We start from the raw sequence: 69,610 nt of genomic DNA, 5'->3' as shown, positions 1-69,610 counted from the left end.
AGAAGGTAGGGAGCCCCCCACCAGCCAATCTAACCAAAGAGGCTCTTTTTTAGTCCAAATGACATGACCCAACGATCTGTTCACTGTACATCAGGGGGACTGAGACCCGGAAAGGAAAGTGACCTGACACGTTCTTATAATCAGGGCGATGTCTCTTCTGGGGCAGGTTTGCAGCCTCTGCTTGGGTAGGGACAGAGGTGGAAGAAACTGAGGATGACCAGGGTGGGTCCTAAAAGAGCCCTCGGATAAAGGTCTATGGGCAGCGTTCTAGTTCAGCCTTGCCAGGAATCAGTATCTTCACTTCTGGGGACTTAGTATTCCTATCTAGACAGAAAGACGGGGTTGTGCTTACTCTGGGACTCAGAAGGGGAAGCTGAGAGAACAGCCCCCAGGTGAGAGTGGTCGGGGAGGCTGCACTCCAGGAGCCCAAGCAGGGTCAGGGCAGAGGTCAGACAGGGGACGGCCGGGGCCTGGCCCTAGCACCTGCCGGTGCCCAGGGGAACTGTCCGTAGTTGCAGTGCCAGGGAGGGGTCCTTACCGCTGCCACCGCCGCCTCCAGCCGCCACGCTGCGCCGCATCCACTCGTAGGGAGTCCGCCTTTGCGCTCCGGGCGAGGACGGTGCGCCCGGGCCGCCCAGGGGCTGCGCTAGCAGGCCCGGACCAGGCCCGGGGGGCGCGGGCACCGGGCTAAAGTCCGGAGGGGGCCCGAATGCCAGCGGGACAGGGCTGGCAGCCGGGGCCGCGGGACCCGGGCCATAGGCGGCGGCCCAGTCGTCCTTGGGTGCAGAGAAGGGCGCGCTCCAGGCCGCAGGGGGCGCGGGGGTCGGCTCCACGTGAGAGTAGCCGGTGAAGTCGGGGTACTGCGGGGGCCCCGGGGGCGGGGGTCCGTAGGCTTGCGGGCCCAGGCCGAGACTTGGGGGCCTGGCAGGGCCGGGGTACACAGGAGAGTCTTTGTCCAGCACATAGCCCACGTACATGGTGGCCGCAGGGCCCCCCGCGCATGCTGGGCCCTGGAGCCGCCGCTGCGGGCCGCCCCGACGAGCAACAGCTCACCTGAACCCGCCGGCCCGCCGCCGGGCCGCCCCACCCAGGCCTTTTATAGCCCCAGGCCGCCCGCGGCCCCAGCCGAGGCGGCTTTGCATTTCAAAGCGGGGGGAGCCTCCCGGCCGCGAATCAAAGAGGGAAACCCGTCGGGGGCGGGGGGTTCAAAAGGAGACAAATTGCCGCCCCAAGCGGGAGGTGGACGGGCCGGGGCCTGGAGGGGTGGGGACGTGGAGGGCGCATCCTGGGCGAGCACCGAGGCACGCTAGGTGTGGGAGTCTCCTGAGGGGTCCGCCGCCTAGAGGCAGAATACCTCCATCTCTTGGAGAAAAGGGATCCAGGGACTACATGGGGACCCTAGGCCAGCGTCACACAGCCACTCTGGCCTGTGGGACACTGAGCAGTGACCCGCTGAAGGTGAGAGGGGCAACCTAACTTCAAACAGGGCTCCTGTCTGTAAGGTAGCAGTGATCTTAATCCTTTGGGGACAGGGGTCACGACCCTTCTGAGTTTCAGATGAAAGCTGTGGATGTTTTTACCAGGAAAATGCACATATGCACATACACAGTTCTTAAGGAGGTGGGGCAGGGGCATCTTCAGGGGACATTCTAAGGAACTTCTCACAACTTTTGGTGATCCTCAACCCCCTTTATTTTAATGAAAGGTTTCAAACATACACAGAGGTAGAGTTGTATAGTGAACCGCTATACACCTGTCACCCAGCTTCAACCATTATCGAGATTTATTTTAAAATAAATTTTAAACATCATGTCATTTTACCCCCACATGCTTCAGCATGCATCTCTAAACCACACAGACCTTTTCTTACATAATATGCCATTATAACGTCTAACAAAATTAACACAAATTCCCAGGTATTATCTAACATCCACCCCACCCCACCCCAATTAAAGACTGGCAAACAAAGCCCTGGCTGGGTACTTAAGCTGGTTAGAGCGTCTTCCTGATACACCAAGGTTGCAGGTCTGATCCCCAGTCAGGATCAGATGTAGATAGAATCAGACAGGGTCTTATCTATTCAACCTGTTTCTCCCTTGAGTCACCAGATTGGCCCTGGGCAAGTCAGCGTCATCTCAGGGCTACACAGATGTGTCAGGACCAGGATATAATTGACAGGGCCCAGTGCAAAAGTGACAATGTGAGAGCCCTCATTCAAAAATTAAGAATTTCAAGATGGCAACAGCAGAGTGTTCCACCAAGCATGGGACCCCTGTAAGCACCAGGCCCTGTATGACTGCACAGGGAACCCATCCACGATGCTGGCTCCAGTCAGAATCTTGTTCTTCTAGGGCTCTGATGAAGACAGAGCAGGGACAGTAGGCCCAGGGCTCCCCTTCCTGCTCAGAGGAAAACTTCCCATTGTGCGGGCGGAAACACTGAGGCTCAGAAAGGAAAGAGAATGGGTCCACATTTATGCAGCAAAATGAAGGCTGCTTTTGGAGAAGGGAGAGGGGGCTGCCTGGGTGTGGTTGGCATGAAGGGACACATGGCTGTCTCAGCAGGGAAGGCCCCTTGCCCGTGTCAGGAAGTGGATGTGTTGGTGAAATTTTACTCAGAAGTCCTGTAAAAATCTTCCAAGGGGTCAGTAAGAAACTGGTGATGCTACAGAGAAAGGAGGACTGGGCTCCACTTCCTGATCTGAGGTGACTGGGACTTCTCAGACAGGAGGAAGAGAAGACCCGGAATGGGACTTGAAGGTCTGAGTTTGGAGAGCGGCACAGGGCAGACCTGGGGCCCGAGAGAGAAAGAAAGCTGTAGGCGCAGACATGGATCTCAACCCACTCGTAATCAAGTGCTGGGGCTGGTGTGTGGGGAATGGACAAGAGGAGGGCTGTGGGGGCAGAGAGCAGTGAGGAAGCTGGACAGGACTCCAGGGAGGAGGAAGACGGAGTCCAGGACTTGGGTGGCGGCCGAGAAATGGTGGACTTTCCAGGCAGAGCAGGGTCTATTTTCCTGACCAGGGAGAGCGCAGAGCCAGGGCCGCCGAGGTCTAGGGGAGGACTGCAGCAGCTCTGTGGTTCCCTGAGTGCTGTCTTGTCCCAGGGTGGAGTTTGGACTTGCCTCCTACTCCACAGACACCCCTGAGGTGGGCCTCCCAGCCTGCTCTTTCCTGAGCCCTGGGTGTTGAGAAGGATGGAGTAAATTGGTTCCTTTTGCTGGATGATGAAAAGAAGCACAGAGAGGTCCAGGTATGTGGCCAAAGTCACACAGGCGCAGGGCTGGGTAGAAAAACTGAGCCTCCTAATCCTGCTGGACTTTCTCAATGCCCAGACAGATCACTTGAGGGGTCCTCAGCCCAGCCCTGCTGACCCTCCGATCCACCTAGGATAGAAGAGCAGGGACATCAGAGATCCATAGCATCCTGACCACAGAAGGCCCTCAGAGAACCGACCCACTCTCTTTACAGTTAGGGAAACGAAGGCCCAGAAGCTTCAAAAAAGAAGGTTTTCTGCCCCCTAAGTTCCCACACCAGGTCAATGTACTGGAAATGGACCCAGATCTTCTGCCTCCCAGTCATGCCCCTTCACGACCTCTCCCTGAGACTGGAGAGTGGGACCCTTTACCTGTGCTGGGGTAATAACAGAAGCATTACTATTTATTGAGCATTTGCTAAGTGCCAGGCATCATGCCAAGTTGTCGGCATGCAGTTGTATCCCCGCTTTTTGAAAGTTCACTTTACGCTGCTTTGCTTTTAGGAAAGACCTACCTACATTAGTACCTGTTTCTGCTAACAGAAAGAAAGGGGTTTTCGCTTTTCTGAAAAAATAAGGCAAAAAGCAAAAATAACTTTCGGCATTTGTTTTGCAGCGAGCCCTTATGGAGGCAGTGTGTACCCTGAGCAGTGAGTGAGAGTGGCCCCGCCGGACTCCTTTCCCAAGAACCACACTCAACATCTCAGCAGCCGGCCGCCATAGCTTTGACCTGTGTCTGCGAGCATCTGGGCTTCATCCCGATTCATTCTGTGCATCCATTGACAATGTGATCTAAGGTAACTGCTTCTTCGCTTTACACTATTTCAGCCGAAGAAATGTTTCACAGGACCGCTCCGCTTTCGGATGAGAGTGGGGGGCGGGATCTGTAGTGTTATCTCAGTTCATCCATCAGAGAGTCCAGTGAGGTAGAATTTGATTGTTATCTCTATTTTGCAGATGAAGCACCTGGAGCTCAGAGATGTGAAGTCACCTGCTTGGGATCACCTAGCAAGTCAGTGGCCTATGTGGAAGCTCTTCCCTTTCCAGCTGAGCCGGCCTAGGAGGATAGTGAGCCTGTGTGTGCCTCTCCCCCTCCCCGTCCCCCTCACCCTGGGATTTTGTTTAAACAAATACCTGGTTCTTCTTCCTCCTCTCGCTTCATCATGCAAAAGAGCATTCACTTATCATCACCTCTAGGTGGCCCACCTGTCATCAGAGCCCTGAGCCAGCCCTGATGGGACACCCCCAGCTTCTCCTTCCCAAGGACACTGTCGCCTTGTTAAAAAGTCCCAGGCTGGGTGGCTGAAATAGCAGGTCCTCCCCTACCTTGGCCTCTGACTTGCCCTTACTTCCCTGGGCCTCAGTGTCCCCATGGGACCACAGAGGACTGGGTGGCTCAGACAGTGAGCCAGCCACGGCGCTGTGATGTGTGTGGGTGGAGAAGCACCCCCACCCTCTGTCCGCCATGCTGCAGCCTCTTCCTCTCTGACAGCCCCTTATCTCTGGGAGCGGCTGTTTATTGGACCTGTCCTTCCTTCTGTCTCCCCGGGCGGGCCCCTCTTCTCTCTGGAAGCCCTTCCTCTGGGCTGCTTTCACACACTCCCACCAAGGCCTCTGGGGTGGGGTGCAGAGAGGACGGCCTCATAAAGATTTTGGTGATAACTTGGTTCTTCAATAAGGTTTATGGCCCTGGTAGAGAAAAGGTTCTGGGCTCTGCTTTCCATTGGAAGTGGTTTGCTTAACAGTAAGTAGCTGGCATTACCAGCGCCAGCATTAGGCCAACCCAGACTGCAGCCCAAGGGTTTTTACTGGGGGCCAGTCCCAGCCAAGTCTCATCCTTACTCTGTGACCTTGGGCAAGAAACTCTTCCTCTCTGAGTTGTTCCTGAGCTGGGAGCAGGGATGGTAATTCCTGCCTTGTCAGGCTTGGGGGTAGATGTGAGGCTCCCGGGTAGGTACAGGGCTTTTGTCAGGTGTCTTTGCCTTCTAGACCCCTCCCCCGCCGCCTCCTCTCCTGGTTGCACATTTCCTTTCCTCTTCCTGCCCCTCTAGAGGCTGGGGTCGCCACCTGCTGGCACTGAAGGGTACTACTGGCGGGCTCATTGGCTGCCAGGTCTCAATCATGACTCTGGCCTTGATGATTCTCCCTCCCTTCCCAAGGAGGAGGGAGGCTGTCCCCTAGTACACTACCACTTAGGGGACACAGTGCCTTATCCAAAAAGCACCGTGTCTGACCCACTGTTCAGAGGAGATGGAGAAGCCAAGGGAGGAAAAGGAGGTCCCAAGGTGAATTAGTGGTAAAGCACGGACTGGGCCCAGCAGTCCCAGCTCCCTGTCAGTTGCATTCCGCAGCCTCTCGGAGGGCGGGCAGCCAGCCCTTGCTCACCAGCAGCAGCATCCACACTGGTCCCCCAACCCACTCCCGTTAGTCCATCTTCCACAGTGTGCCTCAGTGACCTGATCACATTAGTCCCCTGTTTAAAATCTTGTAGTGGCTCGTCCTGACCCTCAGGCTGAAAGCCAGACTCCTTTGGGGCCCACAAGGCCTTGGCAGCCAGCCCCTGACTACCTCTCTATACCCCACCATGTCTTCTCTCTAGGTCTCAACCATTTTCTTCTTTCTGTTCAAGCACTCCAAGCTCTTTCTGGCTTATATGCTTTTGCACCTGCTGTTTCCTTTACCTAGAATGCTGTTCCTGTCCCTGCTTGATGTGTGGCTTCTTAATCTCAGGTTTCAATTGTATTATTTCTTCCCCAGGGAAGCCTTAATGCACCCAAATAAGAACCCCCACCAATCCAGCCTATTATTCTATCATCATACATCACAATTTGATATTGTTAATTTGTGGTTTCTTGGGTGTTAACTTGTGAGCTCTAGGAGGTGAGGACAGAGCACACAGTAGGTGCTCAATTAACTTAGGATGCATGGAGAAATGGTGCGAGGAGCAGGATGGTCTGGAAGTCAGAGTCAGAGGCCCCATCTAGACTTGCTGTGTGCCTTCAATAGATGCTGGCCTTCTCTGGGACCCAGTGTGTCCACGGGGGGAAGATCTGTGGCCTCTGAGGGTCCTATTCTGATGATCTTTGAGCCATGTGTGTGAGACACACAGAAAGACACCCCATTGTTCCCTAGGGCACTGGAGATGAGGCTGGCTGGGGGTTAGGGAGAAACTGAGGCAGGCAGGGCCTTAAAACCCTCATCTCCTAAAATCCTTAATGGCTACTTAGTGGGAGGCCTAAGTGGTGACTTTCTAGCCCAATAAGAGCAGTCCTAGGCATCTAGGGTGGGAATGTGGTCTGAAGGCCCCACTGGTGCCTCTGCCCAGCTAGACAGCCACTATGCTATTTCCCAGGAGGGAAAGAGGAGTTCCCACTGTGTGTCCTTCTGGCTCCCTGACTGCAGGTGCAAGGATCTATCTGCTGGGGGAGGGCAGGGCAGAAGGACACTGAGCTGGGGATCAGGAGTCCAGTGTTCCAGGCCCTTTCTCCCTCTGCTAACCTCAGGCAAGTCCCCTCTGTTCTCTGGGCCCCAGTTCCATGCCTGTACAGTGGTCTGTCCTAGGACTTTTTGGGCCCTGACATTCAAGATGGCTGTGCTGCTTCCTCAGCCCGGGAGGAGCCCGTGGGGGTGGGGGGAACAGCGCCGGAGCGTGGGAGAGCCAGATGTGGCGGCTGCTGGCCCTGCCGACTGAGTGCTGAGCCGGCCTCCTGGGACCTCTCCCACTCAGGCGCCCTTTCCGGACCCCTTGTCCACCCGCCCCACTGAGAACTGTGGCTTCCGGCCCTGACAAGCGTGGGTGGGGGTCTGGGGGGAGATTCGGTTCAGCCTGGTTCCTTTCTTCAGGGACGAGCTCGGGCCTGAGAGCCGAGACAAAACCTCAGTTCCAGTCCCCATCTTGCACAGTCACTTTCTGTCCCTGGGCCTCAGTCATCCCTGTGAGACTGAGGGGTTGGCCCAGCATCCCTCCCATCCTGAGGGAGGACTTCTGTGACAGCAGCTCCCAGAGACACCTGAGAACCTGTCACCTTTTGTGGATCTTTCTTGCTCTTCTTGATGCCTTGCATAAAACACCACCTGTGCATCACGTATTCGGGCCTCTCAGCAACTCTGGGAGGTAGGCACATGTATCCCCATTTTACAGCTGAAAACAGGAGGCTGGGACAACTCAGCTCCTGTCCTTTGTCCAGGGTCCCACAGCTAGGAAGAGGTGGAGCTGGTTGGAATCGCCGGCATCAGAGCTCACCTTGATCGGTCCACCAGGCGGCGGGGAGGGGAAGTACTGAACCCGGGGCTCAGAGCTCCTTCCCCCCTGCACCGCCTGCTGCTCCTCCTCGGGCAGTACTCCCCACGCTCCACGCCTGCCCACGCTCTCCTCCTCAGGCAGTACTCCCCACGCTCCACGCCCGCCCACGCTCTCCTCCTCGGGCAGTGCTCCCCACACTCCACGCCCACCCACGCTCTCCTCCTCAGGCAGTACTCCCCACGCTCCACGCCCGCCCACGCTCTCCTCCTCGGGCAGTGCTCCCCACGCTCCCCGCCCGCCCACGCTCTCCTCCTCGGGCAGTGCTCCCCACGCTCCACTCCCACCCACGCTCTCCTCCTCGGGCAGTGCTCCCCACGCTCCACGCCCGCCCACGCTCTCCTCCTCGGGCAGTGCTCCCCACGCTCCACGCCCGCCCACGCTCTCCTCCTCGGGCAGTGCTCCCCACGCTCCACGCCCGCCCACGCTCTCCTCCTCGGGCAGTGCTCCCCACGCTCCACGCCCACCCACGCTCTCCTCCTCGGGCAGTGCTCCCCACGCTCCACGCCCGCCCACGCTCTCCTCCTCGGGCAGTGCTCCCCACGCTCCACGCCCGCCCACGCTCTCCTCCTCGGGCAGTGCTCCCCACGCTCCACGCCCGCCCACGCTCTCCTCCTCGGGCAGTGCTCCCCACGCTCCACTCCCACCCACGCTCTCCTCCTCGGGCAGTGCTCCCCCACGCTCCACGCCCGCCCACGCTCTCCTCCTCGGGCAGTGCTCCCCACGCTCCACGCCCACCCACGCTCTCCTCCTCGGGCAGTGCTCCCCACGCTCCACGCCCGCCCACGCTCTCCTCCTCGGGCAGTGCTCCCCACGCTCCACGCCCACCCACGCTCTCCTCCTCGGGCAGTGCTCCCCACGCTCCACGCCCGCCCACGCTCTCCTCCTCGGGCAGTGCTCCCCACGCTCCACGCCCACCCACGCTCTCCTCCTCGGGCAGTGCTCCCCACGCTCCACGCCCACCCACGCTCTCCTCCTCGGGCAGTGCTCCCCACGCTCCACGCCCGCCCACGCTCTCCTCCTCGGGCAGTGCTCCCCACGCTCCACGCCCGCCCACGCTCTCCTCCTCGGGCAGTGCTCCCCACGCTCCACGCCCACCCACGCTCTCCTCCTCGGGCAGTGCTCCCCATGCTCCACGCCCACCCACGCTCTCCTCCTCGGGCAGTGCTCCCCACGCTCCACGCCCACCCACGCTCTCCTCCTCGGGCAGTGCTCCCCACGCTCCACGCCCGCCCACGCTCTCCTCCTCGGGCAGTGCTCCCCACGCTCCACGCCCACCCACGCTCTCCTCCTCGGGCAGTGCTCCCCACGCTCCACGCCCACCCACGCTCTCCTCCTCGGGCCGTGCTCCCCACGCTCCACGCCCACCCACGCTCTCCTCCTCGGGCAGTGCTCCCCAGGCTCCACGCCCCGCCCACGCTCTCCTCCTCGGGCAGTGCTCCCCACGCTCCACGCCCACCCACGCTCTCCTCCTCGGGCAGTGCTCCCCACGCTCCACGCCCACCCACGCTCTCCTCCTCGGGCAGTGCTCCCCACGCTCCACGCCCGCCCACGCTCTCCTCCTCGGGCAGTGCTCCCCACGCTCCACGCCCGCCCACGCTCTCCTCCTCGGGCAGTGCTCCCCACACTCCACGCCCACCCACGCTCTCCTCCTCGGGCAGTGCTCCCCCCGCTCCACGCCCGCCCACGCTCTCCTCCTCCTCGGGCAGTGCTCCCCACACTCCACGCCCACCCACGCTCTCCTCCTCGGGCAGTGCTCCCCACACTCCACCCCACCCATGCTCAGCCCAGCCTTCCAAGGCAGGATTGTTTGAGGCAGGACTGGACTTCTAGCATCTGGGCAGGTGGGAGACTGCTCATGCTCTTTCTGTCCGCAGTGTGGCTGGGAGCCATGCCGACCACCCGGAATGTCGGTGTTGTACTGCCCGTGCGCACTGCCTACTGCCCAGCCCTTCGCAGTGCACAGGGGAAACTGGCCCGGAGAGGGAGAGTTCAGCCCAGGGGCTCACAGTGCTGGGCTGCAGCCTAAATGAGGTAACCGACTTCTTCAATCATAACACTTCCAGACACTGTACTAAGCCCTCTAAGCAACAACAGTCTTACAAATCATTCCTTGAATCATCCCATTTTCCAGAGGAGGAAACTGAGGCTCAGGAGTTTAAATGACTTGCCTAAGATCATGTATTTCGGAACTACAGAAGCCGGGATTTGAACCCCGCTCCATCTCTGGCTCTGGAACTTGCCCTGTCAATCATGACCCTTTTGCCTCAAATGTCCAGCCCTCAGAGAGTGTTCTATGGTGTTCCGTTTGGCTCTGCATCGCCCAACCCATCTCAGCTGAGAGGAGGTGTAACAGCCCTGGCGCCTGCCAAGGGTTAATGGTAGTAGGGACTAAGTGATTCCAGATGGGCCAGCCGGACGGATTGGCTGGCCGGAAACTGGCGGCCGCCAGCTTCCCGGGGGAGCCACCACCAGCCACCCCCTCCCCTCTGGGCTGCATCTCTGGCCCCCAGCTGTCCCCTTGCCCTGGGGCCCATTAGTCTCCTCTCCCTAGCCAGGGCCCGACTCTAAGGAACTTGCAGACAGAGCACACCCAGGGCCTGCCAGCACAGTGAGTCTCCCTTTAGGTACAGTTGGGGAAACTGAGGCTCAGGGAGGACAGGGTACCTATCCAAGTTCACAGCTGGGGCTCCTGACTCCTAGACTAGCTTTGGGGGGAATGAGGGATTGAAACACCTCCTTGCTGCACCTGAGCTACCCGGGTCACAGCCGTTGGGCCAAGACTTTGGAGGTGAATGGCCAAGGCAAATGCCAGGAGGGGAGTTGTAAAGACTGATGGGGTTTTGGGCATAAGAAATCCTTGTATGGCTGACCCTATGGTCTTTAGAGTTCCCACATTCCCCTATGACCCACAACGCTTCCACAAAGCTGCCACAAAGTTGGGAAAGGCCCCCCTCTCTTGGGAGGCCCTCATGGCCCCCACCCTGTGGTTTGGGGTCAGTCTGAGAACCCCTTGCCCCCTCTGGGGCCCAGCCCAGATGCTCTGCTGGGCATTCCTCACTGGAACAAGACCAGATATAACCACAACATAGGTTACTGTGGTTGGCACAAAATTGCGGCTCAAGCAACATGTTGCTTTGTGAACAGGGCTCGAGTGAGTCCCAGGAAAGGAAGGGGTAGGCAGGGGAACAGAGTTAGGTTCTCCTTGTGTGACCTGGGACTTCCTGCCCTGTCTGAGACTCAGTTCCCCTTGTGTATGGTAGTGGGCGCAGGGGTGACTTAACTCAACTCTCGAAGCTCTTTTTAAATGATGCCCTTTTGCATCTAAGGGACAGGCATCTGTGATTTGAGACATCTTATCTGAGGAGATGACACTGGGAGAAGTGAAGGGGTGAGGCCCAACTGGGGTCCTGCAGGAGACCCTGGTCAGGAGGGAGGGCAGGAGGATGGCAATGGAACATAGCCGGTGCTCGGACATCTCTGTTGAGTGACTGAATGAGAGACAGGGAAAGGGGTAAGCAGAACAGGAGAGCCAGTCTACACTGGAATGTGGGTCTTCTGTCTGTCCATTGTGTCACTCACGAGACTTGATTCTGCTCCAGTTCCTCCATTGCTGTGTGAGCTTAGGAAACTCGTTCCACTCCTCTGGGCTTCAGTTTCCTTGTCTATAAAATGGGGGGAATAATCCTTTCCTGGGACTCCAGGGGCTTTGAGATAATAGAAAGGACAATGTCTGGAAATCTGAAGTACGCTGTGGTGACCTTAGACAAGTCTTTTTCCTCTTCTGCACCAATTCACTCCTGGGCCTTGGTTTCTTCTTCTGAAAAGTGACTGATAATCTTGGAAGGTCTTTCCATCTCTCAAGTCACCTCTTCTCAGAAGCCCTCCCTGATTCCCTCCAAACTCAATTAGATGCCCTTGTAATTGCACTCTCAGCCACCTGCCCTCCTTTGGAGTACTTGTCTGTGCACCATCTTTCTCCTACCAGCCTGGTGCCCCTGAGGTCAAGGACTGTGTCCTACTGACTACTGCATCCCCAACACCCAGCACAGTGTTTGGCACATAGTAGGTGCTCAACATGCTTGTTCAATGAATGTATGTTGACTGAATCAACAGTATAAGTTATCAGAGCATGCTTTATAGATGGGGAAACTGAGGCACGGAGAAGGGACCCGCCCCTAGATGCCAGGCTAGGGGAGGCTGCCACTCGAAACAGCATCAGGCAAATGGGGCTGGGGCACACTTTAATAAAAGTGACTCAGCGGCTGGCGTGGGCTGTGGAATTTCTAAACATCCCCTCACATCCTGCGAGAGCAGGCGACGGGAGGGAGCAAGCAGAGGGAAAAGAGGAAGAAAAACAAGAAACTTGGGGGAAAAGAAAGAGAGGAGGGAAAAAACTAAAATTGAAAACAGACGCACGCGTCCACCCTCCCGGCTCCACCGCCCCCCTTCTCCAGCTGGGCCAATCAGAGGCCGCCCTGCAGCCTTTCCCCCAAAGTGGGGGGGCAGGGAAGCCCACAGTGGTGTGAGCTCCGTTCAGGGGGCTGCCAGCAGCCCGCAGTCCTTGCCCGCCCCGTCTGGGACCCAGGATCACTCTGTGAGCAACTTGGAACGGGAGAGGAGGAGGACAAGGAAAGAGCCGGGCCCCTCTGACCAGCGCCGCCAGGCAGCAGCCTGTGTGGAGCGACACAGACAGCCTGACCCAGGGCGGCCCCTCCTGGCTACCCTGCTCCTCCCTAAGGATGCTTTGGGTCTGAGGCCACTCCTCACCCCTGCAGACCCCCACTCCCACCCTTCTCTTGAGGCTCCGGGAGCCTACAACAGTCCTTTCTGCCCTCCTACCCAGCTGCTGCCCCATTTCTAGCCAGCAAAGACTTTCTGATAACGGGAGAGGGCAGTGAGGAGGACTTCCTGGAGGGGGTGACAGCCCAGAGCCTGGAACCTTGCCCACACCAGAAGTCATCGGCAGCAAGGTAAGTGCTCGTGAGAGGGGAACCCCAATTCCTTGTCCTGTCCCTGTACCGTAACCTGTGCCTTCTCAAGCAGGTCAAAAATGGAAAATATTTTTAACAAAACCAGATGGGGAGAAACGGGAGGCTGTGGGCAATATCAGGGCTGGAGGAACCAATTTTGTCCTCTCTCCTGCTTGGGCTGCTTCTGGGGAGGGTGGCCCAGGCCTCCTCAACCCTGCCGCCCCTTGCCCACCTCAAATGACCCCCAGAGCTGTCCTGGTGCCATGCCAAGTGGGGCTCTCTAAAGCACAGCACTGCCTGTTGGGGGGGAGGGGAGCGGGGAGGGAGTGAGAAGGAAATTCGGAGATGGCAAGCAGGGCACACGGAACAGGGACCGAGCAGGGGACAGGGGACAGGGGACTCAGAGCCGTAGCTCTATCCCTCAGTCCAAGCCTTGTCCTTAAAAATCTGTTTTGGCTTTAGGCCAGTCAGCGGCCAGGCAACCTCTGGGGATTGAAATGGATTTGCAAATTTTCCAGATTCCTAAGATGTCCTTCCAAACCCCCAGTGGCTGGGAAAGTTCGAATGCGAGGGGCTGGGGCTTGGCAGGCCGTATCCACGCAGCTGGGGCTGGGGGTCTGGGACCCAGCCCTGGGGCCCCTCTGTGAAGAGATAGGGTCGGCCGCTGGGACCTTTCCCCTGGTCCCAGGCAGCTGCTCAGGCCCCCTGGCCGTCCCCCTCCTTCCACCCCTCTCTACGGGATCCTAAAAACATGAATCGGATCACGATTCCTGCGTGACTCTCCCGTGTAGAAAGGGCCCATAGAGAGCCCAGACTCCCAACCATGCCGCCTCTGATTGACGCTCACTGCATGCCAGGACTGTGTGGGGTGCTTTCCAAGTGTCATCTCCTGTACCGCTAAACAGCAACTCCGGAGGCAGGGACAGATTTTACTCATGCCTTTCGTGTAGGGAAACTGAGGCTCAGCAGCCACAACACTGTACCACACGGTACACTAGTAAGTGGTGAAGTGTCTGTAGGTAGTAAACTCCCTGCCCCATCACTCCAAACTGGGTCCTTGTGTTCCTTTTCTTTCCAGTCAGATCCCGGGGTTCCCAGAAGGAACGTGCATGATCTTGTCTGTGGACACACCCTGCACTTTCCCTTCGAAGATCCTTCCCACTCTACCTCCTCCAGGCAGCCTCCTCTGGTTCTTCCAGTCTCTCAAGTGCTTGCCATGCCCTTCTCACTGGCACCTTGTTGCGTGGACTTTTCTCTCTGTTTGTGTTCTGCCTGCACATCCGAGATCCTTCCAAAGCCCCCCTGCCCCGGCCTCACCATCTTGTGTTGTGTCCCCATGTCCCCCTGCTGGCAATGGGGCTGAGAAAATGTGCTGGGAAGGGAGGGGACACTGGCTGAAGACCTGTTCTCAGGTGTGAGACCAGAACCCAGGCCTCCTGTCTCCCCTGGGGCACCCTTCCGGAACCTTGTGCAGTTCCTCCAGACCGTGTTTTTCTGTGTCAAACAGGGAGGAGTGTCCTGTCTGCATCTGTGATCCCAAAGTGCACAGAGGCCTCTAGTGAGATCTTCTGAATCATGCAGTCCTCCTCTGCCTCTGAGCTGGACGGCCCTGAGTCCACAGCACTTGGGGACAGGAGGACCATGTTGGTCACTGTCATTAAGTGCTGATCCCATACCAGGCACAGAGCCTGGGACCTCACATACCTTGCAATCCCCACAGCAGGTCTTTGGAACCAGGATTATGTGCACTGCTTTGCAGACAAGGGAACCAAGGCTCAGAGTGACTTCCCCAGGGTCACATAGTAGAGTCCCCCGGTCTGCCTGAATATGAAAACTTGTTCCCCTTGCTACTCATGGGGTCCCTGGTCAGAGAAGGGGAGTCTCCATCCTCCCACAGAACCTCCCCTGGCTCCAGTGCCTCCAGCAGCAGAAAGTTCAGTGTCAGGCTTGACCTGCTCCCAGGTCTGTGTGGCCCCAGCCTCATCCTGAGTGAGGGCCATCTGGTCAACACTCTCCCCTCAGCGGTGCTCGGGCAGGCCTCCCTCCCCTGTGGGAAGAAGAGCCGAGACTTGTAATTGCCCACAGATGTGGGGCAGCAGAAAGCACCATGGATTCAGAGTCAGGAGACCTGGCACTTGCCCTGGCTCAACTCAGATCCATTGTCTGGCCAGGCTCAAGTGCCCATGTCTTCTTTCTGAGCTGCGTCTGTGTCTGGAGGGCAGGGAGCACCCCGGGTGACCAATGCCAGGTTTGGGCATCAGTTGACCATGCATTAGCCTCAGTTCGGCTTCTGGCTGACTGTGTGACCCTGGGCCGGTGCTCTGCCTCTCTGGTATCAGTCCCCAGCTCTGTCAGCAGCAGGACAGTATGTGGGCTCCATGAGCTAACTGTGTGGATAAGACACTTAGCATGGTCCCTGTACTTCATGGGTGGAACCTAACGTCATTGGCTAAGAAAGAGCCACTGCTCTCCCACCTCCTGCACAGAACAACTTGGCTGTGAATTTGGTCTGCAATCTGCCTGTGGAAGGGACCTAGACACCATGGTATTCTGAAAGCTCAGAACTTCCACCCCCCAGGCACAGCCTGGCTCTGAGATCAGCTGCCTTTGGGCTGAACGAGCAGACTGGGCGTTTTGCTCAGGACAGGCTACTGAGTATGGTGAAGAGGGAGCAAGGAAGGAACGGGTACCCAGACCTCCCTGAAACACATACATCCCCTGCCTACCCCATATTTTGCACATGAGTCGAACCCTGAAGTCAGTGGACCCTTGGAAGGGGGGAGATCTTTCTCCACTGTTTTTTGCAGGCTCCCACCCCCCACTCCCACCCCAGGAGCCTCCCCAGGGTCGAAGCTTGTAGCGCCTCAGCCAGAAAGCGGTATGCACAGGATGATATAACAGGGGCCAGCCCTTTTGGAGCACTTCCATTGTGCTTTACATCCATTACCGCCACGCTCATTGCTGTATTCCTCAGCGCTTAGAACAGGCCTGGCATTCAGTAAGTACTTAAATATTTGCTGAACTAATTTAATCATCACATCAACTTCTATGAGTAGACATAAGCTCTCTGTGTTTTACAGATGAGAAAATGTCCAGAGAGGTTAGGTCAGTTGCCCAAAGTCCAACAGCTAGGAATTTGTGGGGCCAGCACTTGCGCCTGGGTGTTTCTGACTCCAGCGCCTGATGAGAGGCTGGGTGGGGCCTGGGCTACCCCTTGGGATCCAGTGTAAATTCGGAGAATGTGCCTCGGTGGTGGGGGCCCCTCAGTGTTCCAGAGGTGGTCATCAGACCCTGGAACCCATGCTAGGTGCCTGTGGGTGAGTCAGTCTCTCGCTGGGCCTCAGTTTCCCTATCAGTAAAACAAGGAGATTGAATGAGACGATCCCTGAGCTCTTTCCAGCCCTAAAACTAAATTCCAGGATTCCAGGCCATGCCAGCCCGTATTGGAAGCCGCACAAGCCCTGTTGTGTACTCAGGGATCGTGCATATTTAACCTCACAGTGAAAGGGTTATTTTCTTACCCTTTGCCCACATGTCAGAGAAAGCAATCAGGATCGATGACCACTAATGGAAAACTGTTACCTGCAATAACTAGGAAGAACTTTCTGACAATTAAGAGCAGCCTGTTAATGCATTCAGCTTCTTAGGGAGCACCAAGGATGTGTTCATGCAGAGTCCCTGTGCCCGTTTTCCTGGGATGCTGAGGGAGGCGGGTGAGGAGGTGTGCCTGTCAGGGTCTGTGAGTGGCTGCTCTGGCCCTGTAGGTCTCTTCCAATGCTAATTCTTTTTGAACCTCATACACTCCGATTTCAAGAGGAAGCAAGGCATTGGCCCATGGTAGATGGACAAACGGTGAGGTCCAGAGGGGAGGGCATGGAGGCAGAGACCCGCCTCTGGGGGAAAGGGGCGTGAAACTCACACGCTATTGATTCCAGGGTAGCAGTCCAGCTCAAGTCCCTCCTGAGACTTCAGGCCTAGAGCCCTCAGGCAAAAGGGCTTCCTGAGCCCTCAGGCCAGACCCCAACACCACCCCCACCTTCCAGATGCTTTCTGGGCACCCGCCCCCAGTCTAGCGCAGGTAGTTGAAAATCAAAGTGTATGACTTTAGCTGCATTAATACCCTTTCCTCACCTCACTTCATTCAGATCAGGACTATTTGATGTCTCAGGTGCCCAAAACCTTTCATCTGCCAGAAGTACCAGCTTCTCCTTCCTGTAATGGGAAGGGTTGTCCCTTGGGACGTGGGGGCAGCAGGGCCAGGGGATCAGACAACTCCTGAAGGTCAGAGATGATAAGGTGGGAAACTGAGGCCCAGAACGGGGAGGGGGGGGTATGAACCTCGGGTTACACAGACTGCCAGCGATAGCACTGAGCCCAGGGCCAGCCTGCAGGCCTGGCCTTCCTCCTAGGCCACGGAGTGTGCTATACCTCCACCACCCACCTTGTGGTCCGCCCAGGGCTCAGGCTCCAGCTCTCCCTGGGGTGAGGCTACAGGGCACAGTTCGGGTTGAAGAAGAGCCACGCCATCCCAACAAGTGGTGGGAACCCCCCTGGGTAATTTTGTGAACCACAGAGCTTTTTGTCACATTGCTTCTCCATTCTGGCTATAATTTCCTTTTATATAAAATGGTGTATGGGGGGTGGGGTGGGGGTTGGTTAGGGAGCAGCACAGTGACCCTGGAGGCTCCATCCAGCTCCGCCTTTAACCCCTGAGAGCCCCTGACAGGTACAGAGAGATGGATAAACAGATTGGTGGATGGATGGAAAGACTGGTGAACAGATGGCTTCCCCTGTAGTCCAGGGAACGGAGGTGACTTCATGATCATTCAACCTGTGCGGTCACAGAGGCCTCTATGCTTACAAGGGCCCTGCACTTGACATCCTTAATCATTTTTTAACAAGGGCCCCCATGTTTTCATTTTGCACTTGGCTCCACAAATTTTATATATATATAATATATATATATATATATTATATATATATATATATATATATATATATATATATATATATATATATATAATACATATATAGCTGATCCTGCCAGGGAGTTCAGGTTGGGTCTGGGATGGCTTCATCTCCCTGCCTCCACTGTCCGCATTGTAATCCATGCCCTCCCACAAAATGCCAACCTGCTCCCGTCCCTCTCTGTAGCGGAGGCCTCCCACCCCATAGTGCTTGGAGTTGCCCATCCAGCAGCTAGCCCCCATCTACACTATCGGTGCCCTGAAAAGTGGCTTTTTTGTGCCTCCAGGACAAAGCCCAAATCCTGACCCAGCACTCTAAATCACTCCCAAAGTGACCTCTGCCCTCCTTCCCCGCCCATCGCCTACCTCTTTGCTGAAGAGCCCCGATTTCTAACCCAACAGATCTCTCTCTGCCATTTCTCCCAGATGCCTGAGATCTCCCACTTCCCTACCTGCTCACACAGAGCCCCTGTGCAATAATACCCTTCCCTGGCATCATCCACCAAGGAGTCTAAACCGGAAGGCCTAGCTCAAGGCCACCCCCACCTCCACTGGGACAATGGTACACATAACAGTTATCATCGACTGAGCACCTGCTGTGTGTCAGGTGCATTCACCATCATCTTTAACTCACAGCAAAGGAAGAGGAAGTCTCTTATGCCATTTTCCAGGAAATCGGGACTCAGAGAACTTAAGCTCAGAGGTCACAGTTGTGAGGGAGCAGGACTGGCACCTGGCCGCGGATTGGGTGGATTCAAGCTGGGATTGTTGCCCTGACCTGGCTGGGATCCCATGCACTTTCCCAAGTGGCATCCGGCACAGCATGCTGGCATCAGGGTTCCAATGGTCTGTCTGCCCCCTCGCTAGCCTGTCCCATCACCTCCCTGGAGGAGCAGGGTCACCTTCTCCTGCCCATCCCAGTTCCCCAGCCTAGTGAGTTCTTAGTTATGAAGGTCCTCAGCCCCAGGCCTTAGGATCAGAAGAGCTGACCCTACATAACCATTTGATCTCTCATGCTGGGTAAGCAATTATTGAGCACCTACTGTAAGCCTAATCCCTTTTTAGGAACTTGGAGACATCCCCCCAAATTGTTAGGTAGGTTTCCTCATTTGTGGGACATCAAATTAAGGGACTAAGACACAGGTACGGGAAAGAGCTTGCTGACAGACAGTGGGCTGGGGGTCATTAGACTTGGGTTCTGGGTGGGCCTCTAAATCCCCGATTACCCAGGAGGAGACACCCAGTCCCCATGCTGGCTGAGCCTGCTGACAACACCAATATCAACAGCAGCACCCCTTCCTGAGAAGCCCTTTAGCAGAGGGGCTTTCCTGCCCTCTCATTTATCACATGCATCCCTCTGCTGACAGGCCTGGCCAGCGGGGTCTCGGCGGTGCGCTCAGTGCCAAGTGAGTGAGTGAGTGAGAGAGTGACTTACTCTCCCATGAGTGAGTCAAGAATAATAACGTGACCACTGACTGCAGAGGGCAGTGTGCCAGGCCCTGCTCTAAGCATTTTACTTGGATTAACTCATTCGAGGACTCCACAAGCCCCCACTCATGGGGAGAACTGAGGTGCAGAGAGGCCAAGAAGCAGTGAACGGGAGACCTGGGTGAATGACGGAAGAACTGGGTGCAGGGGCAGAGGCAGGGACAGCAAGAGGGACATGAAACGTGGGAGCGGCCTCCCTTCCCGGCTCTGCTGTCCAGGAGGGCTCTGAGGGGAATCTCAATGCTCTGTAATTGGCACCAATTAATAGCTAACTACCCCGGCCGTGTTTGCGGGCTCTGGGCTGGTAGGGGAAGGCCGCGTGCTGGTGGGTCAGTACCAATGGCCTGAGGCCTGCCTGCCCCTGCCCACTTGGCTCTGAGAACCCATTCTATTTGCGGCCCCCACCCCGGCCCAGGGCTGATCCGGGGCTGGCAGCAGCTGGGGGAACAGAAGGTTTGCTTGTCTGCGCCTGCCGCGCCCCCACCCCCTCCCCAGCCTCAGCCTGGGACCCCTCTCAGGGGCTCCTTTGGCTGCCAGGGCCTGGCGCTCTCTGTTGCCATGGCACTACCGGAGATGAGGCTCTGGGGGGTGGGGTGTGAGGCAGGGCAGCCAGGGATGGCAGAGGCCTAGAACTCTGTAGCCGCAGAGAGAGGCCCAGGCCCACTGTGAACAGTGGTAGGGGGTGCCGAGGCCCCAGCAGGGGCCGGCCTGGACCCTGAGCGCAGAGAGCCCATAGCAGAGCTGGCCGCACACCTAGCTCAACTGCCTGGACGCTCCATCTCAGAGGCCCTGGGATAGGCCTCAAAGCAGCCAGAGCCCCAGCCTGGACATTGCCCCTGCCAGACCCAGGCTGTCCTCAGGAGGAGCTCCTCTCCTCAGCCTATGTTCTGACCCTCAGGCTCGGCAGTGAAGTCACAGGAAGGTTCTGAGTTCTATTCCTAGCTTGACTTGACTTCCAAATTTCTGGGTGAGCTGGGGTAGGCCCCTTGCTCACTCTGACCTCTGAGGATTCTTCCATCCCTGAGAACCTGGATTAGGGTGACCCCATCTGGGACTGTTTCTCTTGAACAGACCTGATTCTGGACAGGAGACAGGCAGTCTAGCATGGCAGTAAAGAATACAAGTTCAGAGTCAGACAGGCCTGACTTTGCATCCCAGCTCCATTGCTTATTGGCTGTGTGACCTTGGGCAAGTTACGAAACCTCTCTGAAAATCGGTTTTCTCCTCTGTGAAATGGGAATAATGATTGTACCCTCCTCACAGAATTGTTGTGAAGATAAAACAAAACCCTCAGGTCATCTCATTTAGCAGAATGCCAAATTTCAAATTAATATAATAGGGGCTTCTGTTTTCAGAGTGTGGGGCATTAGGACAAAGAATGTGAAGAAAATTGTCCTGGGATGGCAGGGGTGGGGCAGTTGGTGGAAAGAAGCAGGACCAGTGAGTAGAGGTTATAATGAGACAGACTATGCTCAATGTAATGAAAATTTTCGAGTAGCTTAACATCTGAGGCTCCTGAGCTGGCCAAGAATGGAATAGCCTCAGGTTAGGTGGTGAGATCCCCATCATTAGGAGGTGTGCAAGTGTGTAGGATAGACAACCATTTTGTTTGCAGAAAGGGTGGGGGGCATGCGAATAGGAAGTATTTACGGCTGCTCTCAGCCCTAAGGTTGTAGGGCTCCATGAAAGATGGCATGAATGTCTCCTGCCTTGTCTGCCAGCTTAAGCTTCACCCAGCTGAAAGGAGACGGCAAGAGACAGAGGGTGGAAGAACAGGTTGCCAACTTGTGTTTCAAGCTCATATTGTGTGCCAGGCATGGGCTTGTCATCTTTGCCTTAGAGAGGCTGTCACCCGGCACTGAACCTGTGTGCTCTGGGGTCAGTCTGCCCAGGACTGAGCACTGGCCTCATCACTGGCCAGCTCTGCCACTTTGGGCCAATGGCTTAAACCTCGTGTGTTCCTCATCTGTAAAACGGAGAAACGACGCTGTGTGTGAGTGGAGATCATTCACAGCAAGGGCTTAGCCTAGGTGGTGGTTGATAGGAACGCAATCAGGGAGCTATTATTCTTCTTGTGGTTATTGCCAAGGCCTGCTAAGCCCTTGTTCTTTTTTGAAGGGCCATTTGGGGGCCCAGATGGGATCCAGAGGACTCTGATCCAGAGATCCACTGGGCCTGGGCAGAGCCAGGACATCTGGCTTGGAGGGAGGCTGTGAGGATGAGCAGGGAGGCTGGAAGTGCTTGCTCTGAGGCGGTGGACCAGGCGTGCAGCTGGTCTCCCTTCCTCACTGACCTCTTTCTCAGGCTGGTTCCCAGCCTGTGTGGGGACCCAGGCCCCCTCCTCTGGGTCACCAGTGGCCGTGAGGCACACGCTGAGTGCTTTCCCACGAACTGTTCCAAGCAGTGGGGCCTACGCAGCTCCCCTACCCTCCAGCGCTCACACTCTGGCAGCTGAGGGGGTGTGAGGCAGGAGGGGGGCTCAGGCTGGGGGGATCAGTCCGTTCTTTATCAGCCTGGCTCCGATCCAGACAGATGTTTTGTTTTATTTTGAACTTCCAGAAAATAGGTCATTTCTTTCCATTATGTCCCTGGGGAGGCCTCCTGGGGAGAGGAGCACAGAGTGAGTGATGAGTGTGGGGGCCTCACATGGGCCCTGGGGAGCGGGGAGGGCAGCAGCCTCCTTCCTGGGGCCGTGACGAGCTGTCTGCAGGCCCAGGGCGTGAAGGTTCTCAAAGGCTGGCTCAGAAGCTGGCCTCTACTGCTGTCCCCCTTATCATGGGTGGTGACCCCAGGTAGTATTGAACTCTATATATGCTATGCTTTCCCCCAGACACAGGTACCTATGAAAACTAATTTATCAATTGAACACGGTAAGAGAGTGACACCAATAACTAATAGTAAAACAGAACAACGACCATAATATACTGGAATATAAGTGACGGGACTGTTGTCTCTCTCGCTTTGAAAACTGATCTGATGATAACTGAGACAGCTACTAAGTGACTCATGGGCAGGGAGCATATACACAGTGTGGTTACACTGGACAAGGGGATGATTCACAATCCGGGTGGGATGGAGGGGACAGCGCAAGATTTCATCACGCTACCCCGAACGGTGTGTAATTGAAAACGTGAATTACGTAATTTCTGGAATTTTTCATTTAATATTTTTGGGCTGGGGGTAACTAACTGCAGAAAGCAGAACTGCAAATAAGGGAGGACTACTGTCCCCAGGGCTGATGGCTAAGGGTGAAGGAGAGCCACAGGGGGCCACGGGGAAGGACAGGGCCAGACTGGTATTTCAGGAAGGTTGAGGTGTGAGAGTAGGTGGAGGGGACAGACTGGAGGTGAGGAGACGGAGGTGAGGAGACGGGAGGTGAGGAGACAGAGGTGAGGAGACGGAGGTGAGGAGACGGGAGGAGGGGAGACGGGAGGAGGGGTGCCGTGGGGCCGCCAGAGGCCACCATGCTGGTGCTGGAAGGGACCGGGGTAGGAGGATCAGAATGATGGCCCGTGAAACTGGCACTGTTCCTCTACCCACTTGGACTCCCAGAACAGCTAGAGCCCGTGCCATGCCCCCACTTAGCCAATTTCTGCTCCTTTGTTTGGGGGGCCTCGCAGGTGCTGGGGAAATGTGGCGGTCCTCTGGGTCTAGAAGCAGCATGGCAGAGTCAGGCCTGGTGATCAAGTTGCATCGCTGTGTGATTTGGGCCAAGTTGCTCTCCCTCTCTGGCCTCAGTGGGATCCTGAGGTTTGTGGGGAGCTTTATTGTGTGGGGGTGGGTTGCTGAGCTTTCCCCACAGGTAGAAGTGGAGCACAGGACTGAGAGGGGCAAGTGGGAGCCCCACAATCTCAGCCCCTTCCCAGGTTTCCGCCTCCCACCTGAAGCTGTCTCCTCACCCAGTGGACCCTACTCTCTCGTCTGGCTCCCATGCTGCAAGATCACACCTACGTCTCAGCCCGCTTGGGGCAGAGCCACACGGGCCACACTCTCTGCCATGTCCAGCCTAGGCCGCCGTCACTCTCCTACTCTCCTAGGTGCTGGCGGGAGAACTCAGTCCCTGGCTCCAGATGCCTCTTGCCCCCACACATTCCCCGGCCTGGAGCTGGCTGCCTTCTCTGAGCTGAGTCATGATATCCACGCTAGGGCCCCTCCCCAGCACCCCACCCCCACCCCAGCATTCCAGCTCAGCACAGCTGCCTTCCAGAGCAGGGGCCCGAGAGCCATAACATGTTAGCCCTGGGAGTGCTCCCAGGACAGTCCTGCCCATCCTGTGTACGGATGGGGAAACTGAGGCTCAGAGAGGGCCGGACTGCACTCCAGGTAGGTGGCAGAGCAGAGATGAGAACCCACGTCCCCTTACTCCCAGCCAGAGATCCATCCCCTACAGCTGGTCCCAGAGACTGTGAAGTGCCCCCGGTGTGGAGGAGAGAGGGCTAGCCTGCTGGCCCCAGAGACTGTGAAGTGCCCCTGGTGTGGAGGAGAGAGGGCTAGCCTGCTGGTCCCAGAGACTGGGAAGTGCCCCTGGTGTGGAGGAGAGAGGGCTGGCCTGCTGGTCCCAGAGACTGTGAAGTGCCCCTGGTGTGGAGGAGAGAGGGCTAGCCTGCTGGTCCCAGAGACTGTGAAGTGCCCCTGGTGTGGAGGAGAGAGGGCTAGCCTGCTGGTCCCAGAGACTGTGAAGTGCCCCTGGTGTGGAGGAGAGAGGGCTAGCCTGCTGGTCCCAGAGACTGTGAAGTGCCCCTGGTGTGGAGGAGAGAGGGCTAGCCTGCTGGTCAGGAGACCAGAGTCGGTCCCATGTGTGCCAGCCACTTAACAGTCACTCCTCTGACATTCCGTCTCCATCTCCTGCTTGGCTTGGACAGGGCTGGAGAAGTGACTTGGATATAAAGGTCTATGTATAGCAGAATGGGGGGGATCCCGTGGGGGAGAGGGGCGAGCAGCAGCTCTCATCTGAACCCCGAGACCTTGGACCACCATCCGAGGGAGGACTGGACATGAGGACTGCCCCACCAGGTGACCTTCAGCTCCCCACTGGTCACCTGAGCCCAGGCAGAACACTGGGACCTGTCCCTGTCCTTCTCACAGGCTCAGTTTCCCCATTTGTACAGTGGGGCTGAGGAGGGGAGTGGGATCAGGTGGATGATGCCCGAGGGCCCTGGAGCTCTGACATTCCAAGGCTGACCCCGCGACCCCATGGCCAGGCCTCCTCCTCCCTCTGGCATCTTATTTATTCAGAGTATCCCTGGCCCAAGCAAGCCCCTCCTCCTCAAAGCAGGGCCCCCTCCTATCCCCATCTCAATGCTGTGTCTGCCTAGCCTGTTCTCTGCCGCCAAAGTGAGTGTCCCTCTGTCCCCTCAGGTGCCCACAGCCCCTCCGTATCCTCAACGAGCTCAGTGGCAGCTCTTAACCCTCCCTATCCAGCTCACTGTCATCTCAGAACATGGCATGGCCCCCTGCATACACACACCAAGCCAGAAATAGGGGTGGGGCTCATTCGTGAGACCTCTCTCTTCAGCCCCTCAACATCTGATCAGCAGGTCCTGTCGTTCTCAGCTAGGTAACCCTCAGCCCATCTGTTCCTATCAGTCTCACCACCCTCTCCCCAGCTCCAACCCAGGAGACAGAGTGGGTGGCAGAGCTCTCCACCTCGGCCCAGTCTCTGCTCTCCGTTCCCAGGCACGTACCTTAAGTGCTGCCTGCCTCAGTTTCCCCATCTAAAACGAGAATGATCCTTGTATCTATCTCATGGTGTTGGCCGAAAAGCAAGTGCTTAGAATTGCAGCCGGCGCCACGAACGCACAGCACGCTGGCTTTGTGGCCTCTCTCTGCGCGCATCTGAATGTGTGTTCAGGGGAGTTTGGGGTCCTGTGTGCACACAGTCTGTGTGCGTGTTGTATATGCACGGGTTGTTTGTCCTGGGTACACATGTGATGTGCCACACACACACGTGTGCATCTCATGTGGGCACTGGGAGATCACCCAGGCGGCCGCCTGTGCTGTGTATTTGTGTGCTGGGCACAATGAAAACCGCACGCATGCGTGTTTTGTGTGGGTGTCCATATGTTGAGTGTCTGCATGAGGGCCAGGCACACACATGGCCCGCGGTGCACGCGCATGCTTCTGCGGAGCGTGTGAACGAGTGCGTAGGCAGGAGTCTGTGCTTTGTGTGTGCACGTGCTCCCGGTGTGCTGGCCTCCCCCACTGGCAGCCGTGCAGGCCCCCCTCCCTGGCTGCCTGTGTCGTGGGAGCCTTGGGACCCCGAGGGAGGGAAGCTGCTGACTGCGGATGTGGCCAAGATGGACTGGATTTATTTAGTTTAAGGCGGTGGGAAAGGAGTGGAGGCTCGTGACTCGTACATGCAGGGAGGAGAGGAGGCTGGGCTCTGACAAAGGCTCTCACGCGTGCTTGATCCCTTGGACTTGGGGTTCTCGCTCTGCTCCCTCAAGGGGGTCCCTCTAATTCACTGTGGGGATCTGGGCAATATCCCATCTTTGGACCTCTGTCCTCCTACCTGGCTGAAATAGAGGAATCATGAGGACTTACTGGCACACTGCATTCTCCTCATGGGCAAAGGGGGACCTGTGACGATGTCCTTCCTCCCTCTGCTTCAGGGGCTCTCCCAGGCAGGAAAGTACCACAGGTAGGGGTGTGTTTGTCCCCTGACTGTGACAGCCATCTTGTCCCAGGTGGCTCCTCTCTGGAGTGTGGCAGACAAGCCCACAGCCCCCAAATCAGCTCTCTGGGCCTCTCTGGGGTGGGCTGGATCCATGGCAGCCTCTGGGAAGCTCAAAGACGTCCGCAAGGCATTGGCTGGGCAGCTGCAGGTGTCAGGGACTCATCCAAGGTGGTCCGAGAGGTCATGCCCTGGTGCCTCGTGCCACACTCTGGTCCTTCCCAGTCCTGTGGCCTCTTGTCCATGCCACCTTTCCCTCCACTACTTTCTGGGTTTCCATACCACCAGTTTATTTGTCTGAAAGTCATCTGAAAAACTGAAACCCAGAGAGGGAAACAACTCATCAAACCTCACACAGCAAGTCTGTGATCGAATGGTCGCGGAAATTCAATCCATGAAACAAGATGGGTTATGAATTCTCACATGACTCCAGCCTCAGGAATGCAGCCCCTTCCTTCTCATCAGCCCCCCTGACGGCCCCCCAAACCACCAAGCAGAAATAATAGTGATGAGAGCCCTCTCTGGGCAGTTTTAGAACAGGGATGGATAGAGAAACAGCAGGAGAGAGAGCAAGAGACTTGCTCACTCTCATGTGGGTCTGAGGCCCCTGGTGACCAGAGCCAAAATGCCCATTTCATAAAGAGAGAAGCCGGTCCACTGGAATATCGACACTCTCTCGGAGGCGTCTACCCTCTCCTTGAGCGACTCTGACCACTATCCTCTCCCCGTAGCCTGATACTTCTGCCTTTTTGCTGTGTGACTGGGCCATGATTCTTTTCATCGCTGGGCTTCTGTCGCCTGCTCAAGAAGACCCCTTGTAGCTGAGAGTCTCAGCGACTCTAAGCCGCCCCCAGCCCCAGGCCCAGCAGGAGAGGAGCCAGGGTCAGAGGCTGCTCTGGGCCAGGGGCCCAGCCCACACAGCCCAGCCTCCCAGAGCCAGGCCAGCCTCAGTTACTATGACCTCCCATCTCCAGGCCAGCCGACCAAATTCCTCCTTTAGAATAATAAACAGTGCGGCCAGCCAGGGAGACTGGGAGGGGAGGGGCAGGCAGTCTGAAATGACCCCCTCCCCCAGCCTCGGCTGCTAATGATTTTCTTTGGCTGAGATCTCTGGCAGGAAGGGGGGAGTCAGAGGGGCACCCACCGTGGGGAGGGGTAGATGGGCCTCCGTGGGGGCTGCTGGCTCCACCATGGCGCTGCTCCCTCCGCTGGAGGAGGCCTGGCATTCTGCTGGAGGGGCTGGGGCAAGAGGGATGGGAGAAGTAAACTGCGCATCAGAAGTCTGGAGCAACTGAGAAACGGGAGAGGAAAGAAATGAGGGGACCCTCAGTCAGGCTGGTCTGAGGGATGGGGAGAAGGAGGAGGAGAGGAGCGGATTCACTCAGAGCTTATTGGGGTGCTGGGCAGAGCAAAGACTGGAGTCCACAGGCCAGGAGCCTTCCGTCTATCCCGCCAATGTGGCGCCGGAAGTGTACGCTCAGCATCGTCCCACTGTGAGAGCTGCAGACTCAGGTCACCGAGAGCGATGGCACAGACGCGGCCCTGCTGGGGCTCAGACCAGGACCCCAGCCCTGGGCGGGAACCTGAAAGGAGTGAGGTTAGGGGTGCAGTGCTGGGTGACCCGGGCAGGGTCTGAAGAGCAGCCAGGCTGGGCAGCCACTCAGGGGAGTCAGCAGACCCACAGCACCGGGAGGCTCCTTGTTGTCTTGTCACGTGGTCACTGCCCACATTTCTCGCTCTGTGACTCCTCATCTCCTTACTGTGACTTCTAGTCTCCTTACTGTCCATGCCGCAGGCAGACCCTTGCAAGCCTGGCGATTGGTGGTTATTTGGGATCTTTAAATGGGGTGGCCACAGGCAGAGGCAGAACAAGGACTCACCCAGTTCAGTCTATCTTTCCGTGAGTGTTCCTGCTTCCGTCTCTTTCTGTCTTGATCACTGTTTCCTCTCCCCCTGTCTCTCTGTGTCTTTATCTCTCTACCTCTATCAGCCCAAGTCTGTCTGTCACTCTCTCACACAAGCTCTGCTGTGTAATCTCAGACAAACTTTTTTTCCTCTCGGAGCCTCGGTTTCTCCAACTAGACACCAGAAGAGGGTTGGAGAGGCTTGGATTCAGTAGTCTCCATGGACCTTCTGAGGCATTTTGGGCAGAGGGCCCCTCTCCCCTGGGCTTCCCAGTGCAGCTCTGGACTGAGAGACGGGGACCGGGCATGGGGGTGCCCCCACATTCCACAGCCCTGACTCCCTTGCTTCCCTTCCCACAGCCACCTCCACTTCTTGTTGTGATTGTGGAGCTGTGGGACTCTCTGGGTTCTGGCTTACTCCCTCCCTTCCCTCCAGGCCTTTCATCACACTTTTCCAAATATTTGTCCTGGAAGATAAGAGCCTAGTATTTGAACTGTCACCCGGAGGACAGGCTGTTAGAGCTGGCGGGCACCTGGACAGCGTTCAACCCAAGTTCCCCACCCCACTGCACATATAGAGAAACTAAGTCCCAGAGAGAGGCAGGAGCTCAGCCAGGGACAGCGGAGAGGTAGAGCCAGAGCCCACGGAGGGTCCAGGCTCCTTGAGGCTGAGCCTAGTGCAGCGGGAAGGGACCTTCTTGGCTATGAGACACAGGTAGCCTTTGACTTCAGCCTCACGCACGTGAAGGCTGGGTGGCCCCGGCTGGGGCTCACTTTGCAGAAGCCAGATGCAAAGATGGGCCCTGGCACTGCCTCTGCCCACCTTGGGCCCTGACTGACCCCTGTTTTAACTCTGCAGGACACCATGCTGCTTCTGAGTGCCATGCCAGCTCCTGTCCTCAAAGGTAGGTGGACTGAGGGCTGGGGTAGAGGATCCCGAGGAGCCACTAAGCAGGACCCTAGAGCTGGCAGGGGTGGTGCACGCTAGCACAGGCCTTGGGAACCCCGGGCCACTGCTATACTCTCGAACCTGAATTTCCTGGCTTCCAGTGGGTCTCAGTGGAGACAACCAGCCACTGCCCACCCCTCAGCCCATGAATCTCAGTGGGTTTTCTGTTCGCGCAGAGCCATCCGCCCAAATCCTCTGCTTGGCCTTCTACACTCCATGCCCCCTCACCAGCTGTCCTCACCCACTCACTAAGAGTCACCCCAGCCTCCCATCTCTCCCCAGCACTCGCTGGTCTGCTTCTGGTATGGGACTCGCCACCCCTGCCTGGACCCCGTTTTGGTGTCCAGTCCTGGCTGGGCTTCCCTCAGCATACCCTCTCTCACTCCTGCCGCTGCATGCACTCGCCTCTCCTGGGGCTGATCGGCTGACCTGGCAATCAGCGGTCATTGGCAATCGATGACTAGGCAATGTCTGAGGGGCGTGGCTTACAGAATTCTTCCCGAAGGGATGTCAGCAGGGAAGGAGGAACCAGTTACTTGACAACCCCTCAATCCCAGTCCCCTTGATTCCCCAGGGGCGTCAGCGTCTCTTCTGCCCCAGACTGCCCACTCTGAGCTACCTTGCCCTCCCAAGCAGGGTCACCTCTGGGCTTTGGGTGGGACCTGGGTGGCTGGGGCAGCTGTAGGGAAGAGGCTCAGAAAGTGACCTGGGAAATAATGCAGGAACTAGAGGCTGGGAATTGCTTCCCGAGGATTTCCTGATGCCTTTGTGAGAACATGCCCACAGGCCTGAATGCTGCTGCCTGCTGCAGGACTCCGAGGTTGGGGTCTAGAGGCACTGAGGCCGGGAGGCCCTGGGGACTGGGCAGTGAGCAAGCAGGCTCCAGAGCCATGGGTTCCCGTCCATGTATGGATTAGGAAGGTGTGTTTTTCAAGGGTTGTGCATCTGCAGCCTCCTCCAGGGTTAGCTCTGAGGAGAGGTGTGAACGCTCCCATGCTCTGACATCTGATCTCCTCTCCCAAAGGCCAAGCACTGTTGCTGCCCCTGCTGTTGTTGCTGGGACCACAGACATTCCAAGGTCTGGACATCATCCCTCCGGGGCCAGAGCTTGTCCTCAATGTCTCCAGCACCGTGGTTCTGACCTGCTTGGGTCCAGATCCAGTGATGTGGAAACGAATATCCAAGCAGCTACCGCAAGAAATGACCCAGACCCAGGATGGCAATTTCTCCAGCATCCTGACGCTGACCAATGTCACTGGGATGGACACAGGAGAATACTTTTGTACCTATAATAATTCCCATGAGCTGGAGGCTGGTGAGCAAACACGGCTCTACATCTTCGTGCCAGGTGAGGCCTTGGCCTCTGCTCACCCCCTCACCCCTCTTCTCAACTGCAGGCATCTGGGGAAACTCAGAGAGTGCTTTAGTAACACGATGAAATAGAGCCAGCTCAGAGATGCAGACGAATCATGGAGCCGAGCCTGGCTCAGTCCAGGAGTACGTCCATCCCCACCCTCGGTCTGAGTATCGATCTACTCCCTGCCACCCCACCCCATTCCTGGCTCCCAAGACCTCCGCATTCTCAGCTGTCCCAATATGTTCCCCCTTGGCTTTCACATCCCATCCTCCCCATTCTCCAGGCCCCAGGCGCCTGAGCTTCACCCTGAGGCTTTCCCACAATGGTGCTGTCCATATCCAATGTTAACGTTAAAAGGGAGCCCTGGAGAGCATCCTTATTCTGCAATGGGAAGACTGAAGGCTAGAAAGGAGAAGCAGCCTGCTCAAGGTCACACAGAAAATTTTGAGATGGCCAGAAACCCAGCTTTCCCTGACCTTTGTTTTTGCCCCCCACCCCTGGCAGATCCCACCATGGGCTTCCTCCCTGTCTACCCCGAGGAATTATTCATCTTTCTCACGGAAGTCACTGAGACCACAATTCCATGCCGAGTGACTGATCCACAACTGGTGGTGACACTGCATGAGAAGAAAATGGATGATCCACTGCCCGTCTCCTACGACCACCAACGTGGCTTCTCTGGAACCTTTGAAGACAAGACCTATGTCTGCAAGACCACCATCGAGGACAGGGAGGTGGATTCCGACCCCTACTATATCTACAGCCTCCAGGGTGAGCCCCCTCTCTGGCCTGATGCTCAGCAGAGGCCAGTATGACCGTTCACAGAGGCATAGCCTTTTTTAGTTTACCAAGTGTGCAGCTCCATCCTTCGCTGAGTTCTCCTTACAGCCTTACAGGAAGGCAGGTCATGGTTCTCTATTTTACAGATGAGAAAACAGGCTCAGAAAGAGGATAGAATTTGCCCACGGTCACAGGATGCCTCAGAGGCAGAGCTGGGCGGTATATAGTGGTGGTCAAAGGCACCGACTTTGGAGCTGGCTGGGTTTGAAGCCCAGCTCCATCACTTCCTGCCTCTGTGACTTTGCACAGGGCACACAATCTCTCTGAGCCTGCTCCTTCGGCTGTAAAATGGGAATAATCACTGCCTGCTTCATGAGATTATTGTAAAGATGAAATAAAACAGAAGCCACAGAGTATCAGGTACACAGTTATGCTCACTCCCCATATTTAGGTGCCTGGAGGGTTCTTTGACTCCCAGACTGCTACCCCTTCTGGAATGTCAGTTCCATGAGGACAGAAATTTTGTCTATTGTGTTTCCTGCTAAAGCCCCAGTGCCTGGCATAGGCATAGAGTCGGCTTTTAAGAAATATTTGTTGGCCCTGGCCAGTTGGCTCAGTGGTAGAGCGTCAGCCTGGTGTGCAGGAGTCCTGGGTTCGATTCCCGGCCAGGGCACACAGGAGAAGCGCCCATCTGCTTCTCTACCCCTCCCCCTCTCCTTCCTCTCTGTCTCTCTCTTCCCCTCCTGCAGCCGAGGCTCCATTGGAGCAAAGTTGGCCCGGGCGCTGGGGATGGCTCTGTGGCCTCTGCCTCAGGCGCTAGAATGGCTCTGCCCAGATGGGCAGAGCATCGCCCCCTGGTGGGAGTGCCAGGTGGATCCCAGTCTGTCTGACTGCCTCCCTGTTTCCAACTTCAGAAAAATATATATATATAAAAAAAAGAAATATTTGTTGAATAAATGAATCTTCCATACCAATCATCCCTTCCCTCTCCTGGACTCTGACCCCATCCCCAAGCTGCAGTGCTGGTAGCTGGTGGTGACTTCCTCAGACCTAAGCCAGTCTCTCTCCACCAGCGTCATCCATCAATGTCTCAATGAACGCAGTACAGACTGTGGTGCGCCAGGGTGAGAACATCACCATCACGTGCATTGTGACCGGGAACGAGGTGGTCAACTTCGAGTGGACGTACCCCCGCGAGGAGGTAATGCTGGGCCAGGGTTGGCGTAAGGGCCGGGTAGGAATGGATGTCTTGACTGGCAGCCTGACTTCTTGAATGCTTCCTGACTGGGGGACTTGCCCCACCTGTCCTTACAGAGTGGGCGACTAGTGGAGCCAGTGACCGACTTTGACATTCCCTTCCACATACGCTCCACCCTGCACATCCCCAGCGCCGAGCTGGGCGACTCGGGGACCTACACCTGCAATGTATCGGAGAGCTTGTACGAACATCAGGATGAAAAAGCCATCAATATCACCGTGGTTGGTGCGTGCCTTGGGCTCAACCCCAACACCCACTCTGAGCTGGATCCACATCCTGTCACAGCCCCGGGATATGTGACAGCCACATTTCTGTCTAGCTCCAGCCACAATGCCAACCAATTCTCCATTTCCAGTAAAAACCCAAACCAAAGTGCAATGCCAACCCAAAATCCAACCCTAATCCCATCTAGACTTTCTTGCTAACCAGAACCCGGGCCCCAACCCAATTTGTAACCCCAGCCTCCATCCCCAGCCCAGGCAGCCCCATCCCCAAATTCAACCAGGCTGCAGCTCATCTCAGCCACTATCCTGGGGGGAACATGCCCCGTGAGAATGACTATTCCAGTCTCAATCTCCAGCCCAGCCTCCAAACCAATGTCAGCCCCAAATCCGGCCAGTTGTAGACCCAGCCGCAACTTCAATCCCAGCTCTGGTCATTTCCGCCCCAGAAGCCCCACTCCCCAGAGGCACTGTCCCATTGGTGGCGGGCCTAGCCCCACCCCTGACAGCCGCCCTTTGCAGAGAGTGGCTACGTGCGCTTGCTGAGGGAACTGGACGCTGTACAGTTTGCGGAGCTGCACCGAAGCCGGACTCTGCAGGTGGTGCTTGAGGCCTACCCGCCGCCCACCGTCATGTGGTTCAAGGACAACCGCACCCTGGGCGATTCCAGCGCCGGCGAGATCTCCCTGTCCACGCGCAATGTGTCCGAGACTCGGTGAGCGGCTGCCTGCCCACTTCATTCTTGAAGTTATGGTCTGCAGCCTTCAGCGAGCTACTGGACTAACCTAAGCCCACCTTTCCTGAGAGCCTACTGTGTGTCAGGCCCTGGAGATGCTGCAGAGAACAGAAACCACAGTCCCATGCCAACTAGAGTTTCCTGTCTAGTGGGGAAAACACACTGGTCAGATGATCACCCAGATGTTTAGTTCTTTGTGATGGGTGGAGCCAGCAGGGGGCAGCAGAGGAGCAAAAAGCAGGATGATTGGGGAAGAGGGTGCCAGGCAGGCCACTGCCACCCACGCAGGCATGAGTGGTAGCCCTGAGGCTGGAGATTAGCAGGCTGACCTGAGGGGCCCTGTGTTGGGAGAAAGCAGTGTCAGGCCTTTCTGAAAGAGAACAGATGTGGAGGAGGGAGGAAATGGTGCTATCCCTTCACCCTCCACCCCTCCTAACCCTCCCTCTTGGCTCAGTGGAGCTGCCTTTGGGTGGGGACTCAGGAGCCTATCCTATGGGTACGAGCCCTGGCTCTGCTGCTGATAACTGCGTGAACTTGGCAAGCCCCTTCCCCTCCCTGGGCCTTGTCGGTCCTGTCTGTGCAAGGACACTTGGGGAAGGCTGTAAGGCTTCTTCTAGCTCTGACAGCTGGGCCTTCCGGCCTGGCCTGCTCCCCAGGTACGTGTCAGAACTGACCCTGGTGCGGGTGAAGGTGGCCGAGGCTGGTTACTACACCATGGTGGCCTTCCATGAGGACGCCGAGGCCCGGGTCTCCTTCCAGCTGCAAATCAACGGTGAGGAGCCCTCCACCCTGCTTTCCTTCCCTCCACCTCCCACCCCTGCTTCCTCTCCTTTTCTCCACTGTCCACCCGCCCACGGGAGAAGCTGGACAGGGAGCCCAGGACTCAGGAGACTGGGTTATAGCCGGAGCTCCAACACTGACCCACTGCTCTGTGTACACTCCCTCTCTGGGCCTCGGTTTCCCCAGCTGTACAAGTTGGCCACTGGGCTAGACTGGTGTTTCCCAAACCTCAGACATTCATGCGCCAATGCCATAATTTCCCTTCTCAAGTACCCCTTAAACCAATGGTCCCCAACCCCTGGGCCGCGGACCGGTACTGGTACCAGTCCGCAGAGAAAGAATAAATAACTTACATTATTTCCATTTTATTTATATTTAAGTCTGAATGATGTTTTATTTTTTAAAAATGACCAGATTCCCTCTGTTACATCCGTCTAAGACTCACTTCTTGATGCTTGTCTCGGTCACGTGATACATTTATCTGTCCCATCCTAAAGGCCGGTCCGTGAAAATATTTTCTGACATTAAACCGGTCCATGGCCCAAAAAAAGGTTGGGACCACTGCCTTAAACTACACCACTAATTAAATAGATGTTTATTGAACAACTACAGTCTGCCAGTCTGTTCAAGGCGCTTGAGGCCCTGCCTTTGTGCAGCTTGTATCCTAGTGGGGGGAAGACAGACATTCAACAGTAGGGGTAAAACCCCCAGCCAATTATGTAGAAGGTTGGAAGGTAACAGGTGCCATGAAAGAAAAAAAAAAAATCGCTGATGAGGATGATTGACAGTTCTGGGGGCAAGGACAGCGAGGGTGCCCTGTTAAATAGCCGCGATGGGGTTGGGCTCACTGAGATGACAGTGCACGAAGACTTGAAGAAGGTGAGGGCATTGGCCAAGTGGCTGTTCTGAGAAAGGGCACGCCAGGCAGTGTCAGGACAGGAGTCACAGCAGGAAGGCTGGACCAGTGTGACAGGGGTGTGGCAGGGAATGGGACAGGGCAGTTAGGGGGTATGGGGGGAGGTTGTGTGGGTCCTCATGGGCTCTTGTATGGACCCCGGCTTTTACTGTGACTGAATGAAATGGGAGAGTCACTGCAGGGTTCTGAGCAGAAGAATGACATGATAGTGACTTCATGTTTTGTCAACTGACTTTCTGAAAAACCTATTTTGAAAGAGAATTTAACCTCTTGATTGTAGATGGAAAGTCACTGTTTACATGTCATAAATATTAAAGCAACTACTAAAATAAACTCCAAGACAACAGAACAATGCTATTAAATTCTAGCTCCATGCTCTCGCCTTCCCAGGGCCCTGGTCCTGAGGCCTGCTCCCTCTGTTAAAAGGGAAGATTAGCAAGTCTCAGGGAGGTGTTAAAGACAGACTAGCATCCTACCGAGGCTGTCCCTTTGAAGTACTCGAAGGGGAACCGCCACTTTTCACACGGTGGTTCCTGGTATTTCATGTTCACCTGCAGTCTGCAGCTCCCCTCCCCCAAGGGGAGACTCTGGGCCACGTCCTCCCTGAGGATCTTTCCCACCGTCTATTCTGACCTCCCCTCCTCCTGGCCCCCTGCCTTCTCCATGCAGTGCCTGTTCGTGTGCTGGAGCTGAGTGAGAGCCACCCTGCCAATGGGGACCAGACAGTCCGTTGTCGCGGCCGGGGCATGCCCCAGCCACACCTCACCTGGTCTACCTGCAGTGACCTCAAAAGGTGAGCAGAACCCCTGCCCCAGTCCCAGGATACCCACAGCTGGCTGGAAGGACCCATTGAAGGTCATCTTGTCCAGCCCTATCTTTGGGGCACATTATTTCAGGTTAGAGTCAAATCCTAGAAGATGTAGCATAGTGGAGATGCCCTGTAGAACCTAAATTGCCCCCCCCCCCTTTTTTGCCTTGACTCTGAGGGTCAAACAAAGGAAATGGATTTTGCGAATCAGGCTTCTCAGTTCTGGGGTAGGCGCGCCCCCTGCCGGTCAGTTGAGGGACCCACAGGAGAACCCACTCAGGACCAGGCAGCGGAAAGTAGCGGGCTAGATGCTACTGTCCTTCCACCACAACCTCGTGGCGCTGCCTGCGTTTGGCCTCAGTTTCCCCGCCTGCAGAGGGCAGGGACTGGAAGCTGACCTGGCTGGGTCACTGGCAGGTGTCCGCGCCAACTGCCGCCCACGCCGCTGGGGAACAGTTCGGAGGAGGGGAGCCAGCTGGAGACTAACGTGACGTACTGGGCCGAGGACCAGGAGTTCGAGGTGGTGAGCACGCTGCACCTGCGCCGCGTGGACCAGCCGCTGTCTGTGCGCTGTACTCTGCGTAACCTGCTGGGCCATGACGTGCAGGAAGTCATCCTGGTGCCGCAGTGTGAGTCATCCAGCCTTAGTGCTCTCCGATGACCCCTCACCCCCACTTCGAACCTGCCATACTTGTGACTGTGCCTGTACGCCCACAGTGGGCCCATGAGAAACCCACCAGACTATGTTCCTGCACACACAACACAATGTTGGCACACGTGAATATCCGCAAGTATGTATCTATAAACCGTGGCTATGACTAGCACTCTCTCCTTATGCCTAGTGTATATACACTATACATGTTGCAAGCCATGTCCGTGAACATGCCTGATCCTTGGACATAGGTGCAAACCCTACAAATGTAGATTTGTAGCCATGTAATGAAAAATGCACAATTCTCAGATACATGTGTAAACCCACGAGTTTGTGCATGTACGTGCAGGTGCACAATCCCCATTCAAGTGTGCAAACGAGGCACGTACAATTCCTGTTCTTACGTGCAAGCTGGCGTAGAGTATGTCTGGAAGCGTGGAGAGGAGGGGTGAGCCTCAGGCTAGCTGCTAGGAGCTTGTATCTGATCTGGAGCTATGGCAGACTGGCTTGACTGACCCTCGCAAGACTGAAGGGACAGGGAGGCAGATAGTGATCTGAGCAGGGGGAGTTACTGAAGGGCATGGGGTATTTATGGAAGAGGCTGAGGTTCTGACATTACAGGCTGTGGAGGGGTGTGGGAGGGGGGCTTCCGTTCTGGGTAGGGTCCACAGAGAGTGATCTGTGGTACCAAAGATAAGATGAGGGGAAGGCCAAGCGCCCTGTTGGCTTATGGCTGGCTCTCGTCTCTGCCTCCAGCCCTGCCCTTCAAGGTGGTGGTGATCTCTGCCATCCTGGCCCTGGTGGTCCTCACGATCATCTCCTTCATCATCCTCATCATGCTCTGGCAGAAGGTAAGCTTCGCCCTTGCCTAATAGATGCAGACTGGCACATCATTGTTTTGTATGCCCCCCCCCCACACACACACACTGCCTGTTGTCCTTGAATCCTGCAGGGCCTGGCCATGTGTGGGGCCCAGCACAGAGATCAGATGTAAAATGACATAGAGTGATGTCTGTGCTGCCTCCATCCCCAGTGGCCTAGGCCAACGTGGGCCTGGTCCAGGCCGTCAGGGTTCCCTAACTCTACTGTTCCGCTGTCCAAGTCCTGCTCAGACATCATTCCTGCCCTTCCCAGGACATAGGGCATGGGACCTTATGGGTAGACTACGTGGGCCCCAGGATTCTTCCAACTCTTACCCACAGAGAGTCTAGGATTCGACTAAACTGTATTTTAATCCACGTTCTCTGAGATCTCACCATTCTAACAGTGAGGGTTGCAGTACCCCATAATCTGTCTTTCTAAGATTCCAATCCAGTGATTCCAACACCCCATGGTTTCAACATCCTATGGTTACATCTTTCAGAGATTCCTGAGATCCCTGCTGTGACCGACCCAATATGGAGAGGGGCTGTCCACATCTAGCAGACTGCCCCTGTCTTGTGTCACTTTCTGGGGCTGCTGGCTCCTCTCGTCCCATCCGAGGAGTCGCTGAGGCTCTGGGAGAAGCTGGGGAGGAGGTTCCGATAAGCTAGGCCCTCGCTGTCAGCCAGTCTTCAGTCACTCCCTAGCTGGGAGCCCTTAGCACCTGTTTCCGCTGAACCCATGAAGGCCTTGGCTCCACTGACAACTTGCCGTGTGACTTTAGCTGTTATGCCCCTGCCCTTCTCTGGGCCTCTGGGTCTCCAGCCCCATCTGTTCCATACGGGATTCGAAGTAGTGGGACTCTTGATCCCCTCTGATGACCCATCCCTGGTCTTGGTCCTGCAGAAGCCCCGCTATGAGATCCGATGGAAAGTGATTGAGTCTGTGAGCTCCGATGGCCATGAGTACATCTACGTGGACCCTATGCAGCTGCCCTATGACTCCACCTGGGAGCTGCCGCGGGACCAGCTCGTGCTTGGTCAGTCCAAGGAGACCTCCATGGCAGTGTGTGGACTTGAGGCGGGGGAGGGGGGATCTGCGGTCTGGTCCTGGCTTAGCCGTGACTAGTGTCGAGACTTAGGGCCGATGTCTTGCCTTCTCTGGCCCTCAGTCTCCCCTCTGTACAATAGGGACAAGACCATCCCCTAGGGACCCTCAGCATTGAGGTCCTATGGTCCCATGTTTGTGTGAGATGGGACTTTTTGTGACAAGAGAGGAAGAATTACTTGAGGACAGGCCAAGCGCCCAGCCTGTGCTTAGTCCAGCTGGAGGCCGAGGGGTACAGAGAAGCTGTGCTCCCCTCTGGGGAGGGAGGGAGGCTTCCAGGGGCTAAAATGGGCCAAAAGCAGGTAGGACTTAGATGAGACACCAAGAAGGGCCGTGAAGTGCTGTGGTTTTGGGAGCCGCGTTGAGGGGAACACCTTAAGCCCAGGGTGGTTGAGGGATAGTCAGGCGAACTCAGGAAGGTAGGGATGCAGCTTCCTGGTGGGCCAGGAGCTGAGGCGTCATCTCTATCCCAGGACGTACCCTCGGCTCCGGGGCCTTTGGGCAGGTGGTGGAGGCCACGGCTCATGGCCTGAGCCATTCTCAGGCCACGATGAAAGTGGCCGTCAAGATGCTGAAATGTGAGTCCCAGGAGCACCCCCCACCGCTCCCCCACCCCCTCCCCACAGATCCAGTCACTCCCAGAGCAGGCCAGGCCTGACGGGGTTCGCAGGGCACAAAGAGTCTAGTCACCCTGCAAGCCAACCCAACTCCTGATCTGCTTTGGGAAAGAGGCTTCCTCACCCTGCCCCCTCCTCTGGCAGCCTCCTTCCTCCCCCTCCTCCCTCCACCCACCTCCTTCCTCCCATCCTGCTTTCCCTCCCCTGCATGTGGGTCCTCACCGCCCTTGACCACCTGGGTCTTACAGCACAGACTGGGGTGGGGCAGAGCCAGAATAGGCTCCAGTGGGGGCTCCATGGGGCCTCGGTGATGGAGCCAAGCCTGAGGCCCCCCTCTCCCTCAGCCACAGCCCGCAGCAGTGAGAAGCAAGCCCTCATGTCGGAGCTGAAGATCATGAGCCACCTGGGGCCCCATCTGAATGTGGTCAATCTGCTGGGAGCCTGTACCAAAGGAGGTACAAACCCACTTGCCCAGAGGAGTCTGGGAAATGCCAGTGGCCAGCCCTTCTCCACCACCTCCTCAGTCCAGGGACAGCAAGACAACTCCCACTGGAGTGTCTGTACCCATCCCGCCTGATACTCTCACTTTACAGAGCCAGGTGGATCTGGGGTTTAGAAACTCACAGAATCACAGCACCACCAGGGCCGAAGGACCGCTCGGGTCACCAGTGCCAGCAGTTCCCAAATCGAGGGATCCTCTGACCTTTTAAAATTTCACAATACAATAAAAATGAACGTGTACAACTCCGTAACACATCATCTGCATACTGCATCGCGTACTCACCACCCAATGCCAAGTCTCTGTCTCCATGAATCCCCCTTTGTCCTCTCCCACCAACCCCCACCCCCCTTCCCCTGTGGCAGTCACACACTGTTGTCCGTGTCCGCAACTGTAATAAGTGACAGACAGCTCCTGCACCCCTGAGATGAGTTATGCACTATTGGGGACCACCAGCCCGCTGACAGAGAGCTGCCTTCATTCAGATCATAGAATGAAGTCGTTCTGGCTAAGTGTGTTTATTTGAAACTCTGATTGCAAGTTAGGTTGTCAGGCTGCAAAGAAGATGTTATTGCCGTCGACAGCTGCTTATTGTGAGGTTTGGGATTTTCCTCAGTGTTGGGCAACCCAAACAAAATACAGAAGTACACTTTACACGTAGGCCAGCTTATGTCTGCAATGATCACCCCATTGCGTAATTTTTGTTTTCATTAATATCTTCCAGTTCCCACTGATTGACCTTAAGCTAATGCATTTACTTTATCTGCTGGGCTCCAGGATAAGCTTAGGTTTGCAAACCTATCACAACAGCTAACACCATGTGCTCGTTGTGTACCAAGCACTGAGCTGAGCTGACAAAGGCATTATCCCATGAGCACTCTCAACAGCCCTCTGTGGTGGGTATTATTAGCCCCATTTAACAGATGGGGAAAGTTAGGCTCAGGGAAAATATCTCGTTCCTGGTCACAGAGGCAGGAAAAGAACCCGTTATACCAGCCTGCCTCTCCTACGTGCAGCTCATCAGTAGCCTCATAGCCTGGATGGGAAGCCTGAGGCCTACCAGGGACTGTCCCTGAACTTGTCCCTCCACAGGGCCCATCTACATCATCACCGAGTACTGCCGCTACGGTGACCTGGTGGACTATCTGCACCGCAACAAACACACCTTCCTGCAGCACTGCGACAAGCGCCGCCGGCCCAGCGCCGAGCTCTACAGCAACGCCCTGCCCGTCGGGCTCCCCCTGCCCAGGTACCAGGAGGGTGGCGGGGAGCCCCGAGGAGCACCTGCTGGCTGCCTCCTTATCCAGTGCAGGAAGCTGAGGTCAGGGAGGGCAGAGTTCAAGACCTGGGGCTTGGGCACCCAGAAGGCAGACAACAATGCTGATGATCATGGTGGGATCGGCTGCCACCTGCTGGCCGTCTACAGTGTGCCAGGCCCTGTGCTAAGCACTGCAGGCGTAGCCCTTGGATGCCTCATAGGGTCCCTATATGTTGACACGTTCCTTACTTTCTGTAGTGAGCGCTCGGGGCCCTGCTGTCCCAGGCCTGACTCCTTGCTGCGCTCCTCGCTGCAGTTCCCACGCTCTCTGTGCACCAGCCTCCCCAGTGCCCTGAGGTCAACGCAGCCCCCGTCTTCTTCTTTTCCAAAAATAACATCTTAGTTCTTTTGCTGATTACAAAAGCAATATGTGTTTATTGCAGAGGCAAGGGTAACTTCAGAAAAGCATCGAAAGACAGTAAAACTCATCTCTGTCCTCCCCAATATCTTGATCCATTTTATTTTGGGCTTTTTTCTATCTACAGAGACACGTGTATATAGTTGCACAGCTCTCTGGGGAGCTGCTGCTGTAGGCAGACACATTAGGGCAGTTCACTGCCCGCTCTGGGTGGGCGCCGGGCTTTCGTGGGCATCATGGCTGGCTGATGCTATCTATGTTTTTCAACCGCTGGTCTGTGGACCATAGCCAGCGCACAAGCGTTAGCCACCCGGATGTTGTATGAAGATTACAAACCCAATGATCTTCATACGACATGAAATTCCTGGCAGACAAGTCCACGGACTGGTGGTTAAAAAATACCGATCTAGATCAGTGTTTTTCAACTGCTGCTCCACAGACTAGCATGGGTCTACCAGAAATATCACGCCGGTCCATGAAAGAGTTAACCACCTTGATGTCGTGTGAAGATTACAGACCCAGTGATCTTAGTCAAGTTCGCTTATGCTCAGGGTGATTGATGTCTGCCTTAGAGGTCCCTGTAATAATCCTCCAATATTCACCAGTCTCCAAGTGTAAAAAGGTTGAAAAGCACGGCGGTAGAGGCCACAGAAAGTCACTTTGTACACGCCCTTCTTGTGACTTTTATCCTGGACTGGTGTAATGGCCCCTTGACCTGAGCTCTCTGAGGACAAACATCTTGTCATCTTAGCAGCCCCAGGGCCCAGCTCAGAGCCCCACAGGTGGGTTGTGAGGGCAGTCTACCTGGTCATTCACATGACAATGACAGGCTGGAGGAGGACAAGTGAATGAAGGAGAGAAGAAGTACCCGATTGGGCTTCAACTCTCTCTCTTTTAAATGTTCTTTATTCATTTTAGAGAGAGGAGAGAGAAAGAAGGGGGTTGGGGAGGAACAGGAAGCATCAACTCATAGCTGCTTCTCATATGTGCTTCGACATGGCAAACCCGGGGTTTCAAACCGGCGACCTCAGAGTTCCAGGTTGTCTCTATCCACTGTGTCACCCCAGGTCAGGCGAGAAGAAATACTCGAGTGGCAGGTTCTTGCAGGCCCCAGGGCTGAGCTGAGGGGCAAGAGGGGAAAGGAAGGGAAAGCCTGTGATCTCTCCTTCTGTGACCCTCCTCTTACCCTCAGCCATGTGTCCCTGCCTGGGGAGAGTGACGGTGGCTACATGGACATGAGCAAGGACGAGTCGATGGACTACGTGCCCATGCTGGGCATGAAAAGAGACATCAAGTATGCAGACATCGAGTCCTCCAACTACATGGCTCCTTATGATAACTACGTCCCCTCTGGTGGGTAGCCAGTGTCCTCTCCCCTGAATGACCCTCAGACCTGTGGGGTGATGCATTCTTTCCAAAGCCTTTCACAGACCTAGCCCGCCAACAGCACCGGGAGGAAGTTGGCCTTGTGCCCATTTCATAGATGCAGAAACTGAGGATAACCACCTGCCCAACGCTGCCTTGTGGTGGAGCCCCAATATGAACCCCAGCTTCTGGGTCCACAGCCCACAGGGAGGGGAGGCTAAGGTGGAGGGGCACCTGGCCTCCTGGGCCTTGGAGAAGAGTGGTCTGCTCAGGGCCAAGGCTGACCTCGTGCCCCTGAAAAGCAGGCAGGCCAGGCTGAGCAAAGGTGGCCCAGTGCAAGTGCCGAAAGCTTCCCTGGACAATGAAGACCCTGATAGAGTAGGAGAGGTTTAAGTTAGATACATGGAAATTGTTTTTCTTTCGGGTTAGACTTAGAGGATCTGTAGCCTCCTGTCTTGGACGTTTAGCCTCCAGGAGCTAGGGCAGAGGTCCTGTGGGTCGTGGGAACACGGACGGTGGCTGACCTTCTGCTCTCCTCCAGCTCCCGAGAGGACCTGTCGAGCAACTTTGATCAACGAGTCCCCAGTGCTCAGTTACATGGATCTCGTGGGCTTCAGCTACCAAGTGGCCAATGGCATGGAGTTCCTGGCCTCCAAGAATGTACGTGTGGCCACAGTGGGCAGATGAAGGTGGTGGGAGGGGGTCACCCAGCCAGCCAGCGTCCTCTAAGTGCACAGTTTCACATGGTAGTTTTGTTCCCTCTGGTGGGTGAGGACAGTGACCCTAACATCACGTGACCCCTCTCACCTGTGTGGCCCCTCACACCTGAACAGTGATGCGTTTTTCCCAAAGCACTTGACACAGAGGGTCTTTCCCCGCAATTGCCCCCGAGGCCTCATTTCCCATTGCCACCCGCCCAATTCCCACCCCGCAGTGTGTCCACCGAGACTTGGCAGCTAGGAATGTGCTCATCTGTGAGGGCAAACTGGTCAAGATCTGTGACTTCGGCCTCGCTCGTGACATCATGCGGGACTCGAACTACATCTCCAAAGGCAGCGTGAGTACCTTCGCCCACTCTGTGCGCCTCTGACGCTCCTGGTCAGCACGGCTTCGGTTCATAGGAGAGCAGGACAGGGCTCCTCGTGGTCTGGTCTGACCAGCAGCGACAGGCTCTGCCTGCCTACCCATGTGTGCAGGGACAGGGAGGGGTGGGAGGGGACAGAGCTGCTAAGGCGTGTGAGGGTGAATGGGAGACTCAGATTTTTCTGGTCATGACAAGGGGCAAGGGACCACCTATAACAGGTCCTGAGGAGTTTGGAGGAGGGATGGACCAAATGTATTGTCCCAGTATGGCAGGAAGGAGATGGAAAGGCCGAGGTGATAGGTGAAGACAGCTGACGAGGTGGCAGGCAGTATTTGGTTAAAATATGACCATCCTGTGTCCCATTCATGTCCCCACTTTCTACATCGGGACAGTGAACCCCAGAGCTGGAAGGATGCTAGGCCATAGAGGTCTAAGACAGCTAGGATCAGAGCTGGGTGGCACCTTGACGTGTCTCTGGCTCCCACCCCCCTTTGCGAACTCGGTCAAGGGTCTCTGCCGGGGTCTGGAAGGGAAGCCTGTTCGGTGAGGAGCTCAGACCTGGGGTTACCATGACCTGAGCTTCTGGGAAAGGAAACAGCCTCCTGACCCTCTGGCCAGCGTGGTATGGCTGTGTGTGCCAGCAGACACAGACTCTCAGGGGGTGAAGAGTAAGAAGCGTTGGGGTGGGTGGGCACTGCCAGGTCCCCGCCCCCTGGCAGGTGCAGAGTGGGCTCGGCCCCTCCCTGAGCTCGGGCCCTCCTGCCTTCCTGCAGACCTTCCTGCCGCTGAAGTGGATGGCCCCCGAAAGCATCTTCAACAGCCTCTACACCACCCTGAGCGACGTGTGGTCCTTCGGGATCCTCCTCTGGGAGATCTTTACCCTGGGTATGCATCCTTCTTCCCACAGTGCTCCGAGGCCTGGCGCGGCATCCGCCCTGACCACTCACACTTCCAGCCCGGTGGGGTCGTGAACAGACTCTGGAACATGGGTTGGGGCTCTGGTTCAAGTCCCTGCTCTGCTGCTTTCTTACTGCTGTGTGTCCTTGGCGAGTCTCTTGCCCTCTCTGGGTCTCTTTACCTGCCCAACTGAGTATCGAGGGGTTTAGACAGTGACGTTAAAAAGCCTGCGTGGCTCCGGGACTCTTCAGTTCTCTGATTCTGGGGAGGCTGCAGTCTGTCCAGAGCCACCGAGGAGCCCACATTCCCCAATTCCAAGGCCCCTGCCTCCTCAACCCAGCCCCGGTGTGAGGGTTTTTCACCACTTTTTCCACACCCTGAGCCTGTGTCTCTCTTCTCTTGTATTTGCTCCTTGGCAGGTGGCACCCCTTACCCAGAGCTGCCCATGAACGAGCAGTTCTACAATGCCATCAAGCGGGGCTACCGCATGGCCCAGCCTGCCCACGCCTCCGACGAGATGTGAGTGGTGCATTTCAGAGGACTTTTCGGGTGCAAACAATAGACACTCAACTACCAGCTAAGTCAACAATAGATTTATTAGCCCAGAGATCTAGAAAAATCTAGGTATGGCTAGATCTAGGTGTGCGGCTGGTGTCATCTGCAATCTCTCCTTCTACCCTGGGGCTCATATTCAGGCTGGCACTACCCAGTGTCCTGTTTCACCATCGTTCCAACAAAAGGCCCAGAGCTGATTGTCATGGGCCCAGCTGGGGTCACCTGCCCATCCAGAACCAGCCACTGAGCTGAGGGGATGCAAACTCCTCCTGGCCAGACCTGGGACATGTGCTCACCCAGGTGTGGTCAGCCCCATGGACCCACTCAGCTGGGAGTGGAGGGAGGGCTTCCCAAGGGGCTACCCAGGTGTGACTGTGGGAAAACAACACCCATGCACTCCCTTCCCCAAGTCCTTTCACTGCTCACCTGGTTCTGGGGCGGCAGCCCCCACCCCATGCCCTGTGTCAGAGACCTCACCCCTGTGCCTCTCCCCAGCTACGAGATCATGCAGAAGTGCTGGGAAGAGAAGTTTGAGGTCCGCCCTCCCTTCTCCCAGCTGGTGCTGCTTCTCGAGAGACTGCTGGGCGAGGGTTACAAAAAGGTAGGTTAAGGCAGAGTGGGGGAGGGAAATGGAGAGTTCTGGTCCAGAAGTCAGTCAGACACCGGTATTTGGGGGACCACCCTTTCCCCTCTCCGGGTCTCAGTCTCCCTGCTGGTACGAGTAAGGAATGGGCTGGAGTGTGAGTTTAGGAAACTTCCACATGGAGGCCGGGGGTTTAGAGTGGAGGAGGGGAGCCTGCAGCCCCTTCACTCTGCATCCCTCTGCATGCCTTCTCACCCATGCCAAACCTCAGGTCTGCTTCAGAGCTTTAAACTTCCCGAGGCTGGCCGACGACTAAGGGCCTGACCACCTGGGCCCCAGCCAGGCTTGACAAAGCAAATGGAGCCACCTGGGTCTTAACACCTCCCTGCCCACGGCAGGAACTAGAGGAGGCGGATGCCCATCTCCTTTGGCAGAGACACTGCCCGTTACCCAGTACCCAGGCCCAGTCCTAACCCCGCTCCCACCCCAGGTCTGGTTATGGCTCAGGGACCAGTGAGATGGGGTGGAGTTGTCGCCGTTCAGTAGTTAGGGAAACTGAGGCCCCACTGAAGGAGGATGAGGCAGGAGGAGAGCCCACACCTGTCTGGTCTGAAGTGAGTGAAGTCTTAAGAGTCTCGGGTCTGCTGGCCCATTGACGGCCCCTCCCTAGGTGGCCGTAAGGAGGTCAGCTCAGCTGTGTGGCTTTGGGCAAATGTCCTTCCTCTCTGAGCACCAGTTGCTTAACTTACACAGGACACAAGGGCCTGGGTCAGAATCTAATGGTTGGATGATCCCTAAAGGCTTTTCTGATCCGCCCTTCCCTGCTTCTTGTGTTCTCCCTGGCCCTCGGAGCAGAAGTACCAGCAGGTGGATGAGGAGTTTCTGAGGAGCGACCACCCTGCTGTCCTTCGGTCCCAAGCCCGCTTGCCTGGCTTCCACGGCCTCCGATCCCCTCTGGACAGCAGCTCAGTCCTCTACACCGCTGTGCAGCCCAACGAGGGTGACAACGACTATATCATCCCCCTGCCCGACCCCAAACCGGAGGTTGCTGATGATGGCCCACCGGAGGGCTCTCCCAGCCTTGCCAGGTAGCACTGCGGCCCAGGGCGTGCAATCGTGTGCACTGTGTGTGTGCGTGTCTGTGTGTGTGGCGTCAGACTTCTAAGGCTTGCCTTAGAAGTATGTTATCTAGAACGAGCACTTATTCCTGCCAGCGAACAGAAGAGAGAATTGAACTCTTTGACCTCTGGTGCGCTCAGGTGCAGAGGGCAAGCTGGTGAGAGAAAGAATGGGCCGGGACTTACCTGAAATGTAGCTGTTTCCTCTAGAGGAGCCCCCAGAGGCCGCCTGTGCTCCCCTCTAGGCCCTGTCCCAGCCCTAAGGAGAAGAGGAAGAAAACTAATTAGCACCCCCGCACCCCATGTGTTAGTGTGGGGCGTCCCCAGCGCCAGGCCTGGGGTCTGTCCTTTAGTCACTAAAGACGTGCCTTGGGGTCTCCAGGGAGCTGGCAAGGTTGTAAGGGGCAGAGGTGCCTACAGCGTTTCAGGCCAGAGTTCAGACTGGGAAGGACGTTCATGCTTTTCTTTGCCTTGAGATGTGGTAAAGTTAGTTTGGTGGGAGGGCTTTGGTGGAAGTCCCAGCTTTGCCGGGACTTGATGTTCAGACAGAGTTCCCCTTCAGCTGGAGAGAAGGGTGCCCCATGAGGCCAGACACCCCCTCCAAAAAAGAGACCCAGCTCATGATGAAGTGGCAGGAGTTGCATCTGGGTTCCAACTCCAGCTCTGCTTTGAGACCCGCCAGGCACCCACCAGACGTGGCCTCCTAAAGGCCGTCCCCACCCCAGGGAAGCAGCTAATATTCCAAGGCGCCAGGCAGACTGTGAGCAGAGGACTTAAGCTCAGGGTTTAAACAGCATAGGGTGCGAATGCTGGCCCTGACTTGTGCCCTCAGACCAGTTGCTTCCCCTCTCTGAACTTCAGTTTCCTCATCTGTAAAATAGAAACAATAAGAGCACTTCAGTTTGGAGGTTGTGATGAGGATTAAACGAGACAGCATATACCTTCAGGATGCAGGTGATGGAGACACGGGTGAGTGAGGAATAAGCTTTGGAGCCAACCGGATCTGTGATAAAGTTCCAGCTACTATACTTACTGCTGTGTGGTGCAGGACAGTGGCATAACCTCTCTGAGCTGCACTGTCCTCGCAGTGCCTGCCTGGCATAGCTTTATAGGGATTAAATGAGCCAAAGTATGTAAGGTGCACTATGCAAGGTCAGGTACATAGCTGTGGATTAATACCGTTGTTATTTTACAGTCAACCCCTCCCAACCTCTCACTCGCCTTCTCCCTCTAGCTCTACCCTGAATGAAGTCAACACCTCCTCGACCATCTCCTGCGACAGCCCCCTGGACCCCCAAGAGGAACCAGAACCAGAACCAGAGACCCAACCTGAGTCCCAGGTGGAGCCGGAGGCAGAGCCGGATTCAAGCTGCCCCGAGGCTCGGGCTGAGGCAGAGGACAGCTTCCTGTAGGGGCTGGCCCCGGCCCCGTCCTGCCTGAAGCTCCCCCTCGACCTCCCAGCACCCTGCGCCTCCCGCCCGCCCTGCCCAGCCTCCCAGCAGCCAGACTGCTCCCATCGGCTGTCCCCTCTGGAAGGCTTCTGCACCTGACATGTCGCAGCCCAACCCCGAACGGCTGACTTAGGAGGCAAGAGAACTGCAGGGCCCATGACCAGCCCTCTGCCTCTGGGGAGGCCGTGTGACTCTGAGCCAGGTTCTCCCAGAGGGTTCAGTCGGGCGTGGTGGCCCCAATCTCGGATTCTCCCCTGGCTGACAAGTGGGAGGTTAGAATCCCTGGGGAGATTCTCAAGGTTCATGGGTGGTAAATGAACATTTTTTCTGTTCAGCCAGCTGCCCCTCAAGGAGCTGCAGTTAGTTCTCTCTTTGTACTTTCTCCGCCCGAAAGCTGGGGAAGGGACCCTGGTCTCCCTGGCTCCTGGCCGTGCTGGGGCCCAGCCTCGGACAGTGTGGCCTCTTCTCCTCGGTGTCGGAGCTGGTCTGGGGCCCGAGCTGGTCTGGGGCCATCCACAACTAACTGATGCGGGGGGCTGAGCCAGGGCCGGGCGTTCTGGCCGCAGCCCCGGCCCCAGGCCCTCGGGCACATCGCCCCATAAATGGTGCCCATGTCCATGTCTTCTTGGCTCTACGGGTCCTGGGGTCTTTATCCTCATCACTGCCAGTCTTACTCCACGCATCAGAGTCTCCAGGGCCAGACGGACCCACACCTGTGATGAGTGTGTAGACGTGCCTGTGCGAAGTGTCCACACGTGTGGCCCACCTTGTGAACCGACCATATGTGTACCAGGCCTGCTGAGAGACTTTGCAGGGATCCTTTCCTTCTCTGGGCCTATTTTCCCTGTTGAAAACGAGCAGGTTGGATTCATTGACTTCTAGTGCCCTGCTAGCACTAACATTCTAGAACATTCCTGGCGTTGCACATTTGCTCAGATAAAGCAAAGCCAAACATCCAAACCTCCATCCTGGGGGTCAGCGGGGCTCTGGATGGATTCCAGACCACATATCACACTCCAGGCTTTCAGGAACTGGCCCCTTTTCCCAGGCCCCCAACAAGTCCCACAAGGCCCAGGCCTTGACTCGGAGTGACAGCCAGTGTCCCGGAACGCCCTGAGCAGCTGCTCCAGGGACATGGGAAGAGCACGGGAGCGCTTGCAGCATCTACAATAACCTCTGGAGCTGTCCTGGTCCAAGGAGACAGAGAGGTCAAGTCACCTGATGCACACCCACTCCAACACCTGCTGCCCAGGTCTGTGCCAGAGACGTAATGGACAGTGAGGGCCCCTGGAGGGCCCTGGAAATGACAAGACTGCTTGGACGGGGGACCTGAGAAAGGGGTGCAAGAATGGGCACTCAGCGCGGCCTTCTCATCTGTCCCATCCCTAAGGCAGTACCCATGGGGTATGGCTTTGTCGCGACTCAGGCCCGCTCACCTCACTGTCCTGCGCCGGCCACCCAGCCCAGAGGGCACCGAGTGCTAAAGGAGTGTGTGCTGTAGCCAAGACCGCCGGCAGGGGGAGGGCTGGCAGAGGGTGAGGGAAGATCAGCCCCTCTGGGCACCAGCCCCCTAGCTGGTTGGCATCTCCCTGCCCTGGGGTCCCCGAACCCTGCCTAAGGAGAGAGACTGGGATCTCACTTCGGTACCAAAGATGTAATCACCTAGGTTTACAAGTATTTTTAGGACTCACAGTAACTCACATTTATACAACAGAAATGCTATTTTATATGTTATCAAAATTTCCTATCCGTGTACTTTGTTTTTTAAGGGAAAGATTTTAATATTAAACCTGGTGCTTCTCACAGACCTCGTGGTCTCTGGAGTGTTTGGCTTCTGTGCCTGGTTGGTGGCAGGACTGGAGCGGAGCGGGCTCACCCTGCCGCAGAGTCCGAGTGTTTGGCTTCTGTGCCTGGTTGGTGGCAGGACTGGAGCGGAGCGGGCTCACCCTGCCGCAGAGTCCGAGTGTTTGGCTTCTGTGCCTGGTTGGTGGCAGGACTGGAGCGGAGCGGGCTCACCCTGCCGCAGAGTCCGAGTGTTTGGCTTCTGTGCCTGGTTGGTGGCAGGACTGGAGCGGAGCGGGCTCACCCTGCCGCAGAGCCCCCCCCACAGGTCCCTTCAGCACTGAGCCTGGTCTCCACCTGTGCGGGGGAGATTTCCACACCCCTACCCCACCCTGTGCTAGTAGCTGGGTGACCTGGACCCTGGGCTTTGGTTTCCCAAGTTGGGAGATGGGAGAGCCCTCTGACTCTGCAGGTGCCTGGCCCTGGGGTGGGCAGGACTGCTCACAGGCCCCGGAGCCAGCCCCTCCCGCCGCCCCACCCCCACCCCATTCTGCCATGTGCTTTGGCTTTGGCTACTAAGCTGCCCCCTCCCCTGCCCTACCCTCCCGTGCACTCTGCCGGCGGGTCGGACGGAGTCTGCTGTGGCTCCGGAGAGGCGTCTGTCCACCGAAGCCCAGGCTCCAGGCCCTGGTGAGTAGTGGTCGGGTCCCCGGGAGGAGGAGGAGGGCAGGCAGTGCACCCACGGGGACAGAGCAGAAGTGAGCAGACCGGACTAGGAGAAGGAGAGAAAGGGGAGAGAAGAGAGAGAGAGTTGGGGGAGAGCGGCCAGGGGAGGGAAAAGAGCCTGCTGTGTGCGGCTCTGAGGGCAGTCTTGCCAGGCTGGGCAGAGGGGTGTGGGCCTGGTAGGCCCCCCCCCCCCCGACTGCAGGAGTTCAGTGTTGTGGGGCTGGCGTGAGCCAGCATCCTGGCACCTGCTGGCCAGCTCAGTACTGGCCGTGGGCTCCAGTGACTGGCCCTGGCCTGGCAGACGCAGGCAGTAGCGTGGAGCCAGGGGCCATAGAGCTACCAGGACAGGGTCCAAGTACCGGCCTCTTGGACCCAGGCTGGAGCTTCCTGACCCTCCCACCTGGGCCCTTTGGTAGACTGGTCATCTGAGGTGGAACCAAGTTTGTGATACCTCGCTGTCTGACCTTGGCCATCCCTTGCTGTCTCTGAGCTGGGGAAAGGGCATCTCAGTGTGTTCCTGGGGGAGGGGCCCGTTGTTTAGGAGCCACTCCCTGGACGGCCTCCAGGGGTCTGGGGCTAAGGCTGCCACTGACGCGGGTTAGCTCTGACTCACAGGCCCAGCCGCCAACTCAGGAGCAGCTGAGCCACGCCAGGGGAAACCCCCACCCACCCCTGAGGCAAAGTCTAGCCACTCCAAGCCCACCCTCCCGGGATCCTGGCCTCAGAGAACACCCCGAGCCCATGAGCCCTTCTCTCCCGGCTGTGGGAAGCTATGAATAAACCAATAATACCCAGAGCTGCCTTGTGAGGGGAATAAACAACCACATTCCAGACCGGGATTATCCTCGCTCTGCTCATGGGAAAGGCCTCCACCTGGCGGTCAGGAGACCTTGGGCCCTCCACCTCAGGCCTGCTCCATACTGGCTTTGGGTGGATCTGCCCAAGCAGGTCTCCATTTTCCCAGCAGTAAATGGAGCTAATGATACTGTAAAGAGATAAAGGATGATAAAGCGCAGATGGCCACTGATTGAGCCGTGTATGTACCAGGGCCGTCCTGTTGCGTCACACACATTTTCTCACCTGGCCCTCACATCAGTCCTGTGAGCCAGGTACCGCTGCTATGCTCACATTACAAAGGAGAAACCATGTTTAGGGAGGTTGCGAAGTGATTTTCCAAGGTCATCTGATCAGTATGAAGGGGAAGGGACAGGGACCTGGACCCAGCCAACTCCCACGTCATTGCTCAGAAAGGTATACACCAGCCAAGGTTACAGGGCGAGGAGTGGGGAAGCCTGGGTCCCCACCCCTGTCGCCTGACTCCAGGCCTCTGGTGCTGTGTCCCCAAGATAAACAGTAGGATAAGAGGAAGAAAAGTGAATCGACAGCTAGATAAAAATAATAAAAAAGAGTTTAGTGGAGTGCTTGGGCCTCCCAGGCCCCTGTACAGGGGGGAATGGGAGTAGGGGAGAGGGTCACCACAGGTCAGTCTCCGCTGGCCCTGGCCTTCCAACCTCGCCACTCAGGCAGGCCCAAGGGAACGGGTGAGCAGGAATTTTCCTCCTGGACAGATGAGCCACTCGAACTACACTATTGTTCCGCCACCCTAGTCACAACCAGGGTCCTTGTTCCTGGAAAAAGAGGGAAAGACCAAAAGAAACTATTGTCCCGGGGCCCCTGACCTTCAGCTGATGAGGTGCCCTACAACCCCCACCCCACCCCCATTAATGTCCCTTCCTTGAGTTAACGCACTGTCTATAAAAGTCCTCTTTTATGTTGAGTTTCATATTCAGCGTCATCATAAGTAAAAATTACTCTTCTAAAGCGTTAGCTCTGACTCATGTAACCTTGGCCTGAATTAAAAATATCCATGACCAAAATACATTATACAGAAAGTCTGTGTGTATTTTATATTTTAGGTTCCAAAACACTTCAAATGCTTATCTCCTCTATTCAGCAATTCTGTGGGTAAGACTTTATCTTATGGAAATTCTGCCTCTGGCTGTCAATCATTTAGTTGTGTCCCTCCAGCCCCTCCCCCCAGACACTCCCATACTAATATTTGTTATTTTGTATCTAATAGCCATGTATATGGAGACATTATAACTTTAAACAAAATTACCACTACCATTTTACAACTTTTTGTTTTTCACTTAATAATACATCATTAGCACACTCACGGGTCATTGGTACATACAGATATTCATTCATCCATTTGGAGAGCTGCACATAATTTAAAAGCATGCCTGTGCTATAACATACTTAACCAGTTCCCTACTGATGGACGTTTCGTGTTTCAGAATTATAAAACATGCTGGAATGGCCACTGTTTGTGAAGTATATTTATATTTGCACATTTATGTAAGTAGTTTTCTCCATGAAATAAACACCTGGATACAGAGTTGCTGAGTCAAGAGAATAAATACAAAAAATGTTATGGGCATCTCAGATCTCCCTTATAAAAACAACAAACTCATAGAGTTTCTGAGAAGCTAAGAAAATCAAACATGAAAACAATGAAAATGACATAATTTAATCCTAGCGAGGTGCTCTGGCCTCCTGGAAATGTCTGCAGCCTCTTTTGTTTGCTGCAAAAAGCCACAGACAAGTAGTAGAACAAGAGTTAGAAGACAGAAGGATCCCAAGTAGAAACTGTCTGCCTGGTGTAATCAGAAGCGTTTCAGAGACTTCCGGGGCAGGAACTTTCCAGAGCTTAGATCCCCGCAGGTGGGCTCCTAGTCCCCTGTATCCCACCTATTGGGAAACCCAGCGTCCCCTCCTCCCCTGGCTCTGCCCTGGACCCTCACCGTCCCCTCCTCCCCTGGCTCTGCCCTGGACCCTCACCGTCCCCTCCTCCCCTGGCTCTGCCCTGGACCCTCACCGTAAACCTAGCAGAGTAGCCAAAGGAAGGTCACGTCGGATGAGGAAGCTGAGGCTCAGTGCCATAAAGCACTGGCCCACGGTCACACACAGGGAGGAGGCCAGTCTGCTGTCCTCGCTACTGCCTCCCTTAGGGAATCTAAGTCCGGTTCCTGGACTCAGGGGGAGCAGGCTGGGCCCTGAGTCCCCTGGGTGGGCTCCCCCTTGGCGTAGGGTTCTAGGGTGTCGCTGGGCTGTGACAAATTCCCACAGTTTAGAATATAATCTCCCACGGCAGTGACAGGGGCCTGATGAGGGGGCCCGGCCTAGGGCGGGGGACTGTATCTTCTCAGGATCCAGCAGGGACTCAGAGACATCACAGAAGCCAGATGTCTCCCTGTGACCCCCTCCCATGGCTCTGCCCCTGCCCTTCTCTCTGAGCCCCATCAAACGGCTCTCATCCTAACAGGCTTGGGGGCAGTTCCATGGCCTCTGGTTTGGGGTTTCATGGGTAATCACTGCAAGGAACTAAAACAGTTACAAATACGGGGAAGTAACACAGCTTCTGTAAAATCACAGAATTCTCAGAGTGCTTGTTCCGTTTCTGAAGGGACAAGATGGAAACTTCCACACATGAAATTTCTCCTCTCCGTTATTGATCTTCTTGGAGTTCTATGATCTTGGCTCTCTTTCGCTCAAACACCTTCGAGGGCTCCCCATGGCCCAACAAAGTCCAGACTCCCTAGTGTGGTCTTCAAGGCCCTCCCTGACCCGATTTGAGCTTTCCTCTGCCTCTCCCGTTGCCCTCCAAGATCTGTCTACCCGTGTGAGCCACAGCTTGCCAGCCATCCAGCAGTGTACCAGGGTTCCCTTTCCCCCACACCCTCGCCAAGACTTGCCTTCCTGATGACAGCCATCCTACAGGTGGCTTTGATTTGCATCTCCCTGACGATGTTGTGTATCTCTTCATGTACCTCTTGGCCATTTGTATTTCTTCTCTGGAAAAATGTCCATTCAGTTCCTCTGCCCATTTTTTTAATCAGATTTTTTATTTTGCTATTAAGTTGTATGAGTTCTTTATATTTTTTGGATTTTAATCCCTTATCAGACATTATTGGCAGGCCTTTTCTCCCATTCTGTAGGTTGCCAGCTCATTGTGTGGACCATTTCTTTGGCTGCACAGAAGCCCTACCTCTGCTCTTCTCTTGGTGCTGTCCTTACCACTTAGAATGCCCAGCTCCCATACTGAAGGGCAAACTCTACCCTGACTTCCAGCCCAGCGCAAAGCCACCTCCTCCAAGAAGCCTTCCTGATCTCTCAGCTGGAACTTCTTTCACTTCCCAGCCCACTGTTTATGCCTCTGATGGGTCCTTGTGTTTGTTTGACACCCTTGGTCCCCAGATGTCCTATGTACTCTCCTGCCTCCAGATGGGCTTCTCCTTCCTGGAATATCCCCACTCCTCCCTGCACTTCTCCTCAACTCTGCATCCTCCAGTCCTAGCTTAGGTGGACGCTTCCTTGATTTCCCCTCTTCAGTGCTCCCAGGATATCCGGCAGCTCCCCCTATGTCCCCTCTCCTGGCTCTGCTACCGGGGAAGGATCATACCTGCCACGTTCACCACTGTGTTTCTAGGGCCAAGCACAGAGTAAATGCTCAAAAAATATTTGTCGAATGCACTTCTGCATTATTATCTCATTGGATTGGAGTCCATAACCCTTCTCCCATTTCACAGATGAAGAAACTGAGAGAGGCCAGGGACCTGGCTGTGGTCATACAGCTAAGAGTAGGGGATTCAATTTCTGGTCTGTCTGGCTCCAGAGCCCAGGCCCTACCCCTCTACCCTGACCTTTGAGAGCCCCAATCAATGCCAAAGGCAGGTGGTTACACACAGGGGCTCTGGGGCCTCCTGGGTTCAAATCCAGCTGTGTCACTTACCAGCTGTGTGACTCTGGGCAGGACACTTCACATAGCTGAGCCTCTCTTTCCTCATCTGTAACATGGAATAATTACAGTTGACCCCTAAGGCGTTTGTGAGAATCAAATAAAATGATCTGTCCAAAATATTTAGTCCGGAGACTGGTGCAAAGAGAGTGCCCAACGGTCAGGATGACTCAGAACGGTTCCTCTTTCTGCCCTGAGTTACTGCAATTACTAATAGCATCCCTTTTGGTCGCCAAGGTGCCCACTTGGATGATAAATCGTGTCAGTATCACCTGCAATATAGTCCCACCTCCTAGGTGCTTGTCTTACCTCCCAGTAGGACAGTGAGGGCCCTGCTAGCAGGGGAGAGCTCCGAGCCTTCTCCCTGGGCCCCAAACAGGGCCCAGCCCAGTGTTTTCTGAGAGCAGAGCATTCCTTCTACTTTCTCTTTGTTCACTTGTTTATTCATTTATTCAGTTCAGCACTGATTGAGGTCCCACCAACCGCCAGGCATGAGCTGGAGCTGGCATTGAGGGGTCAGGAGAGTGGGGCTAAACCGTCCCTGACACGGGGTCTGGAGTTGCCAGGAGCCAGGCAGGGAGAGGAGGGTCAGGCCCTCGGTCTGTGCAGAAGCGTGACATGGCCCAGACATTCACCTCGGGATTTCCTAATCCCTGCACTGACATGCAAACCCTTCTCAGAGTTCCTCTGCCACAGGAAAGAGTGATGTCAATCTGGAATCCCTGCTCGTAACCATCCTGGCGGCATCACTGTGGCTTCCTCTGCCAGGGTCACTGCCCTGAGCCCTGGGACACTTCCACCCCACATCCACTGGTGGACAGCACGCTTGCTGCTGGGGAAGACCCAGGGCCACCCTGTGCAGCATGGTGGTTATTAGCACAGGCTCTATAGCTGGCTCTGTCATCTGCTGGCTCTCCAACTTTGGGCAAGGGACCTAATCTCTCTGAGCCTTGCTTTTCTCATCTGTAAAATGGGAATAATTAATAGAACCAGCTTTGAGGTCAAGAGAATTAAATGTAGTACCTATGCAGAGAGTCTGGTATGGTGGCTGGCACACAAACAACACTTAGACAATGTTTAGCCTCCAAAGATCAAGTTCCCAGGAAGGCAGAGCTTTGCAACAAAGTGTTCATTCACTGACTCACTCACCCTTCAGACATCTAGTGGATCGGAATGGTCAGGAGTACCATAGGCTCCGAAGGCAGAACCACCTTCATTAGCTCTGTGGTCTTAGGAACGTGACTCAACTTCTCTGAGCCTCAGGGTAATAACCACACGTGCCTGTGGGGTCGAGGATGCAATGAGAAATCTCCAGAGTGTTAGGCCCACTGCCCGACACCCAGCAAGGCCGTGACCGACCTTTGAGGCCTGGAGTGAGGAAGGTACCGGGATAGGGTGAGACCAGGAGGCCTCGATGCATAGGACACCTGTGCATCTGCCAGGGGCAAGGACGCCTCCTGGAGGCAGGGAGTCTGAGGAGCTACAGACATAACAGGGAAAGCAGCTTTCTCTGACCCTGGGGACAAAGATGGACTCTGCTGAGATGGCCTAGGCCACTCCTAAGGGCCACTGTGGCATCAGAATCCCCCAGAGAGCCTGTTACCTGTGCAGTTTCCCACCTCCCACCTCTGATTCAGCAGGCCTGGAGTGGCCCTGGAATCTGCATTTAGCAGGTATCCCTGTGATCTGAGGCTGGAGTCCTTGGACTGTGCTTGGAGACCTCCCCAAAAGCCCCCCATTAAGAACCATGGCCTGCAGGATATAGTCTAAGCTCCCAGCCAGGTGTCAGGGAGCTTTAGCCCTTGGAGCTCACCCCCTCTCACCCCCCCCCTCGGCTCCCTGCCTCTGGCTGGCCACAGGGGGCCTGAGCTTTTACCCTCTCTTCCCCCCTCCGCCAGTCCCTCAGCTGGGTTTCCTTTCTGCCCTGAGGACTCACCCAAGGCCCAGCTCTGAAGCCACTACTCTGAAGCCCTGGCAGACTCTCTCTCCATCCTCTGTTTTCCCATGGCATCTGTGTCCCTGTCACCACACAAAGGGGCTCCCTTTAAGTGGGTTGGACTTGGAAAAGTAAATGTCACATTGATGATGCTGCACATTGTTGAAAAGAATGGAGATGATCAGATGTGTTTGGAGACCATGTCCCAGGAAGACCACTAAGAGGTCAGAGTGCTCATCCTGGAGAAGTGGTGCTTCCTGGAACCTCAGGGTGCCCCACATCATTGGAAGCCTCTCAAGGGACAGAAAACAGAATGCAGCACCAGGAGCTACAGGCACGTGTCCCAGGAAAGCAGACCTGTCTATCTGTAGGAGGCACGCAGGTGACCTGCCGGGAATGCTGCAGGGCTGTGGGGAATGGTGTTGGCCCAATGACCTGGGTGGCAGGAAGTGGTGACTTGAGTGTGAGACCCCTAGAACCCCAATTCCGGCTCTGAGCCTTCCCTATATTAGCTGTGTGATACGCTCTCTGACCTTCCCTTTTCTCATCTTTACAGTGGCGATAATACGCACTTCACTGAGACCCTGTGGCCTGGCCTGTGTGAGAAAATCAAAATGAAAGTGCCTTATAAACAATAAATGGCTCACCCCTTCTAAGCCAAACACGAAACTCAGACACCAGAATTGAAAGGACAGCAGATTTGGCTACACGCAAGGTAAAACCTTCTATGTAATAAAGACACAGAGAAGAGAAAGGTGAAAGAGAGGTCATAGACTGACAGATAATATTTCCAACATATATGATAATAGGGTTAATAGATATAGTGCAACATATAAAAAGTCCCAACAGGTCAATAAAAGACAAGAAACAAATAGAAAAAGAATATCTATAGAAGAAATCCAAATAGCTAATATACATGAGAAAAAAAAAGTTCATTTCACCACTAATCTGGGAAATGCATATTAAAATCTTAATGAAGTAACGTGTTTTTCTATCAGATTGGGAAATACTTTAAAGGTCAATAATATCCGCTGTCAGCAAGAATATTGTGAAGTTCAGTTTCCCACACACTGAACACGTGCACACAGCCTTCATTTTGGAGGACAATTTAACAACGTTCCGCATTTTAATGTACCTGCACTTTACTCAGCAAACAGTACTACAGAATGGTGTTTTCTGCTGCCTTCTAAAGGAGTATGTGTAGAATTGGTATTATTTCTTTCCTAATTGTTTGGTAAAACTCACCAGCAAAATCATTGGGCCTGGAATTTTGTAGGGTTTTGTTGTTGATGTTGCTGTTAGCAGATTTTTAACCATAAATTTAAGTTCTTTAATGAATATAGAACTATTAATGTTATCTATTTCTTTCTGAGTGAGCTTTGGCAGTTTGTAGCTCTCAAGGGATTTGTCCATTTTATTAAACTTCTTGAATTATTGGGCTAGAGTTCTTCAGAGTATTTCCTTATTATTCTTTTAGTGTCAGTAGGTTTGGTAGTGGTGCCAACTCTTTCATTCTTGATATTTGTTGCCGAGACCAGCTCAGCCATGGACATGCATAAAAAGAAGGCGCTACAGGACAGAAGAAAAAACATACACAGGACACAACATACAGAGAAAGATGGGGACAGGGGACTCCCAGCCTCTAAGATTGAGAGCCCAGATCACCGCAGCCTTATCGAATTTATTGGCCTCTTTGCTCATTAGGTAAATTAACAGAGCCTGGGTTCAGGTGCATAGAAGGGTAGTTAACTAATGTCTTTCAGGTATGTAAGGGCATAGGGATCAACTGTTTTCCTTTAAACAATCTTTTCTAGAGCTTGCAAGGGTAGCATTCTGCCCCCACAGGACCCGGCGTTCCAAAGTCCGCACAAAAGACTTGTCTCAGGACCACAGTCCTAAACCCCAGCCATTTTCCCACAATTTGTAACTTGGGTCTCTTTTTTTTTTCTTGGATATATTATTGATTTTTTTTTCAATGAGACAAGTTTTATTGATTTTTCTCCTTTGGTTCTGTATTTCATTAATGTCTCCCTTTTTGTTGACTTGGGTTTAATTTGTTCTTCATTTTTCTAGTTTCTTAAGGTGAAACTCAGATTACTTATTTCTTTTTTATTTAATTCAAAATATTGTTTTATTTTTCTTATAATTTCTTCTTTGATTCATGGATTGTGTATGAGTTTGTTGTTTGTTCAGTTTCCAAATATTTGAGATTTCCCAGATATCTTTCTTTTTTTTTTGTTTTTTGTTTTTTTTTTTTGTTTTTTTTGTTTTTTTTGTTTTGTTTTTTTTCATTTTTCTGAAGCTGGAAACAGGGAGAGACAGTCAGACAGACTCCCGCATGCGCCGGACCGGGATCCACCCGGCACGCCCACCAGGGGCGACGCTCTGCCCACCAGGGGGCGATGCTCTGCCCATCCTGGGCGTCGCCATGTTGCGACCAGAGCCACTCTAGCGCCTGGGGCAGAGGCCACAGAGCCATCCCCAGCGCCCGGGCCATCTTTGCTCCAATGGAGCCTCGGCTGTGGGAGGGGAAGAGAGAGACAGAGAGGGAAAGCGCGGCGGAGGGGTGGAGAAGCAAATGGGCGCTTCTCCTGTGTGCCCTGGCCGGGAATCGAACCCGGGACTTCTGCACACCAGGCTGATGCTCTACCACTGAGCCAACCGGCCAGGGCATTATTTAAACTTTTTATGGTTTTTTTTTTTTTTGTGGCCCAGAATATGGCATATCTCGGTGAATGCTTCATGTGTCCTTACACCTTACTTTCCAAGTTTTTAAAAATATATTTATTGATTTTCGAGTGAGAGGAATGGAGAGAGACAGACAGACAGAAACATCAGTCCTTCACTGCATGGACCCTGACCAGGGATTGAACCAACCTTTGTGCATTAAGACAACACTCTTAACCAACCAAGCTATCTGGCCAGGGTTCTTTTAAGTTTTTTAGTGGTTATTTTTGGTTTGACAATATATATCTTTAATTAATCAAAGTCTACCTTAAAATAATATTACACTGCTTTAAATATAGTATAAGGCAGTGGTCCTCAACCTTTTTTGGGCCACGGACTGATTTAATGTCAGAAAATATTTTCACAGACCGGCTTTTAGGGTGGGATGGATAAATGTATCACGTGACCGAGACAAACATCAAGAGTGAGTCTTAGATGGATGTAACAGGAAATCTAGTCATTTTTAAAAAATAAAACATCATTCAGACTTAAATATAAATAAAACAGAAATAATGTAAGTTATTTATTCTTTCTCTGAGGACTGGTACCAAATGGCCCACGGACCAGTACCGGTCCACGGCCCGGGGGTTGGGGACCACTGGAGGAATTTGCAACAGTACCTGTACACTCTCCCCTCCCACCTTTTGTAGTATTGCTGTCATACATTTTACTTTTACATGTGCTATAAACATAGAAAACATGGCTACTACTTTTGCTTTAAATCAGGAGTTGTCAAACTATACAGCCCATGAGCCAAATCTAGCCTGCCACCTGGTTTTTATAAGTCAGGTACTATTGGAATACAGCTACACTCCATATTTTATGTGTTGTCTATGGCTGCTTTTGCATGATGGCAAAAGAGTTATGTAGTTGCAAAACAGACTTTTTGGTCCATAAATCCTAATACATTTACTATGTGGTTCTTTACAGAAAAATTTGCCAACATCTCTTTTAGACAGTCTCTTTTTGAGCAAATAAAAGTAAGATGGTTGTATTTTTTTTTTTTTTTTTTTTGTATTTTTCTGAAGCTGGAAACGGGGAGAGACAGTCAGACAGATTCCCGCATGCGCCGACCGGGATCCACCCGGCACGCCCACCAGGGGCGATGCTCTGCCCACCAGGGGCGATGCTTTGCCCCTCCGGGGCGTCGCTCTGTTGCGACCAGAGCCATTTCAGCGCCTGGGGCAGAGGCCAAGGAGCCATCCCCAGCGCCCGGGCCATCTCCGCTCCAATGGAGCCTTGGCTGCAGGAGGGGAAGAGAGAGACAGAGAGGAAGGAGAGGGGGAGGGGTGGAGAAGCAGATGGGTGCTTCTCCTGTGTGCCCTGGCCGGGAATCGAACCCGGGACTTCCGCACGCCAGGCAGACGTTCTACCACTGAGCCAACCGGCCAGGGCCAAGATGGTTGTATTTTTTATATTTACTTTTATCTATTCCATTTCCAGCATTCTTCATATTCAGGTCTGTCTGGTATCATACTGTTTGCCTGCAAAGCTTCCCCTGATAAGTTTTATTCTTGCAGTGCTGGTCTGCTGGCAATAAAATCTCTCAAGGGTTGTTTTTCTAAGCAAATACATCCCTTCTTTTTTATTTTAAAATTTAGAAATTAAATTCAAGGGCATGACATTGTCTTTTGCTTTTGTGTTTTGTTTTACCCTTCTTTTAAAATTGAGGTAAAATTCATGTAACACAAATTCAAACGTCAATCACTTTAAAGTGTACAGTTCGGAACATTTCGTACCTCCATGGTGTTGTGCAAGCACCACCTTTATCTAGTTCCAAGATATTTTCATGACAAAGGAAACTTCCTATGCATTAAACACTCACATCCCATTCCACGCTTTCCCCAGCTTTTGGCAAAGACTAGGTTTTCTGTCTCTATGGATTTTTATCTATTTTGGATGTTGCATATAAATGTAGTCATACAACAGGTGACATTTTATGTCTGGCTTCTTTCACTTAGCATAATATTTTCAAGGTTCATCTATCTTGTGCCTTGCATCAGTACTTCACTTCTTTTCTTATGGTTGAATAGTATTCCATTGTCTATCCATTTTGTCTATCCATTCGTCAACTGTTTCCACCTTTTGGTTACTGTGAATAGTGCTGCATTAAACATTCATTCAGTGTCAAGTATTTGTGTGAGTCCTTGTTTTTGGTTCTGTGAAAAACACCATTGGTATTGCTTTGGAAAGTATGGACATTTTAATAATGTTAATTCTTCCTATCCATGAGCATGGTATATGCTTCCATTTATTTGTATCTTCTTCAACTTCTTTCTTCAATGTCCTATAATTTTGCCTCCATATTTTTTTCAGTTTTCTGCTTGTAATTGATTTCTAGTTCTATATCATTATAGTCAGAGAATATTCTTGATATTATTTTAATTTTTAAAAATGTATTGAAACTTGGTTTGTGGTCTAACACATAGTCTATCCTGGAAAATGTCCCATGTGCACTTGAAAAGAATGTATAGCCTGACCTGTGGTGGTACAGTGGATAAAACGTTGACCTGGAACACTGAGGTTATCAGTTCAAATCCCTGGGTTTGCCTGGTCAAGGCATATGGAGGAGGCAACTACTATAAGTAGATGCTTCCTGCTTCTTTCCCCTCTTTTTCACTTCCCATTTTCTCTCTCTCTCCCCTTTCTCCAAAAATCAATAAATAAAAATATATTTTTTAAAAAAAGAAAAGAATGTATATTCTGCTGCTTCGGGTAAAATGCTTTAAAATATTAATTAAATCCATTTAAGGTGCTCTTTCCTTGTTCATTTTTTGTCTGGAAGATCTATCTATTCACTATTAATGTCAATGGAGTGTTAAAGCCCTCTGCTATGACTGTATTACTGTCAATCTCCCCCTTTATGTCCATCAATATTTGCTTTTTATATTTAGGTGTTCATGTGTTCGGTGCATAAATGTTTACAAGGGTTATATCCTCTTATGGGAATTGATTCCTTTACTATTATGTAATGTCCTTCTTTGTCTCTTATAGTCTTTGTTTGGAAGTTTATTTCATCTATTTTGTTTTTTCTATTTGCATGAAATATTTTTTTTATCATTTTACTTTTTTTTTTTTTTTTTTTTGTATTTTTCTGAAGCTGGAAATGGGGAGAGACAGTCAGACAGACTCCCGCATGCGCCCGACCGGGATCCACCCGGCACGCCCACCAGGGGCGATGCTCTGCCCACCAGGGGGCGATGCTCTGCCCTCCGGGGCGTCGCTCTGCCACAACCAGAGCCACTCTAGCACCTGGGCAGAGGCCAAGGAGCCATCCCCAGCGCCCGGGCCATCTTTGCTCCAATGGAGCCTTGGCTGCGGGAGGGGAAGGGAGAGACAGAGAGGAAGGAGGGGGGGTGGAGAAGCAAATGGGCGCTTCTCCTATGTGCCCTGGCTGGGAATCGAACCCGGGTCCCCCGCATGCCAGGCCGACGCTCTACCGGTGAGCCAATCGGCCAGGGCCTTATCATTTTACTTTCAATCTGTGTTTGTTTTTCACCTGAAGTGGGTCTCTTGTATGGGTCTTAGTTTCTTACCCATTCGGCTACACTATGACTTTTGATTGGAGCATTTAATCTATTTACATTAAAAGTGATTATTGAGAGGTATGTATATAGTTATTGCCATTTTATTATTCATATTTATTGTTCCTGTTTTTCTTCTTCTTCTTAATTTAACACTTTTTGTAACACTGGTTTGGTGGCAATAAACTTGTTAGCTTTTTCTTGTCGAGAAACTCTTTATTTCGCCACCCGTTTTAAATGATAGCCTTGCTGGCTAGAGCAGTCTTGGTTGTAGGTCCTTCCTTTCCAACACTTGGAATATTTTATGCCAATCCCTTCTGACCTAAAAAGTTTCTGTTAGAAAATCAAGTGACAGTCATATGGGAGCATCCTTATAGGTAAACTGTTTTTTTTTCTTCCTGCTCAAGATTCTCTTTTATTTAACCTTTGCCATTTTAATTATGATGAGTCTTGGTGTCAGCCTCTTGTTTTGAAATCTTTATGCTTTCTGGACTTGTCTATTTCTTTCATCATTTTAGAGAAAATTCCAGTCATTATTTCTTCAAATGGGTTTCAATTTCTTGTGCTCTCTCTTTTCCTTCTGGGACCCCTATGATGAGATATTACACTTGATGTTGTCCCAGAGGTTCCTTAAACTATCCTCATTGTTTTAATATTCTTTTATTTATTTATATATTTTTTCGGCTGTTCAGAACGGATGTTTTCTGCTACATTGTCTTCCAAATTGCTGATTCAATCCTTTGCTTTATCTAATCTGCTATTAGTTCCTTCTAGTATGCTCTTCATTTCAGTTATTGTATCCTTCATTTTGACTATTTCTCTTTTTTTTTTTTTTTTTTGGTTTCTATGTCCTTTTTTTACTTACCATCTTTTTGTTAAGATTCTCACTAAGTTCCTTGAGCATCCTTATAACCAGTGTTTTGAACTCTGTATCTGGCAGGCTTCTTGCCTCCATTTAATGTAATTATTTTTCTGGAGATTTCTCCTATTCTTTCATTTTGTACATGTTTGTTTGTTTTTGTATCCCCATTTGGCTGCCTCTCTATATTTGTTTCTATATATTATGTAGATTGCTACATGTCCAGTCTTGGCATGGTAGCCTTATATAGTCAGTATCCTATGGGTCCTACTGACAGTCTCCCTGATCACCTGATCTGAGAGCTCCAGGAGTGACTCTTGTATGGGTTGTGTTTGCCCTCCTGTTACACTGGGGAACAAAATTTTTGTTGCATCCACAAAAACACTTGTTCTTACCTAATTTGAGGGTGCTGATCTCAAATCTGACATTAGTTTTTCTCTGTAAGCTACAGTTTTTTGCAATCCAAGATTGAATTGCAAAATTCAATTGTAAAATTGAATTTACATTCAATCTTATTGTAAAATTTTCAACATTTAGTTTAATATAATGAAGTAGAATGTCTTCTTGGGCATCATCTTTGTGAAAATATAATAATTTATATAATGTAGTAAATATACTAATACACTAAAAGATATGATTGCATCAGAATTAGTTTACAATTTTGAAATAGAACATATTAAAACACTTATTTTAATCATAAAATTTGCACAAAACTTATTTAAATTCTATTCAGGCAAAAATTTGCGTTTGTAGCTCTTGTGTTTGTGTACTTGTTGAGGACAATCTCGTTTGATGCTCCAGCAGTAGTCTGCTCATCACTAGCAGCTCCAAGATTTTCAGGAAACTTATCAAGGTGACTGTTCAGGAAGTGAATCTTAATACTCATGTTACATCCAATGTCACGGAAAGCCAACAGCATCCTTTGAACCAGAAGTTCATAGTTTTCTGCTCTTTTGTTGCCAAGGAAGTTCTTTGTAACTGCCACAAAAGACTGCCATGCTGCTTTCTCCTCCTTATTCATCTTCCTGGCAAATTCTTCATCATGTATGAGGGTTCAAATTTGAGGTCCATCGAATACACCTGCTTTTATCTTCTCAAAAGACAAGGCAAGAAAAGCAGAAACAATATGTTGAAAGCATTCACTTTCTCTATTCAAAGCCTGAACAAACTGCTTCATTAAGCCAAGTTTGATGTGAAGTGGGGGAAAAATGATCCTGTCTCGATTAACTACAGGTTCATTCACAATATTTTGCATCCCTACTTCCAGAGCTTCATGTTTCAGCCACTCCTTCTGTGTCCAGTGTTTCTCCGGAGCTTGGCTGTCCCACAAACATAGAAAGCAAGGATACTTTGTGAAACCTCTCTGTTGTCCTAGCAGGAAATTTACCATTTTAAGATCCACACAAATGATCCAGTTATGCTCCTCATACTTCAGTAAGTCGAGGACAATTTTTATGTCATTATAATCTTCTCACAGATGAGTTGAATAACCAATTGGAACCGCTGCATAAACGTTACTGTTGTGTAGGAGAACACATTTCAGACTCTATTTAGAGCTGTCAAGAAATAGCCACCATTCTGTTGGACTGTAAGTGGTAACACCTAGCTGGCTAAGAAGACTACTGATATCATGACAGTAAACAAAGTGTCTTCAGAAAAAAAGTCCACAAAAATTTGTTCACGCTTCCTGAACTGGGATACTTTAGCTGACTGACATACATTCTTTTCTTGAAGCCTGGAGGCTAATAACTCAGCTGCTTTCTTTGATAGGCCCAAATCTCTTACTAAGTCATTCAATTCGGGTTGGCTAAACTGCTGAGGGGTTAATGACTGCTTGGCATCAGAAGAAGACCCTTCAGATTCTACAACCATTTCCTCATGCATCTTATCAAAATACACTTGATCACCATGTTCACTTTCTTCATCCTTAGAAGAAATAAAACCATTGAAAACTGGAACCGGGAGTGTCTCAGAGTGTGGGATAGGTCGTATTGTTGAAGGAATATTAGGATATGCGATCATATGCTGTTTTTTCTTGCCAATGCCCTTTGTATGGATCAGACAGAAATAATAGTCACTGCTGTGGCCCTTAGGTTCACGCCAAACCATGGGAATACCAAAAGGCATTCCTTTGCGTTTTCCTTTTGTCCAGTCATGAAGCATTTCCTCACAATTATGACACACAATATGAGGAGCCCAATTCTTGTCTTGATCACCAAGGGGAACTTGAAAATAGACAATATATGCACGTGTCACAAATGATGAAATATTGTGCCTTTGACGTTGAAGTGTGTAACAACCACATATATAACAGAAGGTGTTAGGATTATTCTTACATTTACACCTACTCAAAGAAGCCATGATTCGATCTTAAAACAAAATAAGAGGGTGTTTTTATCAGATAATAACTTTTTACATTTAAAAACATCTACAATTATGTAAAAGTGATGTTTATAAAACATTAATTGCCTTGTGGTTATGTTCAATCCAAGAGGCATTGCCCTTTAACTCCAATTTAAAAACCAATGTATGCCATTAACTGTAACGAAAAGAAATTAAAATTGAATAAAAACTAGAGCATGCACCAAAAAAGAGATTTCAGATTTGGAATCAGTGATGCAGAAATATATAGAAACAGGCCCTGGCCTGTTGGCTCAGTGGTAGAGCGTCGGCCTGGCGTGCAGAAGTCCCGGGTTCGATTCCCGGCCAGGGCTCACAGGAGAAGCGCCCATCTGCTTCTCCACCCCTCCCCCTCTCCTTCCTCTCTGTCTCTCTCTTCCCCTCCCGCAGCGAGGCTCCATTGGAGCAGAGATGGCCTGGGCGCTGGGGATGGCTCCTTGGCCTCTGCCCCAGGTGCTGAAGTGGCTCTGGTCGCGACAGAGCGACGCCCCGGAGGGGCAGAGCATTGCCCCTGGTGGGCAGAGCGTCGCCCCCTGGTGGGCGTGCCGGGTGGATCCCAGTCGGGCGCATGCGGGAGTCTGTCTGACTGTCTCTCCCGGTTTCCAGCTTCAGAAAAATACAAAAAAAAAAAAAAAGAAATATATAGAAACAGTTCTAAAACCTCATGCAACAGAAAATGAAAAAAAATTGTTCCCCAGTGTGAGCCTGGATTGCTGTTGGCACATCACTGAGTGGGACTGACCCTCAGGCTGACTGGGTGTGAGGATTTTCTATGACCCCAGCATACAGTTTGCTGTATCCCAGGGAAGGGGATTTGCCCCAGTAGGATCTGGTGCCTGCTGAGACTACCTTTTGGGTATGCTGCTTGTGGAGCTGATCGGGGGGTGCTCTGTTGTGGTCTGAAGCTGGCCACTGGGTGTGTTGGTTCTGGGGACTCTTGGAGGGCTCCAGCGCAAGCCAGTGTGATATACTGCCTGTAACTGGCCTGGGACTACCTGTCAGGAGCTACAAAGCCATCTGTGGTTAGTAGTTGCCTGTGCTGGGCCTGGATATGTGTGAAGAGCCCACCCTGTGAACCAGAGCTGACTTCCTCAACTACTGGGCCTGGGGTAGGTCAGTAAAAGGCCCCAGGCACCTCGAGACCTGCTGCTACCTGCCAGCTGCCTAAAGAGCACAGGGCAATGCATGAGTTGAGTGAGAGTCACAAGGGTGGGTTGAGTGGTATTCACCAGGTTAGTAGAGATGCAGATTTGGTATCTGTGCTGAAATTTAGGCCACTCAGCAAAAGTTTCAGATTACACTAAAGCCAATAAGCACCTCCCTGGGGCCTCAGACCTTTATGGTGGGGCAGGGCCATGGGGGTAGAGCTAGTGGAGTTCACCAGGCTAATGCAGAATCAGGTTTGGACATGTGGGTTGAGGGCTCCACACAGGGACAATGGTGGCTGTCCCTCCTGCCCATGCTCTAAAGCCATACAACTCAGTTTCTCCATGTATGTCTATAGCACCTTCCCATGCTTGACTAAAATTTCTCAAGAGTTTTTAAAGAAAGACGAGGCCCTGGCCGGTTGGCTCAATGGTAGAGCGTCGGCCTGGCGTGCAGAAGTCCCAGGTTTGATTCCTGGCCAGGGCACACAGGAGAGGCGCCCATCTGCTTCTCCACCCCTCCCCCTCTCCTTCCTCTCTGTCTCTCTCTTCCCCTCCCGCAGCTGAGGCTCCATTGGAGCAAAAGATGGCCCGGGCTCTGGGGATGGCTCCTTGGCCTCTGCCCCAGGCACTGGAGTGGCTCTGGTCACGACAGAGCGACACCCCGGATGGGCAGAGCATCACCCTCTGGTGGGCGTGCCGGGTGGATCCCGGTCGGGCACATGCGGGAGTCTGTCTGACTGCCTCCCCGTTTCCAGCTTCAGAAAAATACAAAAAATAAAATTAAATTAAATTAAAATTAAAATAAAGAAAGACGAGGGCAGGCTTATGCTGATTGCCACCAAAAGAGCTTTGGGATGTGCATGAGATGGGTGGGGTGGGGTCCCAGGAGTCATCAGTGGGGAGCCAGTGGAGTTCACCAGTTCACTAGGCTAATACAGGATTAGTTTTGGCCATGTGGGGAGTGGGCAGGGCTCAATACAGGAAAATAGCACACATCAGCTATGTGGGAGGAGAGCTTAACACAGGGACAGGTAGCTGTCTCTCCTACCCTATTCTGAAGCCACACAGCTCAGTTTCTCCCTGTATGTCTCTGGGAACACCCCAAGCTTGACTGAAATTTCTCAAGAGTTTTTAAAGACTGCAATGTGAGTTCAGGCTTGTTGCTGCAAAAAGAGCTTCAGGCTGTGTGCTAGTTGGGTGGGGGCAGGGTTGCAGGGAGTCACTGGGGTAGGTGAGGGGTATTTACCAGGTTAATACAGATTCAGATTTTCAGATTCAGGCCAGTGCTGAGCCTGAGGCCACTCAGCAAAGGTCTCAGACTACACAGAGGACAGCCACCACCCATCTGGGACCTGTGGACCATTGCCACCTACCTGAGGCCTGCAGACCTTTGTGATGGGTGGTATCTCAGGGAATCATGAGGGTAGAGCTAGTGCAGTTCGCAGGCTAATGCAGAATCAGGTTTGAATGTGGGGGACCAGGGCTCCACACAGGGACAATGGCAGCTATCTCTCTTGCCCTCACCTTGAAGCTGCACAACTCAGTTTCTTCCGCTGTCTCTAGCACCCCCAAGTTTGACTGGAATCCCTCGAGAGTTTTTTTGTTTAATTACTTGAAGTTGATTTAGCAAGAAAGAAAAGAGGAGAGAGAAGATAACATCAACTTATTCTTCTGTGTGCCCTGAGCAGGGATCAAATAGGCAACCTCTGTGCTTCAGGATGATGCTCTAACCAACTGAGAGATCAGCCAGGGCTTCTGTGGAGAGTTTTTAAGAAGACTGTAATGCGGGTCCAGGCTGATTGCTGTTGAAATAGCCTTAGGCAGTGAACACATTGTGTTGAGCAAGGTTTCAGAGAGTCAGGAGGGTAGAACTAGTGACAG

General features: G+C 53.6%; 2 protein-coding genes and 1 long non-coding RNA gene across 4 annotated transcripts in view; 2 read left to right on the top strand and 1 right to left on the bottom strand.

Moving 5' to 3' along the window:
* The window catches only part of CDX1 (caudal type homeobox 1), a 16,656-nt gene extending 15,560 nt beyond the window's left edge, over positions 1-1,096 (bottom strand). Inside the window, exon 1 of the mRNA XM_066341722.1 lies at positions 539-1,096. Within this exon, the coding sequence (XP_066197819.1) occupies positions 539-977 (439 nt within the window). The 5' untranslated portion in view covers positions 978-1,096. The remainder of the gene's footprint in view (positions 1-538) is intronic.
* LOC136375961 (uncharacterized) overlaps positions 1-6,035 on the top strand; it is a 6,676-nt gene extending 641 nt beyond the window's left edge. Inside the window, exons 2-3 of the long non-coding RNA XR_010746127.1 lie at positions 3,871-4,051; positions 4,212-6,035. This is a non-coding gene — a long non-coding RNA (uncharacterized lncRNA). The remainder of the gene's footprint in view (positions 1-3,870; positions 4,052-4,211) is intronic.
* A 6,032-nt stretch (positions 6,036-12,067) lies between these two features.
* Positions 12,068-49,636, top strand: PDGFRB (platelet derived growth factor receptor beta). Of its 2 annotated transcripts, none has more exons than XM_066388472.1 (23): positions 12,068-12,527; positions 28,419-28,464; positions 29,533-29,856; positions 30,370-30,636; positions 31,719-31,846; positions 31,960-32,128; positions 32,647-32,839; positions 33,517-33,632; positions 35,226-35,349; positions 35,782-35,993; positions 36,773-36,867; positions 37,784-37,916; positions 38,458-38,562; positions 38,946-39,056; positions 40,193-40,349; positions 41,969-42,129; positions 42,683-42,801; positions 43,076-43,198; positions 43,999-44,110; positions 44,542-44,641; positions 45,173-45,278; positions 46,116-46,348; positions 47,613-49,636. In XM_066388472.1, the coding sequence occupies exons 2-23, from the start codon at positions 28,425-28,427 to the stop codon at positions 47,788-47,790; spliced, it is 3,306 nt and encodes a 1,101-aa protein (XP_066244569.1). In that variant the 5' UTR covers positions 12,068-12,527; positions 28,419-28,424; the 3' UTR covers positions 47,791-49,636. The 2 variants fall into 2 exon arrangements, with proteins under 2 accessions (XP_066244569.1, XP_066244570.1); XM_066388473.1 differs by lacking the exon at positions 12,068-12,527 and adding an exon at positions 28,088-28,188.
* The last annotated feature ends 19,974 nt before the right edge of the window (positions 49,637-69,610 follow it).

This window comes from Saccopteryx leptura, chromosome 6 (assembly GCF_036850995.1).
Source record: "Saccopteryx leptura isolate mSacLep1 chromosome 6, mSacLep1_pri_phased_curated, whole genome shotgun sequence".
Taxonomy (NCBI): Eukaryota; Metazoa; Chordata; class Mammalia; order Chiroptera; family Emballonuridae; genus Saccopteryx; species Saccopteryx leptura.
The sequence above is the reverse complement of the archived record's forward strand: the minus strand, read 5'-3'. Positions and strand labels throughout refer to the sequence as shown.

Bases quoted from the DNA above. Each gene is read 5' to 3' on its own strand.
- PDGFRB (XM_066388472.1), top strand. From the start codon at position 28,425: ATGCTGCTTCTGAGTGCCATGCCAGCTCCTGTCCTCAAAG. The intron at 35,350-35,781 runs GTGAGCAGAACC...GGTCACTGGCAG, and splicing joins ACCTGCAGTGACCTCAAAAG to GTGTCCGCGCCAACTGCCGC. The intron at 43,199-43,998 runs GTGAGTACCTTC...GCCTTCCTGCAG, and splicing joins ACTACATCTCCAAAGGCAGC to ACCTTCCTGCCGCTGAAGTG.